Source organism: Ornithodoros turicata, chromosome 2, assembly GCF_037126465.1.
Source record: "Ornithodoros turicata isolate Travis chromosome 2, ASM3712646v1, whole genome shotgun sequence".
NCBI classification, from domain to species: domain Eukaryota; kingdom Metazoa; phylum Arthropoda; class Arachnida; order Ixodida; family Argasidae; genus Ornithodoros; species Ornithodoros turicata.
The window spans coordinates 97,073,519-97,145,607 of NC_088202.1; the positions used below are offsets into that span (position 1 = coordinate 97,073,519).

Below are 72,089 nucleotides of genomic sequence, written 5' to 3' on the forward strand. Positions count from 1 at the left end.
GATGTTGCACACGATATTATACGCACGATACACGATATTATATGCACGCGATTATTATAAATGTGTGCACTCAATATTTGATTCCCCTTTTCTGTTAGGCCGCCTAAATTTTTGTCTCCCGCGTTCTACTCTGCGGAACCCCCCAACGTTCTATGTCAACCACTGCTGTCCTAACGACCCCCTTACACGATGCCAAATCTTGTTTAACTCGCTCCCTTCATCTCTTGATATTTTTTCAGCATCATGTACATCATTTAGGTGTCACGTCTGTTCTCATTTTTCAGAGATTTCTTTTCCTTGACTTTTTCAGATAATTTTCCTTTTGTTGCAGTGCGATTGCATGTGTTACACATGCAATGCAACTCACATTACAATGTGCGTGTGCTCTTTTCTCGTTTTTAATTCAAGTCATGTATTTTTTTTTCTTCATGTACAGTCTCTTTTGTTTTTGTTTTTGTTTGTGTGACCACGTAGATCGTGTCTTGTTGTTAGTGCATATTGTATTACTCTATTCGTTTGTATATTGTGTCTATTGGTAGTGCATTGTATTGTATTTGTGTGCGCCAACATTAGGGTCGTCACGACCGTTCTTGGGCACCAATAAAACATTATTATTATTATTATTATTATTATTCCCGTGGAAAAGGTCAAATATATTTTTTTCTCTTTGTTTCTATCGTGCGATATGTGATGAGTCGTTTACAACTATGGTTAAAAAGGGTACTGCTATGAGGGTATAAAATAAACATGATTATTAATGGAGGTATGCGTGAGATAAATACCACATCAAACAGGCCTTACTCTACATGCGAACGCCACATTAGAACGTAAAATAAAATACAGTGCGAACAAATTGGGTGCGCAAAATGTTGTCCGAAGACGCGGAGACTTATCCATTCGTGATGAAGTTGACAATATGTTGAAGGTACAGTGTAGAATCAACGCAAATATTTGTAGTTACAGTTTACAATATATTTACAGTTGAGTAGCTCATGCTTTGCGTTCACAATCCACTATTGACCGGGTACAGTTGAAACAGCGTTGATTCAGCGCTATAATTCTACAGTGTTCAACGTTAGCCAACATTAGACAACGTAGATTCTATGTTACACCTGCTGTCTGTGTCGACTGGGTTACTACCTAACCATCCTTTCAATGCAACATAATATTGTTGGAACGTGTCTCGCTCGTCATAGCTCGCATTGGGGAAGGGGAGCACGTATATGTTTATTCGAAGGGGGAAAAAAAAAACAGGAGATGAAAGGCCGGTCAGCTGCAAGGTCACATGGATTTTTTGGTGAAGCGGAAAAAACAAATGCTTCGCTTAATGTTTTCCTCATAATCTAGTTGGGGATAGATGAGAGACGTATGCTCCAATGTGGGTACATCAAGCGCCCATCCTTGCCAGACTCGGCAGGGAAGAGCCTGAAACTCCAAGCTCGATGTCAAGAGAAGTCGTACTTTCGCAATTCAAGAAAGAATCCCAAGAAGGCCGCGCACCGCATTTCCCCATCGCAGATAAAATGTAGGGAAGTGACGTCGGACGTTACACCTCATTCTGCGAGCTAAAGCAGTGGAAACTCGCAGACGCTGGGTGCCGCGATTTGTTACGGGCAAACGCGGGCGTCGGGGAGCGAGCCTTGCGCAACACGGCACAAATATTTGCAACCGTAATGTTATGCGGGTGAGGGTTCCTAAGAGGAGATTGCTTGCCCGTAACAAATGGCGACGAGAGAATTTCCGACTTCTCCCAGCATTACGTCACTCGGCCTCCTTCCTCTATGTACTCTTGCGTGGCAGAAAAAGAAAAACTCATGGTCTAGTACAGTGCCGGACAAAAGTTTACGGAACACGCACCGGCGTATTCCTTCATCAGAGTGACACGCTATGAGCGAATGGGAGCATACGGACTTACAGACATGTGCCTAGGGAACCCAGTCACCTGTTGTCCCCAGTCGCCGGCTCTAGGGGTGACGCAGGCTGTCAACAACCTGAAACAATCGAGCACACCATTCTGCGCCCGAAGCCCATGTCCATCACTCCAGCTCTGGCACGCTAGCGGACATCCTCTACCCCGGTGGTTCTTATGCCGAACGTTCCGCTAAAGCAAGAAACCTTGCGCTCTTTCTACAGGGGCGGGTCTTGCTCAACGCCTCCTCTAACACTTTGCTGTCCACAACGAACTCACGCACCCTCTACGCATCTCCACCCATCATCCTCCATCCGTCTTTTTTGTTTTCTTTTTTCCTTTGGCTATAGCCGTGACGACACCCACTTCTATGTAGCCAACAACGGCGTGCTGATCCTGCCATTCCCCCTCCACCCGAATGCGCCGGAGCGTATTCCGTAAAATTTTGTCCAGCACTGTACCATGGAGTTCACATTGTTATAAATTTTACCCACAATTGGGGACAAAGTAGGATCAAATACAGTATACAGGGTGTCTTTTTTTAGGCGATACAGATTTTTCATAAAAAAACTATGAGGGCTATAGACATGCTGGTTTCACTGCTATCATCTCTGGGCCGGCGGACGTTCTCGGCCATATGTTGCTCGACCGTCAGATTACTAATTACCTAAAAATCGTTAATTAACTTTTTAATTATAAAAGCTACGAAGTTGTCCCAATGAGAACATCTGTTCCTTTCGGTGACCTGATATCGTAGCCGTGTTCAGAACAAAAATCCGTTCGGTAGATCGTCCGCAAAAAAATTCGTGAAGGAACACCATTTTTTTTCTTTATTTTGTTCATTTTGCATCTTCGGACACCTGTCTTTCCTTCACCCCCAATGTGAGAGAGGGAAAGAGCACACTGGGCGCCTCTTGCGTCCTGGAAAAAGATTAAGAGAGAAGGCAACCTAAGATAAGGGCCGTTCCGATAGCGTCGCCCGATACATGTGTTTTTGTTTTGTTTCCGCAAGTTAAAGCTCATCTTCGACGCATGAGGCGGCACTGTGGCGGCATCTTCGACGCATGAAGCTCCTTCACCATCTCACATTGGGGGTGAAGGAAAGACGCGTCTCCGAAGATGCGCAATGAAGAAAATAACGAAAAAAAAATGGTGTTCCTTCACGAATTTTTTGCGGACGAGCTACCGAACGGATTTTTGTTCTGAAAACGGCTACGATATCAGGTCACCGAAACGAACAGATGTTCTCATTGGGACAACTTCGTAGCTTTTATAATTAAAAGATTAATTAACGATTTTTAGGTAATTAGTGATTTGACGGTTGAGCAACATATGACCAAGAACGTCCGCCGGCCCAGAGATGATAACAATGAAAACAGCATGTTTATACCCCTTGTAGTTTTTGATGAAAAACCTGTACCGCCTAAAAACAGACACCCTGTATAAAGTACAGGGATAGATGTAGGCATAATGCTATGCCGTGTATGTCCGCTGCAATGCCCTACAGAAGTTAGCAAGGCTTCCTGCATCGCTTATTGTTCACCCACTCAATACCATGTACAAATCAGTGCCTCAAATGAAACTCACCTATCACGACACGCGGTACAGTGAGGTGCTTGATGTTCACTGCCTCAAACAATAAGAACTGGATACCTTACAGGTCTCTGGTTGTGCAAAATGCTACTACATACGTATACGGCTTGTGATGCAATAGGCCACGCTTGCCAATCCCTCTTACATTTGTGCCTTAAATTCGTGAGGTCACAGTGTGTCAAAAACGACAAATAGCTTTTAACGAAACTGAAAGGACACGAAGCGGGCTAGAATTTTCATGGTATTGATTTTGTGAAGATTTACTCTGTCGCCGACCGCCTGTGCCACAGCGCAATTGAAGGTTTTTCCGCAACTAAGAATATGGGAAATAACGAATAAAAATGAACGCCTCTTCTCATTGTTTTCGGAGTAAAAGTGTTTACTGAACGAGGGTACTTACCTCTAGGATACTTGAGCGGCTAGAAGCAATCAGCCGTACTTTCACTTTCCGCGAAATATTTTGTCAGCATGCATCCGCTACTTCTGTTTGATATCTGTTAATCATTTCTTACGCACAGTGAGATACTTCACTCAATTGCTGAGCTCGACCTCCAATGAGTAGGTTTTGGGTCACCAAAATCGGTCATGAACTGACGCACAAGGTCTGCCCACACATTTCAAAATGCACTTGCGGTGATTGATTCGCTGACGTGACCGAGGATGCACATCAGCAGGTCCCGAAACGAATGAAAGCATCAGTATTTTAGCGTCAGAACTGTACCACGATTCAACAATTCGAAGCTCCGTTCTCATCATCGCCGAAAACTGCCGCTATACATTTACCATTTTGACATAAACGTGTGAAAATCCGCAATCATGCATTGCGGTTTTAAGTGTTACGGGTTAACAAATCATTGGCCATGCGATGTAAGCTTTCTCGCCAGTCCTACTATTACTCATTTTTCTCGTGGCAGGGCACAAAAGTAAAACTATTTTCCTTCGCACTTCGTATTCATGTTGCACATACTACCACGACACAAAATGTTTGTGTCGCGGCTTGCAGGAGATGGCTATGCACTAACAGCTCCCAGTTTGTGTGGTAGAAACGGCGTTGCAGCCCCGCCATATGCAAAAGTTCCCAAATCATTTATCGCACAGACTACTAGGCAAAGCAAATGAGTAAAGCGTGTACCTGTGCATCAACAAACCAGCCATGAATGCGGCCCAATCGTGCCACCGCCACGTTGGTTTCCGGTTGCTCGCGGAGCTTTGTTGACACTCGGGAACCCGTGAACTTTCCTAACGGCTTTGACGTGGGGTAAATCGTTCGCTACTACGCTTACACGACATGTGCACCTGCGTTGCCGCTAACTTTTGTTGGATAAACCTCGGCCATTAATGAGCTCTACAGCATCTGCGGTATCTACATTTTACGTGCATGCGAGAGGTGAGGGGAATGCGCGGGAAACTATTAACAATGGTGATGCTCACAACGACAGCTCAAGGATATTAATAGATTACGAGAATGTTACTATGGGAGATATACACTCTAAAAAATAAAACTCCTTTTTAGGTGTAATTGGGGTGTATTTGGGGTGTAGCAATTGCTTTACTCCCTTATTACACCCTAAAGAAAAAGAATACACCCTGCTTTTGGTCTGAAATGGGTGTAATATGTGTATGTTCCGCTCTGCAGGGTGTAATTTCGAGAATTGGTGTGAAAAAGGTGTAGTGGCCATCAAATTTCTAATGCTTCGCTACGACAGGTCTGGCAACAGTGTGCTGTTTACTCTGTGTTCTCCAGCTATGGCGGTTGGAGTTAGTTGTGGTAGTTTTCGTGTTCTTTGTGGAGGTCGTGTGGTGAACTACAGGTCATTTGACCATTTGAGTTTAGGAATCACTGCAAGGTTTATGGTTCCGGGTGTCGAACGGATGCAAGCAACCGATGCGCCGTGCCCATCGGATCGAGTAGCTTATCCGAGCCTCTCGCTGCAGCGTGCTGTTTGGTAAGTGTTGTCGGTGTATTTTGTCTTGTCTGCTTGTCTGGTTGATTGAGGTGCCTTTGAAGCGGGTATTTTGAGATTATGTTTGAACCTTAAGTGGAATGCACGGATTAGATCAGAGAACAGTGCGCGTCGCGTTGTAACGGTCACATGTGACCGTTAGGCAAAGTCAAGGGGTATACGCAACAAACGAAGTTGGTGGAATTTGTAGTAGCAAGTAAAGCAGCTGGTAAGAGTCAACAAGAGGCAAGAGGTAGCGAGCAATGAAACCACTAGGCCACAACCCTCTGATTTCCGGTCAGATGTGCCGAGTCGATGGCTGTGCGCGTCTTCTGAACAATGCGCTGGCAAGTTTGTGTGTTGGCGATGTCAGAATGGTGTACCTAATTGGTAATATACACTTGACCAGAAATCAGAGAGGTATGGGTTCGGGTCTCGCTACCGGCACTTCGCTGACCCTTTACCGATTGTAGCTTTGTAGGGACATTGGTCTTTTAACTACACTATGATTGTGTGCTTCTTAATTTCTACGTTATTATCAATACTTCTTCAGACGAACCCCTTCAAATCAGTTGGTATAGTCAACAATCTATCTGACATAGAGGTTGCAGATGAGTTCCTCGCCGAAATGACAGCCAAATAAAAAAAAAATCTACTAGTATACTTCATCAACACTATGAGAGGATGGTCCTGATACAACTACGTATCGAAGCAGGACAACCAAATCAAGGCTTAGATTGTCCCATTACACTCCAAGAACTTCAATAGGCACTAGACTGAAAAGTACTGAAATAGGCACTGAAAAAGAAAACATCCCCCGGACCAGGCACCAGACCAGACTTACCTATACCAGTGCATAGCCCTAAGGCAACAGGCGCAAGTCCTTTTACAAATATTTAACACCAGCTATCAGACTATCATTATTCCAGACTATCCTTATTCCACCAGACTGGAATGAGGCAACAGTCATCCCCATCCTCAACACTGAAGCAGCAAGGTCTCACAGAACCATATCGCTCCATGAGCCTCAACAGCTGTTTACTAAAGCCTATGGAACTCAACCGACTTAAATGGTACCTGGAAGAAAGCAAAAACTTGCCAGAACAACTAGCTCGGTTTCGTCTAGCGCGATGCACAATGGATTGCGTGATCGATTTAGTCGCATACGTTCAGTAAGCAAACCCCAATAAGCTTATTGTAAGAGCAGTTTTCCTAGATATTCGGAGGGCCTTGGATAAAGCCAGACACGCGCACATACAGGCAGCCCTACTGGAGCTAGGAGTCGATGGCAAAACCACCCGATGGATCGAACACTACCTCACGAGAGAGATCTTCATGAAAACCAATAACAGAGATTCTCACCGCCACCCGACATCTCCTCAAGACGGGCGGGGTCATCAGCCCCACTCTCTTTAGCGTCGTAATGGCTCAGATTGTCAAGGTACTCCCGTCTACAGTACAGTGCACGGTATATGCGGATGATATTTGCTTCTGGGCAAGTGGTACACCGGCACTTGAAAAGGAAACTCGAATACGCTCTGACATCGATTGAGCTGTTCCTCGAACAGAGAGCAATGGATGTATCTCTGGAGAAAACAGTGTACCTACCATTCACTGCTACATGACTGTCAAAGTTCAAGTTAACACTTCAAGGGAAACCAGTGAAGCGCGTAACTAAACACACATTCCTTGGAATACAGCTTAATAGAAGTCTAACCTTGACAGACGATATTGAGCGCATAAATATATTTGGACGAAACCATATCCTAATATCATACGAGCACTGGGAGGATACCGATCAGGAAACATCACAGCTCTTCGCATCCTTCACCGTACCCTAATCAGACAAACTCTGTCATACAGCCTCCGTTTCGTACATGGTCTCTAGCCCTTTCAAAAGAAGAAGCTTCAGCCTATCATCGCTCGAAGTCAGCGCACCATCCTTGGGGTACCAAGACTGACGCTAACAAATTTGGTCCTCGCAGAAGCTAGGGAACCTTCAGTAAAAGTTCACCGCGACCTGGAGTCTCAGAGACACATCATTCGACTGATCGCCAGACACAGTTCCCATCCTCTAGTATCCAAGCTTCAACAGCGAAACCGTTCGACAGTACACACCAGCTTTCACGACCTGGCTCAGAATCTTCCCAGGCATCGAAGGAAGGACTTCCACCGATCCTTTCCTCCTTGGACACCTCATCTTGTCCAAACAGCACAAGACATTCCCATTATCAAAAAGAAAATGGACACAACGGCCGTTGCTCTGAAGATGTCAATGATCGCCTACCTTCACGACTTTTACTCAGAGGCTGAGAAAATGTTTACGGACGGTCGTGCACCGACACAGGATCCTCTAGTGCGATACACTGTGTGTCATTCACTGAAGGCTACAACCTCTCGCACAGGACTTCCTCAACGAACGCAGAGCTCCACGGTACCTATACAAGGCATTCAAGTATATTAGCACAACAGACAAGCCAAACTTGGATAACCACAGACCCGAAACCGGCCATCCGATCCCTACAATTTCCGGAAATGAACAACACTCTACACTACAAAATATACGTTGCCCGTCAAAAAAGAGTCCATAGTGGAAAAACGGTTATGCTCCAGTGGGTTCCCTCCCATTGTGGCATACCAGGGAATGACACAGCGGACGCCACAGCAAGAATGGTTCACAGCGAAGCAACAGAGTCGTCCATATCGTTCACCCCCCCCCCCCCCCCCCAGGATGCGAAATGTCTCCTCACTTAAACTGCTAAGGAAAACTCCGTGAAACTGTGGAAATCCTATCTTCGTCCAACAGACTACTTAACCTTCATAGGCCCAGACTTAGCTTTCACACCCCCATGGAGCATACCACGAAGCTTACAGACAGCCCTGCAGCTGCTGCTGTGGCTGCTAACCAATAGTGTTGCGAAATGCTACAGACCATCGGCCTCCACAGACTGTCCCACGTGTGGCGCCACCGAAGGTACACTACACAACATCATACAGTGCCCAAAGTACTCCACAGAACGATCAAGGCTTGAGAGCATCCTCGCTAAACTGAACGATCGACCGCTCCCTTTCGTGAAGATCATGGGATCCTGGCAAAATGAAACACATCAGACGACCGCAGTAACAGCATTGTGCAACTATTTATAAGACTCCCGTATCGTCACCGTATGTACTACGTTACTAACACGTATGTAAATTAAATCACATCAGCACCGGGATGTACCTCATATCCTAAGTCATATGTATTTCTTTGTGTGTGTGTGTATGGTCGCATGTGTCTTCTGTTCTGTATGTCTATTAATTTATTCATACGTAATTGAAACCCTTTCCCTTGAAATGGAGCATCAGACCCCTGGTGGGTGTCACCCAGTTCCAATGTTTGTAAATAAACAGATACATCCCCCCTTCTCAACCCGTCAGGCTCGTTACAGGTGTTCTTCTGTCCTAAATGCTAAATGCGGCGTTTTTGACGCAGTTGCTTGATTGCAGCTTGTCATTGGTTCTTATTCGATGCGTGTACATGGATCTTTTCCGTACCGGTATTGGGTTGGATGGATCGTGAAAAAAAAGAAAAAAGAAAGGGAGGAGAGATTACCCACATGTTGCGGAAAACACAGCCTAACGTGTGTAACGAAAACCTAACGTCCTTACATATTTTTTTTCCCCTTTTTGCCTTTTTTTAACTTCCTTTACAGTTTTTAAAAGCTATGACAGCAGCGAAGTTGTTTGCATAGATGTCGTTTCGGAGTTCAGTTATACGGCCAGGTGGACATCCTCTCGAAGAAAGCATGTAATTACAAGAGGACTAAGTACCTAAAATTAATTAATTTGTTGTTTAATTACAGGATTTCGGGCGAAAGCAAGAAAGAAGAATTGGAGACAATCCTCGTTGAAAGGGAGTGACGCTCATATAAACCGGTTAAAAACAAAACGTTGAAAAAAAATCTCTTAAAAATCCAACTTCTAAAATAAACTTTAAAAAAAATCATGTACATATCCACGGTGTCAAAATAAACTCGACAAAATTCACTTTGCAAAATGAACCCTTTGAAATAAACCTTTAGAAATCGTGCTACGTTGGCGTCGGTAAATAGCGCGCTCTTCGATATTGGTACAGAGTATTCATCTGGGAACGATTATTAATGTACCGAAAGTGGGTTGTCTGCAAGTCCTCCATGGGGTGTATCCCGTTTGAAACCCTTAAAAATAAACTTTCAAAAATAAACACGTATATAGCCACTGTTAAAAATTAATCTCCCAGGATATACGCTCAAAAATCAACGCACAAAAAATAATCGCTGTAATATCCCCGCCTAAATAAAAACACTAAGGAATCCACCGTTAAGAATATATGAAAAATAAAGCGTTTCAGAATCCACCCAAATCCACCGTACAGTCATGTTGGTTGATACAGTCACGTGGTATGGGCACGAGTGAAATGGACAATCCGCTTTGAGAAATAGACCGCGAAAAAGTCGGCGAATTTGATTAGGGTCCTATGAACACGAGTGTTGAAGTATGACGTATAGTGACGAAGTAGTGACGTTGAAGTAGTGACGTAGGCGTATCGCGCCACGAAATAAGTTCGCTCGCTGAATGATGAAATTAGTGTTTACAGAGTCCGCTAACTGTTTCCTCTCGAGAATGACACGTATATGTTTTGTATCACAGTTACGTTTCTCTCTTACTGATGCGTATGCAAGCCTGCAAGTCATGCATATTTTTGTATCCGTTCTGTGTCACTCATCGTGCGGGACTGTCGGTCATCTTTATTTGTCGTCCCGTTGTTCGTGATTGAACTAGGATAATGCCACCGTGGTTACCGTGCCGATATTATCGTGCTACACGTGAACGTCAGTGTGAACTCAGGACACGTGCACGAACGAACGAGCGCAACACTATCACACTTCCTACCGAAGTTTTGTCAAGCGAAATAAAGCGAGACATGTATAATGCATAACTTAACATGAGAAAAGAAAACGTTGGCAAGAACACACACACACACAAACACAACAACAAAAAAAGAAAACATGGCAGTCATGACAGTCCACTAGGAAGGGGGTGAGTGCTAACAAGGGCGGACCCAGCAATGTAGGCTACATCGTACCGATATTCTCTGCGTAATATGTATATGTATTACTCCGCTGCCGTGTTGGGCTACAGAATACATATACAGTGAACCCTCGTTAATATATGACCCCCGATAATCTGGCATACGTGCTTTACGACCGTACTCCTGGGCAACAATGCAGTGAAACCTCTGCAAATCCCCCCGTTAATATGACAATTCCTCATTATATGTATTGGCATCATCGTGGAAGACCAGCCATATTGGCTGGCTCCCTTTAACGCAACAAACGCACTAGTCTACAACCATCGCAATGCCAACACCCAAAGACGAGCTCACGGCAGGTCTGGGATTGATGTACGTGCTAGATGCCACCTCGCAACAAACCAAAACTCACGGAGAGCTGCTCGTGGGACAGCAGCACGAAGGATATTAGAAGCGGATGACATACCTACCATGGTTTTCTTCGAAGAGGGTCGCTGATGTTTGCCACCGCCTACCAAACTGCACGGCCCCAAGAACTGCTCTCTCCCTATATAACACTCTACGGATGCCCGCTCTGACCCTGTTCAGTACCTCAACGGCGGTGCGAGCACGGCCACCGTGCACAGCTATGCAGCGTGCTATCCAGACCTGGTAGTTTATTTCTACCGCCAGGAGTACAAACTGGCGTCTATCGCAGACCGGAACTGGGAGCGAGCTCAGTAACTGGACCGTGCTCCACCGACTGAACGGAATGCCGTAAAGCATCTCAGCCTTGTGCCACAAAAAATCGGGGAGGCACAGCCGAGCTCGCCGTCGGAAGGAGCTCCAGAAGAGCGGCATAAAACTGCTTGACGGACCAGACAAAGAGATCCTCCGACGGGAATGATGCGCGTAGGCGACGGACGTTCAAAACGTACTCTCTCAAGTGCGAGGCCACAAACTCAGAGCGCGGTCTATTCTGCACAGGCGGGCGAAACAGACGTACGTCTGGACCTAAGCAGTATTGCAGGAGATCGTGGGCGGGGTGGCCAGGGTCACTAAGGCCGTCGAAAATTGCCTTTATCCCGAGCGCAAGACACTTGATTTTTACGTGCGGAACCCGCAAACCGCCAACCTCTCTCGGCTGGTACATACGTGCACGGGATACCCACTCAGCTCCGTTGCCCCAGATGAACCGAAATGCCGTACGAGTTGCTGCAAGGAAAACCTGACGAGGAGGAAGGCAAACTGTCCCGTGATACCAGTATTTGCTCAGGAACCACGACGCAGCCAGGCGAGCTCTACAGGTGATAGGGAGCACTAGGCCCCTTAAATCCGTGAGAACCGAGACGCTGCGCTCGTGAACACGCAACCAAGAAAGAGAAGAGACCCCAGTCCTGTTATAGTGAATACCGAGAATCCGCACCTCATTCCTAACAGGGATCCCGAATGGAGACGGACAGGAGGGAGTGACATTAATGAACAGCGCAGCGCTTTTTTCTCTGTTGATTCGCGCGTTCGATACTCGACCGTATCTCTCCAAAATAACGAGAACACGACCTATCGAGTCCTCGTTACTGAGGATTAAGGAGAGGTCGTCCGCATACGCGAAAAGAGGGAGGTTCCACGAGCCTGGCAACGGAAACATAACAGGTCGAAGGCAGGTTGCTAAGGTTTCTAGGAGAGGACTAAACACCATGGCATACAACGCCGGGGACAAAGAACAGCCTTGCCGCACACCGGTCATGATGGGGAACCTACCGGGGACGCCCCCGTTCACGCCGACCACGGCAGAGGAATCTCTGTATAGGGCCTTAATCCAGCCCACCACTACGGGAGGAAAGCCAGCCACCTCCAGCACACGGAACATATACCCATGATGCACCCTGTCAAACGCCTTATTCTGGTCAAAAGACACCAGTACAGCGGGTTGCTGACGGCTGTGCGCCCAGTAGATGGCGTCACGCAGGGCCTGTGTGTGCAAGTTGATTGACCGTCCAGGAACAGCACAGACCTGACAGGGGGGAACTACAAGACCCGGGACTAAGGAAATTCTACGCAGAATTGCGGTCGAAACTATCTTGTAGTCCGTATTAAGTAGGGAAACAGGCCGATACGCATTCGGGTCCCGCTTCCTAGACGGGTCTTTGCATAGTAATGTTACCACACTCTCTCGCATGGAAGGGCAGAGGAGGCCGTCCGCCAAACAGCCATTCAATAACGCTGTCAGCGGGCCAGAGAGCGTACGCCAGAAGCACTTATAGAATTCGGCAGGGAGACCATCGGAGCCGGGAGACCTTCCAGTTCGCAGGGCCTTAACGGCGGCCGTATACTCGTCCAGAGTAAACGGATCTGCGCTAAGGACGAAGTGCTTGTGAGTCGGCAGAAAGCTTTGCGTTTCGTCATCAGCAGGCACGACTGCGCCGTACAAGGCGGCGAAGTGGTCACGAAAAATTGCCCGAACGGCTTCAGGACTAGCCTGAACAGACCCGCCAGAGGTCGCCAGCTCCGCAACAGCATTTGGAGGGCGACGAAAAAAGCGGCCAAGAAGAAGGCGCGAGCAGCAGGACTCCTGTGACCAGCGCTCAGCTGCATGCAACGCCACAAAGTGTTCCCAGGCACGCATCTTTAGAGAGGCAAGACGTCTCAGAACGTCCTGGATAGCATCGTCGTTGCCAGGGCCCCTCGACCCCGGATGACGCAAAATTGACAGCACTTGCCGAAGGTTTTGCATTTCCTCTCGGCTCTCCCGCGCCCGCCGAGCCCGCCACTGACGAAAAAGCCTCGCGGCCCCAATTTTCGTCTCTTCCCACCACTCTTGCGAGAAGGAAGCCATAGCACACCGAGCCTCCAGCCAACTACTTACACTGCCACGAATTTCAGCGTCACTCAACAGAGAGACGTCCAGCCTCCAACAACCCGAACCACCACGGAGGTGCCGAAACCCACCAAGGAGAAGGAGGACTCCGTCATGGTCCGACAAGTCCCCGGACGGACAAACAAAACACTCCCTCATATGCGACATCAGCCCGGGAGAAACATAGAAGCGGTCTATGCGGCTGTGTGCACCACGAGTATTGCACCATGTGTGCTGGTATTGCCCATTATTCAGATGGCTGAACGTGTCGACCAGACCGAGATCATCAACTAGCCGGGCTAACTCAAGGTTTACTGGCCGACGTCTACTGCCGGAACCGTCAATACAACAGTTAAAGTCACCCGCAAGCACAATATTGCGGTTACCTAGGAAAAAGCAGTCGAGGCTGCGAAAAAATTGCGCACGCTCTCCGCGCCGTGCGGGGGCGTACAAATTAATAAGCCGCACCAAACACCCCGTCATGTCCGCCTCCACCATGACCACCCGGCCGTCACTGTCACGGTCGTACCACCGGACGTTACCAACGAAAGAGGGGAACAATATAATTGCTACTCCTGCCTGATGCGGTGACCCGTGACTAAAGAAAAAACCCTGACCGTATGATCCGCCTCTAACAGCCTGACTGCGCGAGCTGACAACAGGCGGGTCTCCTGCAGAAGAAGAACGTCAGCGCGAAAACTTTTTGCCCATTGCAACACCGAAAACTGCTTGGGTTACCGCTAAACCCCCTACAATTGAACGTCACTATTCTCAGCGACATCAGGAAGAGAAGGAAGAACAGCCCCATTAGTCTACCAAGAGAGGGGACACGGAACGCACAGACCGGGCTTCGGACAACAGGGGATCCGATGCTTGTCGTTTCACACCCAGACGGCATGGCGTGTACGTTTCTGTGGTGTCGCTGCTCATACTCTCCAACGAGGAGCTACTAGGGAACCAAGGAACCTCACCACAGTCAGGGACGACTGGCGCACCGTCAGCCGTGTCCTGGACCGCAACGGGCGCTGAGGAACCCTCCGCGAGATCAGCCAGTGGCGCGACGTCGGGAGAACGCTGGAGCGGCACTGTAGTCTCGCCAACAGGGCACGAAGGAACATCAACCTGTGGCTCAGCGGCATCGACAGCAACTTCAGCTTCAGCTTCGGTTGCCGCAGCCGGAACCACGTCCGACTGTTGGGGGGAACCAAGTGGATGGTCAGACGCGCGAACATCGGTCTCAGAGTCGTTAGAAACGGCCGCCACACGACTCGCCCACGTCTTCACCATACACGATTTAACAGAGTGGTCTCCACCACATCTACGACAGGGCCGGGCACAAGTGCTATGGCCCACCACACCACATCGCTCACACGCCGGTGCCGTACACGCCTTTTTGAAGTGTCCAGACTGGCCGCACCTGAAGCACACTCGACGCATGCCAGGGTAGCGAATTATAATTCGCTTTCCCCTTATACGCAGGAAATTAGGCACCGGTGACCTCATCTCCATTATCACACGGCGATTGCCGGTCTCAATGAAGCTGAGCTCTGGGTGCTCGTACGTCTCCCGCGTTATCTCCTTGACAGTGCCATACTGGCCCAAGGCAGAAAGGATATGCGAATCGTCCATCGCAACAGGAGCTTTCGAGATTGTTACAACGGTGAGGTTTGTCTCCAGAGAAACTAAGGGGACCGTCTCACCGAGAACCTCGACACGGGCTAAGCCCTTCAGGGCGGAGGCCCCCACCAGAGACATTGCCCTAAGCTCAAAGCAGGACTCATCCTAGTGCTGAAATGAGCGGATGACACCCTTAGGAGCTTTCTTAACGAGGGCCAGGAGGAATTCCACACGCGAAACTGCCTGAGGCAGCGTCACGCGGAAGTCGAGCGGCCTACTGGCCATCGCAAATACAGTGACCAACACGGACTACCCCATGTAAAGTCCAAAGTGAAGCAACCCTTGAAAACCCTTGAAAATAAGCAAAGGAAAGCAGGAGCAGATAAGAGAACAGGAGCTTACCACGTCGTCGTCGTCGTCGTCGTACTCATTATGACCAAAATTTTCGGGAACGACCATGGTCATAATAACGAGGGTTCACTGTATTGGGAAGCAGTTTATTTTTAACCATATATTTTTCATGGTGTATACTTGAGCGATTGTTCTTTGGGTGGGGTTTTTCGCGCGGTTCATTCCTTATCGGAGAATTTTACGGGGTTTATTGTAAAACAACGTATTTTGAAAGTGTTTTTATTAACCGATTTATTCTTAAAGGTTTATTAGCGTAACTCACCCCTCCATGTCTGTGCTACGTACATTTCTTTTTATTTATCTTTTTCATATTTTTTTTGCACAAAATATTCATCATGCTTATAACGCTTGTTCAGTACTGGTTATCAACGCTGTGCCTCGGTAAAGTTCACAGCGTAGCGTCTTCCTTCATGATGTGGTGTGTATGCGTGTGTTCCGCTGACATGAACGGTTTATACGCTGCGCTGTGTCTGTGCGTATCTCTTGACCGCGAACGATTTGGGTTTCTTTTGCACAAAATGGTTGCTACTCGCTACGATCTCAAGGAAAAGCCTCGTTCACATCTCAACGCAAGAACATGTGCGTTACTCATACGCGTCGTCCTCAGCACTTTCAAACTCCACACCTCGATTTCCTCAGCTATCATTGGAAGAAACATGCTTAATTACGCTACAGATATGAATAAAAAACGTTAATATAGCGAGTTTCGTTGAACAGAAGATAGTTTCTCCCATGAACTAGTGTACGGCAGAGAATCACCCTGAGCTATGATTTATTTTGACAGTGTCGTTTTCCAAAGCCTGATTCTTAACTGATTCATTTCAGCGGATGGATTTTCACGCGTAGAATTTTAAGCGTTTATTTCAGCATACACCCCTTGAGAGGCATTCCATTTTTAAACAATCCTGAAACGCGCACGTGCGTTGAAATAGCCATCGCCCAACTTAGCTATGCAAATCAGCCGTGCAGCGTCAAATGAGGAAAGTGCAATCTTATCCGTTGATTGGGTGCGGTAGATATACGGTGCTTCGGAAGCCGCCTGATCAGCGGTCTAATTACACTGTCTGTGATTTGTTGTTGAGCCAGGTGGCAGCGTATGATACTTTGTTTGTGTGTGTTAATGTGTGTGTTTTGTGTGTTAATCCGCGTGATTGTCTGGTGGCCACGATTGGCAGTCACTCCGTTTGCGCTGTTTCATCTACTGTCCACGATGGCAGGTACTGCCGAGACGTAGTGGTTGTCGAGGTTAGGAGGTGAGATGGAGTTTCGCTGTAGAGTGAACCGGTAGTGGACGACGTGAGTCTGTAAATAACCGAGTTGGTGACAGGCAGCGGAACTGGAACACTGACGAATGGGGCGCCACTAACTCTTACAAAAATCTTGTCTTGCATTTGATGAGTTAAGCCAGTGCGAGCTTGAATATGATGAGCAGTATAAGAGCTGAGCTTTGCGTCAATTTTGCTTTCAGTTCACTTTAATTCCGTGTAGAGGTTAGCACGGACGTCAAGGCGGTGTACCACCAAGACACGCACCCATGTACACTGAAGCTATGCCCCGATCAGACGGGAACTCACGCCTTACTGTTGTGTCCCTTTACTCCACGCAGTCCCGTGCATTGTGCTTAGGCTAGGTGCGTGTTTTGCAGTCTGCAAACGACCGGTTGCAAACTCGGTTGTTCGGCAATATTTCCAGTAAATATTTAGTACATCGTTCGTTTATCGGCACGGCGTGCCTCAGCCTCCAGACGCAAGTATATAGTAATAAACAATACGAAAAGCACGGTCGGTCTTCGTGGAAACGACTTTCTGCGGATCGCGCGTTGTCCCTGACAGGACTTGGTACGAAAAACTTCCTGTCTTAAATATAAGTTATGCCCCTTGCACTATTCCACTTGCACTATTCCGTTGGTGTCGCCTTGATGACATTGTCACCTATTCAGCTGTGGGCTAAAGTTACGCGTAGCTGATTGAGTGGACTCCAATGGGCTGGCGCTATCACCCGAGAAATATAACCGCCACATTGTAGTTTTCGGTGCGTTCGGTTTTCAGGCTTCAGACACCCTAGGGGGTTGCTTTGTAATTGACTTGGTTGCCCTCTGGCGAACGTTTCAGTGAATTCCTGTTGTAGAAAATGAGAATTGGGTAAAATCGGTCCCCAGTCGTCGATTCAACAGGAGATCGAAAAGCTCCGCTGAGAGATTAACCGCTGCACGCGTGTCGTATTCAATTAAGCGCGTTACTGCAGGGCATTTGTGTCTGTTGGCTTTACTCTGTTTTGCAAAACGAATGTGCTTATCTCATGCACTATGCGAATTGCGAAAACATTGGGTTCGTCGTCCTGTCTATGGCACCACAATTTTCAAAGAGTCTCAACTCTCAAACGTTCGGCATTCGGTGCCCAAAGCCATCATCGCATCGCATCGGATGGCGTTCCCATTTAGAAGTCGTGGGAGCAATAAAGAGTTTCAGAACTGGCCTCAGTTGTTGATTTTGGTGTACAGGCAATCGGTCATTGAATGGTATAACGTAAAGGGAGATGAGCTCACCTGTCGAAGGCTCGTGCAATATATCATCAATACAAAATATTGAATGGTGGGCTAACACAGTTATTTGTTTATTAGTTATTTATCTCGCCAAACCAAACCAACAGCCACTGAACATCACTGCACTTAACACATCTCTCGACAAAGTGCCAAACTCCTAAGGAAAACATTTTGCCGCTCTCCAAGAAATCATGCACAACAGCTAATTTCAACTTAAAATTATAGCGAAATCGGTGTCTTATTAGGCGCTTCTTTAAATGACGGAGCAGGGAAAGGGTACAGGGAACAAGAAAAGGCACTGTGAGTGAGGGTTGAAGCGTTGTTATCTTGTCATCAAGAAGCATATAGTTTTTCAGCAGAGTTTACCCCGACGCTTTCCTTTAAGGTATGGTACAATCGAACGCAATATGCTCTCGTTACTGAAGTTTTAGGTTGAAGGTAATCAGTGAACAGTACACCATTGTCGTCCCCCTCTCCCTCAAAACAAAACTGTTGCCATGAAACACAACAATGTGACAACAGAAAGGCTGTCCCACACTCTAAAAATTAAAACTTCTTGTTAGGTGTAATTGGGGTATATTTGGGGTGTATCAGTTGCTTTACTCCCCTGTTACACCCCCAAGGAAAAGGATACACCGTGTTTTGGGTGTGAAATTGGTGTAATATGTATATGTCCCGTTCTGCGGAGTGTAATTTCGAAATTTGGTGTGAAAAAGGTGTAGTGGCCATCAAGGTTCTTGGTTCGCTACGACAGGCCTGGCAACAGTGTGCTGTTTGCTCTGCAGCTAGTGCTGTGGGAGTTAGTTGTGGTAGCTTTCGTATTCTTTGGAACAGGTCGTTGAACTACAGGTCATTTCACCCTATATGAGTTTAGTATGACACTGCAAAGATTACAGTTCCGGGTAGGCAAGCAACAGCTGCGCCGTGCCCATCGGATCGAGTAACTTGTCCGAGCGGCTCGCTGCATCGTGCTGTTTGGTAAGTCTTGTCGGTGTATTTTATCTTGTATTGTTGACTGAGGTGCCTTTGAAGGGGGTATTTTCAGAGTATGTTCGAACTTTATGTGGAATGTACGGATTAGATCAGAGAACAGTTTGGCGTCGCGTTGTAACGGCCAGATGTGGCCGTTAAGCAAAGTCAAGAGGTACGTAACAAACGAAGTTTGTGCAATTTGTGGTAGAAACTAAAGCGGTTGGCAAGAGTCAGCAAAGTGTCGGTAGCGGGACTCGAACCCACACCTCTCTGATTTCCAGTCAGATGTGCTCGGTGAACAGCTGTACGTGTTTTCTGAACAAGGCCCTGGCAAGTTAGGGGCGCGATGTCGGCATGGCCTAATTGGTAGTACACCTGACCGGAAATCAGAGAGGTATGGGTTCGAGTCCCGTTACTTGCACTTCGCTGACTGTTTGCCAATTGTCTTACTTTCTATCTTAACCTGCTTGCGTGTTGACGAAGCCTCTGTTTGTGCAGTCTTAATTCTTCTACACCCTGATCCATCTGCGTTACTATCGTGTAATTTATGGTTCGCGCTTATTTTGATGAAAATATTTCGCAGTTCAGACTATTTTCCTTCATTACACAGGCATGACTTCTCCTGGCCTCATTGGAATACCTTCATCATCGTCACTCTGTTGGTGGACACTTTTATCTCCTTTTGTATTGTGCGGTGACTATGCAATTCTGCAGTGCATGCAGTCTATCATAGGTAATTCAAATAAATGATGGACTTTGCCTGTTGTGTTGCTGTTTAGCTCGGCATAACACCCTTACCTTTTCTTTTCCTTTCTTTTCGTTTATTATTTTCTTTCCCTTTCCCCCGTCTTTCTTTTTTCGTTCCTTCCTTTGTTTCGATTCCCCGTTTCTCTTATTCTTTTTCCTTCCTTTTCTTTTTTGAATCCCCTTTTTGTTTTTTTCTCTCTCCTTCTTTTTCTTTTTCGTTTTCCCCTTCCCCCTTTTTCCTTTTTTTCGGAATAGCAAGCCGGCTCTTTGCCTGGCTAACCTTTCCTTTCTTTTTTTCTTAATAAACATATCCCCCCGCCCTGCTACCTAGGAGTTTCAGTATATGAGCTCAGAAAATTGCTGAAGACTCCAACGCACACTTCGGTTCCGTGGCTATAGCAAGGCAAATCTTTCTGGTGACTCTGGTGACGTTGTCTAATAGTCATGGGGCTTGTATGAATGACTGTATCTATGCTTTTACTTCATTTCCATTGGAAACGAGGATCAGGTACAAAAGGGAGAAACCCATGGCTTCGGCTTTCCTTTCTAGTATCAGATATGCACTTTTATTCCTGAGACATCTCCTCTGGCATTTCTGATATCTATTTCACTGTTGCAACAACAAATCTCCGGACACTGATGGCAGAGGCGGAGAGTTTTCATTTTCCCAGGGGGGGCAAGGGCGCACCGCGAAGTAAATACTCTGGCGGGGGGGGGGGGATATGTTTATTAAGAAAAAAAAAGAAAGGAAAGGTAAGCCAGATGGATGTCGGCTTGTTATTCCAAAAAAAAAGTAAAAGGGAAAGACAAAAAAGGCAAAGAAAAAAAAAAGAAAAGAGGGAAGGGAAAGAAATGTGAAGAACACAAAACTAAAGCTGAACAATCACACACTCAGGCGGGGTCCTATGATGTATGCAGAACTGGTATAGAAACAAGAGGAAGGAAGAACAGAAAAAAAAGAAAGAACAGAGAGAACGTAAACAGTGAACATGTGCACAACTGAAGGCATTACGCCTTTGAAAACTGAGTGCAAAAGGAACAAAATGCATTGAATCCTCGGTGTTTGACCCGAAATGCGCGCAATATAATGAATATGGTCAATGTAGCAGCGGGAGTTGAACCCGCTCCCAACGGATATGCGTTCCGAAGAGCCTACTGGCAGCTGCTGATACCTTTTCAACTGCTTCGTTTCATTGATCTGATTGCTTTGGGCGAAATTCAGGCTATGTGTTGTGTCATCCTCTGTGTTTCTTCGCCTCACCTTCTACTGTGATAATGAGTATGGTGGGCAGATACATATTTTACAAATTGCAAGATGCATTTCTGGAGTTGGTGCCTCTTCGCTCTTGTGACCCGGGCGCGCAGAGCCCGAAAGTTTGGTGTCAGTCTCTTTGCGGGACTTCCCGGGGGAGGCGGCGCCCCCCCTAGTTCATGTTCCGGGGGGGCAAGGGCCCCCGTGCCCCCCCCCCCCCCGCAGTCGGCGCCTATGACCGATAGAGTCAGAAACTTAAAATATAATTTATTTAGTAATTTAGTTTTAATGGATTAAAAGGCTTATTGCTGTCTGTAATCAATGCTACTTTTTTGACAGTGACATCATTTATTCGGCCTTAAGCAGGTAATTGCATGTTCACCTTATTGAAGTAGTAGGCGTGATTCCTTGGAAAACTACCGTCCCCACATCTATTTTGCCGATTCTATGGCTCTCGTAATGGAAAAGCACGGAGTAAGAATAGCCTTGACCTTTTCAGGAATATTCAATCTTCTATCAAAACCCAATACGGATTTGTTAAAAACAAGACCACTATTACGTTGCTTGAAGATCTTTCTGAATGCATCCATGATGCCCTTGACAACAACCTTGGAGTGACAGCGTTATCCCTAGATTAGTCGGAGGCATTTGATAGTTGATACTATAAATCGTGTCCGCCAAGGAAACTTCATTTATTGGGCGTCAGGCTATGAAACTCCCCATTCATCATCTCACAATAGAGTTGTTGTTGCTGTGCGTCAGGAGTACTTTTATTGGTCAGGAGGTCAATTGGTTTCAATGTTATTCGGATAAGAGCTCCGAAAGTGTGGATATTATGGTAAAATCAGCATCTCTGTTCTCCTTTTGCACGGGATTTTACACAGGTTCTTGTTTGGCACCTCTTTTATTCAACGTGTTTTGCAAACAACTGGAATTTGTTTATTAAAAAGGAAAAGAGCTTAGGAGTAAAGAGTATCTCAATGTACCACAATGCGGACAGTACTCTCTCGCTCTCGATTCGTGTTTGTCTTAACGAAGCGGCTAGGATACTGCAAGACGCCGGTCTGGTTATGAGGAGGTTTCACAAGAAGTCCATTACTGTTTGTCCTTCGAAATCGACACTTATTTGCCTTCGTTATCCTGTAAAACATATTACCTCTGATATATCAGTTTTCTGTCACGAGCCCCAGTGTCGTAATTGTTGATGTGTGCGTTTGTAATATGTGCCTTCTGTGAAATAACATTGGCGTTTATCTTCACACTAATATGAAATGGCACACTCACTTGCCATTCACTCAAAATAAGCTGTGATGAACCACTTGTCTATTGTTACTGTCTATTATTGCTCCGTATTCAGTGCAAAGTTTACTCTTACAGGCCTTGCGATATTTCCTTGTGCAATATGTGCTTACTATATTTTTCAGCTGTTCCTGAGGTTGGAAGTACACGATTAACCGCATTCTCAATTCAGCACGGAAAAGTGTGTCTTATGGTCGACCGTCATTGAAGAACTGTTTAACTTAAATAACCCATATTCTACAATCTCGTTGTTCAGGTAGCATTTCTGTAACATTATTGGACAGATCACTATAAAGTCGTGGCCTTCCTGTGCTGTGCATTCGCGGGGCCCTCTAACGTACTGTATGTCCAGAATATGGGAAAGCCCATCGCAATTATTACGCCCCACTGTTTGTTTGTTTGTAAGAATACAAAAAACAAAAAAACACGGAGAAATTGAACTCGTCTCCCGACTTGTTCTGCTACTCCTAACAAAAATTCTCACCCCACCCCACCCCCCACCCCCAAAAACTACTTCTCAGGTGCCCCACTGAGTTTAATTACTTACAAGAAGATTCTACACTCTTAAAAAAATGTGTACGTTAACTCCTTTTTTTGCCACATATATAACACCCTTTTGAAGAGTACAATTACTCTCAAAAGGGGTGTCTCCTCACTCCCTCAAGGGAGTAGCGTAGCACCTTTCTCCCTGCCGGAGAGCAATATTACTCTCCAGCAGGGAGAAAGGTGTTATGCTACTCCCTTGAGGGAGTGAGACTCCCTTTTTGGGAGTAATTGCACTCTCCAAAAGCGTGTTATTTATGTGGCAAAAAAAGGAGTTAAAGTACACCCTTTTTTTAAGAGTCTATGGCCATATTACTCCCATTGCTTCTCTGAAGTGTACATTTGACATTCTCGGGTAAACATAAACAAGCCCCCGCCACAACTTCCGGTGTCACGAAGACTTCCGGCCCTTCCGCGATTAAGGACGCTCGGAACCAGCCGCCATGCAGAATTATATCTTTCCTGATTTCTTGAAAATGGAAGTCGTACGCCTCTTCGTAGCAATTTGTATTGTCATAAAAAGGCGTATACGACCCTCTTTCTCCTCAAATCAGAAACGATAACTATATCAATCGGCACAGTGGTTGGCGCAGAGCGTGTTTGGTGTGAAACCGGGTGTCGTTTTGGCAACAAACCGGAAGCGGTGCAAAAAGGCATGTATACTTAGTTTGGTTTGGTTTGGTTGAATTTTGCATTATTCTCAGATGCATTTTTGCATTATTCATTTTATCCATTATTATTGGCTAGTTCCATCTCAAATCGAACAATCCGGTACACTTGATGTCTCGAATGAACGGGAAAAAAAATATATGTTGAAGCCATCAGTGAGTTAGGAGAAATAAACGCTTTCCGAATTCTCTGCGCTGCGCGGTTCGGGAAATAGGAGAGGAGGAAAAAACTGTCTCTCCTAAGGCAACGTCGTCGCGAGCGGGTTTGAGCGTTCGCTACAAGGCCATTTCTTCTCGCATTATAGTAATTTCTTGATCTGACTTTAGACCACTTAGGGCACAATAGGATCCTTCGTTGGCAGTGCCGTACCGGTTTTTGTTTGTCTGCAAAAAAATATCAAAGTTGACTCAAAGTGCCGAAAAACACTATATTCGCTGCAGCTTTGCGGACGATGTACAAAACGGATAAGACTGAGCTTTATGCCGTTTAATTTGTCATTCATAGGGCTATCGAATGATGTATAATTTGTTGCTCTGCTCTGTAAGAAACGTAAGCGATACCTCTTTTAGTAGCACCATACCACCGAAAAATGACGAATTTCGGAAGCCTTTATCTAAAAAACCCCACCAGAAACTTACCTCGAAAATTTTATATGTTGTAGGTAGTTCCTTAGACTATGCACAGAAGCAAAATCAAAATTCGGACTTGATCGGTAGGCGCACTGTGAATTTTTTGCCAGCCCTATACGCGGAGCGCATTCAAGCGGAGGCACCGTGCCTCGCGTGTTGCAAAATCAAATTTTCCAAAGGGACTTTCAACTTTTGTCTTCATATAAAAAGTAATTGCTGTCATTTGGAACCATTCTGAGGTTTCATGGTTTCCTTTTCAAGGTTATGAGCGTTTGCGTTCATAACAATGGTGTAATCGCTGAATCTAGATTGCGGAGCAACCAGATGTGCTCGCATTTTTTGCGGGATGTCACACATGCATTGCAAGTGCTGGGAGCCCGGGAAGAACAGAATGATTTTACATCTTCGTAAGAGGCATATCTGTTCAGGGTTATTCTAAACAAGCATATTTACTGTACGCATTATGGCAGGAGGGACGTATTGACTTCCAGTATTATTTGAAACATTTCCTTTCCTACGGCCCCACGACCTCGGACGGGGGAAACTGCACTGAGGAAAATGTTGTAGTGTCATACGCACATACTCAAGGCTAATTCATGGTGCCTTTTGTGAACCTTGCCGAAACAGCACGACCGGCGCCGCTGTCCAATATATTATTCGGTTCGACATGCTGCGACCATGGGAAGGTCCTGATCGCATTTACTCCCTGAAGACACCTTGCGCAAAGTTTCGCCTACACACAGAAGACGCTTCACTCACTTCTCGACTACAGAAGTGCATGGAGTGCCCTTATACAGAGTGTGCGACGACATCTGCATTAGTGTAGTGTGTCGTCCTGGTATCACACCTACCTCAATGGCCTCTTTGTTGTACAGTGCTGATCGTGTGGATTTCGCTGACTAGATATATATACCGCCTCATACACAAGAAAAAAGTGCTATAGACAAAGGATTTTCGCTTTGCTTCGGAGATCTGCGTAGCTGCCCTAAAGACTGTGGTTCCAGCAGATCAAGCCGAAGGCGTAACAGAAATGGGCCAGCTATGCAGAAGCTGCTTCACAACACGCTGAATCACAACACGCAGCAATGTTGCCCACATTTGCAAGAAAATCTGACAAGAACCTGCCATCAAAAGTAACATTAAGGAAAGTGGCTTACACAACGGCCTAAAGCAGTTCATGACACGAGCACACTCATCCACCCGGAATGCTCTGCATAACTTTCGTTACCTTCTTACCTTCGTCACCTTGTCTTCTTCGCTGTCAAGTTCTTGTTATTCTGTGTACTGTAAATATGCTTCGATATGATCACCGTGGACAAATATAGCTCTTATAAAGACGCAAAAGTATTCTAAAGCACTCTGTTCTTCACGGGCTCCCAGCACTTGCAACGCATGTGTGTCATCCCGCAAAAAATGTGAGCGCATATGGTTGCTCCACAATCTACATTCAGCGATTACAACACTATTATGAACGCAAGCGCTTAGAACGGTTTCAAATGATAGCAATTACTTTTTATGTGAAGACAGAAGTGAAAGTCCCTTTGGAAAATTCGATTTTGCAACACGCGGGACACGGTGCCACGGCTTGAATGCGCTCCGCGTATAGGGCTGGCAAAAAATTCACAGTGCGCCTACCGATAAAGTCCGACTTTTGATTTTTCTTCTATGCATAGTCTAAGGAACTACCTACAACATATAAAATTTTCGAGTCAAGTTTTTGGTGGGGTTTTTTAGATAAAGGCTACCGAAATTCGTCATTTTTCGGTGGTATGGTGTCACTTAAAGAGGTATCGCTTACGTTCCTGACAGAGTAGAACAACAAATTATACATCATTCGATAGCCACATGAATGACAAATTAAACGGCATAAAGCTCAATCTTATCCGTTTTGTACATCGTCCGCAAAGCTGCAGAGAATATGGTGTTTTTCGGCACTTTGAGTCAACTTTGATATTTTTTTGCAGACAAACAAAAACCGGTACAGCACTGCCACCGCAGGATCCTATTGTGCCCTAAGTGGTCTAAAACGAGATCAAGAAATTTCTATAATGCGACAAGAAATAGCCTTGTAGCGAACGGTCAAACCCGCGCGCGACGACGTCGCCTTATGAGAGGCAGCTTTTTCCTCCTCTCCTACTTCCCGAACCGCGCAGCGCAGAGAATTCGGAAAGCGTTTATTTCTCCTAACTCACCGATGACTTCAACATATATTTTGTTCCCGTTCATTCGAGACATCAAGTGTACCGGATTGTTCGATTTGATATGGAACTAGCCTATTATATCATATATTATTATTATTATTATTATTATACAGGGTGTCCACGCTAAGTGTGAACAGAACACTTTTTCCAAGATGAAATCAATTGCAATATAGCATATGCTGAAAGGCACTCCCTAGCAGGGCATTAGCAAAGTCCAAAGGCAATGTCTTAATTAACTTTCATTAATTAACTTTTTAATTATAAAAGCTACAAAGTTGTCCCAATGAGAACATCTGTTCCTTTCGGTCACCTGATGTCGTAGCCGTTTTCAGAACAAAAATTCGTTCGATAGATCGCCCGCAAAAAATTCGTGAAGGAACGCCATTTTTTTTCTTTATTTTGTTCATTGCGCTTCTTAGAAGACGCGTATTTCCTTCATCCCCAACGGGAGAGGGGGAAGGAGCACAGTGTCGCCTCATGCGTCGAAGATGAGCTTTAACTTGCGGAAACAAAACAAAAACAAATGTTTTGGGTGACTCTATCGGAACTGGCCTTATCTTGGGTTGCATTTTCTGTTTCCTTTTAATCTTTTTCCAGGACGCGAGAGGCGATAGTGTGCTCTTTCTCCCTCTCACATTGGGGGTGAAAGAAAGACGCGTCTTCTAAGAAGCGCAATGAACAAAATAAAGAAAAAAATGGCGTTCCTTCACGAATTTTTTGGCGGGCGATCTATCGAACGGATTTTTGTTCTGAAAACGGCTACGATATCAGGTGACCGAAAGGAACAGATGTTCTCCTTGGGACAACTTTGTAGCTTTTATAATTAAAAAGTTAATTAATTAAAGTTAATTAAGACATTGCCTTTGGACTTTGCTAATGCCCTGCTAGGGAGTGCCCTTTAGCATATGCTATATTGCAATTGATTTCATCTTGGAAAAAGTGTTATATATATTTTTTAAAAATCTGTTCACACTTAGCGTGGACACCCTGTATATATTATATCCACTATCCATTTTTGCATTATCGGATCATACGTTTCAGTTCTGTTTGCTGTGTTTCGCTGACTGCCGGGCCGAGCCTACAAGCCTTTTAGGCTTGTAAATAAAATTATTATTGTTATTAATACCCCAACAGGATCCTACGAAAATTGATGACAGAAGATATTAGCTGATAAGTTGATAAGTAAATATAAAAAAAATATGGAGAAATAGCATTCGGCACCCTACCAGTCCTGCAATTCAAGAAAGGAAAAAAAATACAAATAAAATATAAGATGACACAACATTTTTCCATCGCTTTATTGACTGCAGCCTAATTGATGTTCATTATTCAAAATCTACATATCGAAACCAGATTTCGCAGGGGACGCCATAACTATAAGAGACTTCACGAAGGGGTTACATGAACACATCAACTTCGTTCCTCAGAGTACATTTCATTACCATTCCCCATCACATTACGTGAGGTACCTGAGGGAAGCCGTCCTTTCAGGCCAAAATAGATAGATCCTCCCCTGTTTATGCGTTCTTTTTCTGTTTAGTTTTCCGCTTCGAGTTTCTTAGCTGTTGCGGTGTATAGGGGAGCCGGAGTAGCCACTTTGTTGTGACTGACGCTCCCATTTTTCTTGTCCACACCATCAGCATACGAAACTTGCAGTACGCTTGCAGTCTTTCATTAGTTGCACAGTTGCACAAGACGAGCACATGCGAACAAGTGCAAGTTGAGGAGAGATATGCAGTTTAATTTTATAGAATTAGGATTAGATTTACACGTAAGGTAAATCTGCCTATATTTGTGTAGCAACATGCTCCACGTCCCACAGGGTAGGACCGCGGATAATCTCGACCGCGTAGGGTTCTCCGACACACGGTGCTGGAACCAAGGCTTGCCTCCCCCACATTGCTACCTTCTTCGGCCGGAATATATTTAATGAAGTTAAAAGTGTTGCGAGACACAAATGCATGAATAGCTTTCACTCGTTGTCTTTATCAGCGTATGTCTTGTTACCTGCACCTTAGTTCTACTTGATAAAAACGTCCATCGGCCGGGATCGAACACTTGTGTATGCATTTTTGGACTGGTGATTCTGTCTAGCTGGTGCTGGGAAAACTTCGGCACGGCCTTTAGTATATTGCAATATGGAACATCATTTCTCCCCTGGCTAGTTCCATCTCAAATCGAACAATCCGGTGCACTTGATGTCTCGAATGAACGGGAAAAAATACATGTTGAAGCCATCGGTGAGTTAGGAGAAATAAACGCTCTCCGAATTCTCTGCGCTGCGCGGTTCGGGAAATAGGAGAGGAGGAAAAAACTGCCTCTCATAAGACGACGTCGTCGCGAGCGGATTTGAGCGTTCGCTACAAGGCCATTTCTTCTCGTATTAGAATAATTTCTGCATCTGGCTTTAGACCACTTAGGGCACAATAGGATCCTTCGTTGGCAGTGCTGTACCGGTTTTTGTTTATCTGCAAAAAAATATCAAAGTTGACTCAAAGTGCCGAAAAACACCATATTCACTGCAGCTTTGCCGACGATGTACAAAACGGATAAGACTGAGCTTTATGCCGTTTAATTTGTCATTCATAGGGCTATCGAATGATGTATAATTTGTTGCTCTACTCTGTAAGGAACGTAAGTGATACCTCTTTTAGTAGCACCATACCATCAAAAAATGACGAATTTCGGAAGCCTTTATCTAAAAACCCTCGAAAATTTGGACTTGATCGGTAGCGCAGTGTGAATTTTTTGCAGGCCCTATACGGCGGAGCGCATTCAAGCGGAGGCACAGTGTCCCGCGTGTTGCAAAATCGAATTTTCCAAAGGGACTTTCAACTTCTGTCTTCATATAAAAAGTAATTGCTGTCATTTGAAAACATTCTGAGGTGTCAAGGTTTCCTCTTCAAGGTTCTGAGCGTTTGCGTTCATAACAATGGTGTAATCGCTGAATCTAGATTGCGGAGCAACCAGATGTGCTCGCATTTTTTGCGGGATGTCACACATGCATTGCAAGTGCTGGGAGCCCGTGAAGAACAGAATGATTTTACATCTTTGTAAGAGGTATATCTGTTCAGGGTTATTCTAAACAAGCATATTTACTGTACGCATTATGGCAGGAGGGACGCAGTGACTTCCAGTATTCTTTGAAACATTTCCTTCCCTACGACCCCATGACCTCAGACGGGGGAAATTGCACTGAGGAAAATGTTGTTGTGTAGTGTCATACGCACACACTCACGGCTAATTCATGGTGCCTTTTGTGAACCCTGCCGAAACAGCCCGACTGGCGCCGCTGTCCAATATGTTATTCGGTTCGACATGCGACCATGGGAAGGTCGTGATCGCATTTACTCCCTGAAGACACCCTGCACAAAGTTTCGCCTACACACAGAAGACGCTTCACTCACTTCACGACTACAGAAGTGCACGGAGTACCCTTATACAGAGTGTGCGACGACATCTGCATTACTGTAGTGTGTCATCCTGGTATCACACCTACCTCAATGGCCTCTTCGTTGTACAGCGCTGATCGTGTGGATTTCGCTGACTACCGCCTCATACACAAGAAAAAGTGCTATAGACGAAAGATTTTCGCTTTGCTTCGGAGATCGGCGTAGTTGTCATATAGACTGTGGTTCCAGCAGATCAAGCCGAAGGCGTAAGAGAAATGGGCCAGCTATGCAGAAGCTGCTTCAAGTACTTCACAGCAAAGGTGGCTGAATCACAACACGCAGCAATGTTGCCCACATTTGAAAGAAAATCTGACTTGAACCTGCCATCAAAAGTAACATTAAGGAAAGTGGCTTCGACAACAGCAGTTAAAGCAGTTCATGACACGAGCACTCTCATCCACCTGGAATGCTCTGCATAACTTACGTTACCTTCTTACCTTCGTCACCTTGTCTTCTTCGCTGTCAAGTTGTTGTTATTCTGTGTACTGTAAATATGCTTAGATATGATAACCGTGGACAAGTATACTTATAAAGACGCAAAAGTATTCTAAAGCATTCTGTTCTTCACGGGCTCCCAGCACTTGCAATGCATGTATGTCATCCCACAAAAAATGTGAGCACATATGGTTGCTCCACAATCTACATTCAGCGATTACAGCACTATCATGAACGCAAGCGCTCAGAACGGCTTCAAATGATAGCAATTACTTTTTATGTGAAGACAGAAGTTGAAAGTCCCTTTGGGAAATTCGATTTTGCAACACGCGGGACACGATGCCACGGCTTGAATGCACTCCGCGTATAGGGCTGGCAAAAAATTCACAGTGCGCCTACCGAAAAAGTCCGACTTTTAATTTTTGCTTCTGTGCATAGTCTAAGGAACTACCTACAACATATAAAATTTTCGAGGCAAGTTCTAGTGGGTTTTTTTAGATAAGGGCTTCCGAAATTCGTCATTTTTCGGTGGTATGGTGTTACTGAAAGAGGTATCGCTTACGTTCTTGACAGAGTAGAGCAACAAATTGTACATCATTCGATAGCTACATGAATGATAAATTAAACGGCACAAAGCTCAATCTTATCCGTTTTGTACATCGTCCGCTAGGTTGCAGTGAATATGGTGCTGTTCGGCACTTTGAGTCAAATTTGATATATTTTTGTAGACAAACAAAGACATACAAACAATAAAGACATAGACACAGCACAGCCAACGCAGGATCCTATTGTGTCCTAAGTGGTCTAAAGCCAGATCAAGAAATTTCTATAATGCGACAAGAAATAGCCTTGTAGCGAACGCTCAAACCCGCGCGCGACGACATCGTCTAATGAGAGGCAGTTTGTTCCTCCTCTCCTACTTCCCGAACCGCGCAGCGCAGAGAATTAGGAAAGCGTTTATTTCTCCGAACTCACCGATGGCTTCAACATATATTTTTTTCCTGCTCATTCGAGACATCAAGTGTACCGGATTGTTCGATTTGAGATGGAACTATAGCCCCCTGTCCCTGAAAAAAAGCGTTACTCAATAGGCACATGAGTCACAAAAAATTGTGTTTGTCTTCCATGAACACTTCTTGCTTCAATGCATAGACAGCGTATAGTGCATTTTGTTTCGCGTGTAATGGGGTAGTGTACTGCTCTCCAGTGGTGAATCAGTCACGATTTATTTGTTGTTGTTGTCATAGTAGATCCCTTGGTAGCGCGGCATCGGCCGTGCCCTGAGAGCAGTGTGTTCCCGCCTAAGTGAAACTGAAATACTGCTAGGGTTCCTTAAATATGATGTGATGCAAACAAGATATGCTAAGAATATGCTAGATGGCTCAAAACTCTCTCTGATCGTGGACAGGAACGTTTAGAAACCGCTCTGGAAGCCTTAACGGGAGAATACATCGTACGAAAACGAAAAAAAAAAAAAAGTCGATATTTTGTCTTTTTATTTTTTTGCATGCTTACTCATGAGTAATCACTAATTGGGTAATTGGAATTGGTCCAATTTGATGGTGTTGCACCATGTTGGGTGGGAGCTTACCCGCGGGATCAGGGTTACGCCCCATTTCGTCCAAACGTTTATTTCGTCCAAGTACTCACAACGTCCAAATATTTAATTCGTCCGAAAAAAATCGGACGTACTGGACACTTGGACGAAATGAACAGGCGAGGAGAAACTTGCCCAGCGCGTCCAATACCCGTACCGTCCAATAGCTCATTTCGTCCAAATGGGGGAATTCGCAAAGGCTCTGCTCCTTTCGGCAGGCGACTGCCTGGCTGCATTCATGTAAGCACAGGCCATTTTGATACTGGGTGAATGGCAGGTGACTGTATTCATGAAACCAAGTGGATTATCGATCAAACGGGGAATCACAGAAAACACAAACCCGTTCACAGGACCGCTGACCTACAGTGACCGTCCAGTTAACGATGTGTTGTTTTCTATAACTCTCTATAACTTTTCTATAACTCTTTAATATGTGTTCTCGCTAAGTACCGCATTTCCCAATGTGAGTGATCTTTCGTGGAAACATCGAGGGATCTGAAAGGAAACTTGCGGCCCTTTGCCTTTACGTAGACTACTTCGTGCGGCAGCGGCTTACCAACGTTCATCTCTGGAATTATTTTGCGGATGAGGACGATCTCCGCACAAACAATCACGCCGAAGGGTGGCATAATTCGCTGCGCATGAAATTCAAGAGCCAACCCCACATGACGTTTTCGAAGTTCCTCGTCGAATTTGAGTCAACCGTACACAATGTAAGCACAACCAGGTAAGCAACAAATTCGCATAATCAGGGAACACCATCATGATAATTAATAGAATATAGCATATATACTTTCTCGCTTGCTCTCTTTGTATTCATGCTTCTTACCGCCATTTGCAGGTACGCATTCGGCTGCTGTTGAACGTCGCCAAGCGGGAGACGACGCAATTTCGTGGTGAACAACGCGACGATACAAGAGGCTCGCTCTTCCTTCTCATGGGCGTACGGAAAATACAGCTCAGGGGAAATGATGCTGGGAGACGAAGCACCCTTCACAGACGTAACAGAGCAGTTTGCTCATGTCATCAAGTCATACCTGCAGCGCATGTCCCACTTGCTGGGCCAGGCTAATTAATACGTTAGATGATCAAATGAAAAATTAAAAAATATAAGAAAAATAAATAAACAGAGCAGGCTGAGCATTTGTTTTTCGTTTTACTTGGTGTATGGCATGGCATCTTTCGGTGTGAATGTTTAAATCCTACCTTCAATCGTAAACGAAGCAACTGTTCACTCGCATTCGGAGATCCCCCTCCCTTTTCGGACGAAACAAGCGTTTGGACGGTACGGTTATTTGAACGGGTTGGTCAAGTTTTGCCCCCTTTGGTTCAGTTCGTCCAATGCCCACTATGTCCAATTTTTTTCGGACGGGCTGAGTACTTGGACGTTGTGAATACTTGGACGAAATAAACATTTGGACGAATCGGGGTGCTACCCGGGATCAGACCGCCTGTCCATCCTAAGCCTGCTAAATAAAGCCTGACTAAAGGAAGCCTGCTCGATACCAGTCCATCATTCGCAAAGTGGACGCATTTCATCCGATCGCAGCAGGCGATTTCAAGTACAGCAAACTTCTGGCTACCTTTGCACTCTTAGAAATGAACTTCACCGCATAGCAAGCTCCTAGCCAACCATCATCTCGAATGATAACGTTATCTGCCCTGATTTGTTGAAAACGGGAGGCGTGCGCCGTTCTTGTGACAATTATGAACACCATAAATGCCACAAAAAAGGCGTACACCTCCCGTTCTCTACAAATCAGGGCAGATAACGATATCATTCGAGATTATAGTTGATTAGGAGCGTGCTATGTGGTGAAGTTCATTTTTAAGAGTGTGGATGCGGCTGATCACGGCTTACTCGCATGACTTCAAACGCGAAAGGAAAAGCTGCCAATTGTGATTGGCGGACTACTAAGTGACTACGTCGTCGTCACGTCGATTAGACTGCGCGTGCCTTGACAGTTGTGAGGCGGTAAATGACGCGCGTTTAGATCAGGGCCGCCCGGAACAACACGGCATTCTTATCCGTTTTATTTTCCCTCCTCATCCACTATTGTGAGAGTCGCATAACTTATCATAGCTGTACAATTAGTGAGGCATACACGCACACAAATGCACACATTGGCATGCAACAAGCATACAAATGCAGAGTTCGGAACCTCTATGTAGGGAACAACCCTGGAAATTATCATATGATAAACGTGTGTGCTTTGGTGTGGAACATTATTCAAAGGCTACTGATAAGACTGTGTAGGCTCAGGCAACCTGGTTAGTGAGCTCAGTGATGAAAAATACTGAGTGTGTGCTACGAAAAGAGGGACGGCACAGAAACAGCTCACCTACCTTACCTCACTTTATCTGACTTTGGGAATTAGCACGTTGTACATGTGCATAATTACGCAGTATGCACCCTTCGCGCACGATATACACACTGTGCAATATGCATATAGCACAGCGCGTCTTAAGTTATTTACAGCCCACGAGAAATCGTTTCTATAGCCGTCGCAATTATTCATCGAACGTTACCGGCTTACCACGCTGGACAAAAGCAACAGCAGACATATGATTACAGTATTCATGCGATCAATGACAGCGAAGACGTTCAAAGCCGCAAATGTACTTGGGGAAAGAAGTAACGGAGAAAAGAAGCAAAATATAATGTGCTTATTTTCATACTGATAGGCATAGAATTGAGTTTTACATCAGTTGTTTCAAACGCATTACAGAAACAAAACAATTAGTTGGAAAAGCTACCCGAAATTTGCTACAGGCTGTTATGACAGACACATTCACCGTAGGTTAGATTATTCATATTCTAGAACACTTGAGCACCTTGGTATTCCGACATTGCAACCTACAAAAATGGTCTGTGAACTTCTGTTGTTACACATAAACTGTTAAATGGTGTCATCAGTTGTTCTGATCTCTTAGTCAGAGCTACTGATCGTTCTCCCAATTATTGTAATCGTCAGTTGTCCCTAATTTGTCATTGTACTAAGTTTGTTGTCCTCCAGTATGCGGATTCTGTACAATTCTGTGCTTGCTCGTAACGCTTGTGTGATTCGCCGTCAACGAACCCCACGGGAGTGCCCAGTCCTACCTGAACCAGGCCCGAACCGCTGCCCAAGAAACACCGCAACAGAAGCCTACACAAAGCAACATTTATGACACACTCACTTCAGGAAAGCTCTTCGACCCTTCAGATGCTAGCTAGAAAGTTCCGCCTCCGACAGTACACTCTCACAAAGAAACCGGATAGTAAGGGTCAAAAATCGTCAAATTTTTGACCCATATTCTGCAGGTCAACACCTTACGCATAAAAGTATGACGGATAGTAAGCGTAAAAAAATCGTCAAATTTTTGACCCCTATTTTAAGCGGTGTTCGATGTCGGTTATTCTATGGGCTGTTTGGTTACCCTTGTGATACCGCTTACTGCACCTAAAAATACCACGTAGTATGCGTCAAACCTGAGCACCGTAGACGTCACGTGACCTCGCGGTCCTTGTACAGGCAACGGCTGCAATTCTGAAATGACCCGCAATGCGGTTTTCCGGCGGCTGTTATGAAAAAGGGCATGTGGTTCCCGATTGCCAAAAGCATCAGAAATAAGTTTCCAGAGCAGTAGACGGAAAATCGGATTGCCTGTCAATTTTCCATTGCAGCTATTGCCTGCCCAAGGGACGCTGACATCACGCGGCGCCTAAGATTCCCAGATATGATGCGTACTGCGCGGCATTCTTGCGGTGCAATTCTATGTGCAAAGACGGCATACCATGCGAAATTGTTTCATAGGAAAAAAAGAGCAGCTGCTACAACAGGATCTCGATGATACGAATCTCACAGGGCATGAAAAAAAAAAAACAGTTCGTATCATCCGAGACTCGTCAGCAGTACCACATAGGTGCACGAAGCATGTATACGGACGCAAGCCCGTTCACTTTTATACGCTATCGCTTAAAAGATATCCATGGTATAGGCATAGCTTGTTGCTCATCCAAAAGACTTGGCAATTGACAGTACACCACAATAGCTAGGCCCACTGCACTGCAAAATCGTAAGACACAGACAAACGCATCCATCACGTGAATAACAGATATAAAAGGCACGTTCTTGCGCAAGGCAATCAATATACAAGAGTTCTCGCGACAGTCAAAAGAAAAATAAGAAGCACGAGTGCATCACTTGAACCGGGTTCATCGTCTCACTATAGCCCGCGTACGCCGCTATCTCATTTAAATCAGAACATCTGAATACATGGAAGTATTTCCCACAGCGTTAGTAGCGCGCATCTAAACCGTAATGCAACTACCAAACAATTCCACTTTATTGCAGGAAAGAGCCCAGAATAATAGATACATGCATGTGTTTATAAAATATTGCACCTATGGCCTGAAAGTGATGTGACATAAGGCGCACGTGACCAGACATTAAAAAAATGGGAACAGCATAATAAACCAACAGATTACAACACCTGCAATATTTTAGAGAATTATGAAATGACATTTGTGCATCTTCACAACACTTCAACACAACAAAATATAAATAAATTGTAGACTAGCTATATCAGCTAGTAATTGGATTAAATTACGTTTATAATAGAAAAACATTTAATGAGCGTTATATCACAGGATGAGGCATCGAGGTACACAGAATATCAGATATACAAAAAGAAATCCATAGCAGACAGGTCATAAAGTAATTATATATAGGGCGATTCCACGCCGGATCAGGCAAGGTGGTCCGGTCGACCTCCTCAATTTTTTTTTCTTTCAAACATATGTTAAAGCCTTGTCCCTAGCAGGCATATGGCGCTGAAAGTAGTTGAAAATAATTGGTGGTTATTTTTTAATGAATTATCATTCAGATGTGAGCTTCCTACGCAGCTTGACACCACGCATCTTCATAACCATTTGATATATTCAGCTTACTACTTTTTCTTTTTTTCTTTATTTCTTTTTTTTTTTCACGTATTGTCTGGGGTGGGTAGCATTGCATCCTAATTTGTGGAGATCCTAAAATTTGCCTTCCAGGAGACGAAAAATCGCAAATTTGCCTCATTTGTAAAATATTGTACGTTTTGGGAACCTCATAACTCCTCCCCCAGTTGTGATACCCGAAAGTAAGTGTTCGCCTTTCTTCGCATAGCGAGTACTACATCGTATTGTGAATTGGAGCAACGCCCCCAATAGGCTTTTTGTGAGGGATATCTACGGAAAATGCGTAAATTCGACACCGCGCATCCCGTATAGTCCTACTCGTAACATCGTTCATTTTGCTCGCAAGCGTTCATCATGACTATTCTTAGTTGTCGTACCCCAGACTAAATGGCAATAGTTTAAGTGAGATATGAACAGTGAATGGTATAGTAGTAGCTTAATTCGAAAAGGAAACATGTGTCTATGCCTAGCGGTCATGCCTAATATTTTACGCAGTTTATTCTGAACCTATTCAATGTGAACGTAGCGTGTCTCTCGTGTTTGTCCTCGTTTCTGTTTCGATGCATCGAAGGATTATGTATCAACCTGCCCATCTAGTAAGGAACGTATTCAATGTGTTCATTTTGATGCATTTTACAATATCAACAGGACTATTAAGATATGCTATCTCTTTATTTAGACTAACACACCTGTTTTTGGTCGAAATATGATTGCTTCAGTTTTACTACTATTAATGCGTGAAGAGTTTAAATTAACCCATTTTCCAAGTTGCAAAGCATCTCGTTAGCAGTAGTAGTGGCTATTACATCAATATCAGAGTCACTGGAAAACACGCTTGCATCGTCCGCATACGAAATAAATTCACAATTGACATCAATGTTAATTATGCCATTTAGATATCGGGTATCACATTCGGGTATTTCAACTGGGAGCCGAGTTGTGAGGTTCCCGAAACGTACCATATTTTACAAATGAGGCAAATTTGCGATTTTTTATCTCCTCAAAGGCAAACCTTAGGATTTTCACAACTTACGATGCAATGCTACCCACCCCAGACAATATGTAAAAAAAAAATGTGTTAAATAGTTATGAAGATACGTGGCGTCAAGCTGCGTAGGAAACGCAATGGTCGAAATGTCCACATCAGAATGATAATTCATTAAAATAGAACCATCGATTATTTTCTGCCACTTTCAGCGCCAATATGCCTCCTAAGGACGAGGTTTTTATATACGTTTGAAAGAAAAAAATTCACCACCGTGCATGATCCGGCGTGAAATCACCGTATAATAACTGAAGTATATAGTTCAGTGTATTGCAGACGTTGCATTTATCGAGCAACGCATCAGTACTCATGAAGCAGTCCCAACTTACAAGTCATCTTTACAGGTGAGTTGTACTGGTAGTACATGCGTGAGGGAGTAGAGTCTTGTGCACTTCTTTCCAGAATGTGTCGCACAGTAGAAATTTTAGGAGCACCACCTAATGCAGCTGAGGCTGCATGCGTGGTATTATGCAGTCCAGCATGGCTACGAAGAACGTGTCGTGTCCTGTTCCTTGGGATGCTGGACATGGAAGTTTATTGTCATGAGCGCAAAATAATGTGCTTGCAGATATTGTCAAATGGCTACGCATGTCCGTTCAACAGTAGATTACATAGATATGGTATTGCATTTCAATGAGAAAGCTAATCTCGAAAATGTGCTAGCGCCATAATACAGTTAAAGCTCAGCTACGCCGATTTTCGAGTGTTACAGAATGGAATGGTACTCACACGATGTGTTCATAAGGGAACACTGATTATGTATGCAAAATAGTTATCCCAAACTCCTCGCGGTTTTCCGAAAAAGTGAATTTTTAGTTTCACTGACATCCCGTCTTGTGGCCCGCAAACCCTGTGTCGACGACACATTCGTGGTCTGCCCGCGCTCCGGCTTGGCATGACTTTTGGCTTGGTTTCTTCCGCCAAGCCGGCCAGTTTCTTCTGCCGAGCCGTCTGCTGCGCAGATTCACATTGGGGAAGTGATAAACAGTTCGCTATTAGGGAGCCAGTATATTTCTGGACTTCACTAAACCCACGAGGAACGTGAGTTTTACTTCCTTCGACTGCAAAGCATTTTCTAGGCCAGTACAGTCTTCCTGGTGTGATTCGTGTTCTGTGCTGCGTGTCGAGAATGCGTGAGCGTTTTGCTCCCGTCTGCAAGAACACTTCAGCATGCAGTTCCAATGTTTCAAACCACAATTTTCCGAAAGGCGAAGGAGAAATCTATTGACTGCAACAATCGGTTACAACTCCGACTGGGAGCCACCTTCAAAAGCAGCGATTTGATCTGTTCATCTGGCTCATACGAATGTTACGGAAGCAATGCGCAACTTGTTTCACAAGAAGCCGAAGATGTCTCGTCCGGGATGCTGGGCCAACCTTATCTGCAGCAGGAGATTGCAGGGGCAGGACTAGGCAGCAGATAAAGGTAAGACGCGTAATGTTAGACAAGTCAGTCATGCGGTGCAAATTGCATCACGTAGAAGAGAAAAATAGGCTATCTGTCAGTTATTGCTTCATCCTTTCGAGATTACGCCCCAGCGGGTGTATTCTCAGTACAGATTTGGAATTGCCTTATTTGTTAAATGATTTCGCAGGCATTCTGGCACCACCGAAAAGCTTGCACTCCACGTCTCAACTATCACCGTCTGGGTTTCAAGCTGAAGGCTGTCACCAGTGCCAACCAGACGCCCCTTCAAAGTTCATCTGTTTTTGTTGACGGAACAGTGACACCTGGTACTGAGACATTTCATTTTCGGATTAATCAAGTGCATTCCATCACTTGTGCTCGACTTCTTGTGTTCGTATACCATTGCTGTTGCTCGCTAGCTTAGAGCAACCATGCCTGAGGTGCCAGCGCTTTCAGAGTACATTTAAGCAGTATCATCGTATCATATGCACGGCAGCACATCTTGTGTATTTTGAGTAAGGTATGAATACAATGTTGGCTCAGCTGTTGTATTTTGGTCACAAATAAGGTGTTCTTCCAGAGCGCTCAAGGGCAGTTCAAGCAGTTTCATATGTGCAACAGCACATACTTTTTCTCAGTTTTGAGTAAGGTAAATCGAAATCTCCCAGTTGATGTCTTTCGGTCATAAATTATGTTTTTCAAGACATTCAAACAGCATCATGTGTGCAACAGTACATACTTTTTCTCAAGTGAAGTAAGGTAAATCTGTACGCCGTGGTGTTCTGGCAGTGCAGCAGAAGCTTTTGTTGCATTCAAGTGGTCTCATGTATACAAAAACCTGTTTTATGCCTTTCTGTAGCTGCTGTACTAATATTGTGAGTACAGAGACATTCCTGCAGAACATATCGGAGCATCTTGTGTGCTATTGTTTGTATCATCTGCAGCAGTATATTGATAATGTTAATTATTCAGTGACTTCAGCTAACATTTACATTCTTACTTCCAGGTAAACCTGTCACGCAGATGCCCTACCCCTTGGTATGCATAGTTCAAGATTGTACTGAAACAATCCACCTGGAGCATTATTCTTCAATTGGCAGTGGCATTACTATCACAACACACCACCTACTGCATGTCTATGGTGCGTGTACAATGCATCAAACCTATTCTCAGGTACAGGCCAGGTGGTACGCAATTACAACATGAAACAATTGACACAGAGACCGTAAAGTCATGCCTTTTCCTCCGCGCCTCGGGTTTCATGTTATTATCCTCACATGCAGCTCAATTCGCCTGTGCTGCGCAGCATGAGCAAAAGCATATATTGTTTGTGGTCACATGACACGGAACATAAATACAGTGAAACCTTCCTATGTTGGACACCCGCGGTGCAGCCGAAGCGTCTCCTACTTATAGAGGTGTCCGAGTTACAGACTATGATGGCAACAAAAAATGGAAGAGATCACAGCTGTGAGAAATGCCTCCCTTCTTCAATTTAAGGTCCTTAGTGGCACCTGGTGGTGGTGCCTGGTGCACGCCTGGTAGTGGTACCCCTACCCACTCTTCACTGATAATTATTACTGATTTTAGTATATTCAATTCTGTTCAGATTCTACTCAATGGCATTACCTCTGGAGCTTTTCGAGCAGCAAGGACTTATCTCTGAAGCGTCAGCCCACTTCTCATAGCTTTGGTGCAGTGCTCGTTCAAAGGCTCTAGACAAACTGAAGACAAGTGCTCACATAAAGAATTACAATGTAGACTGACAGCACTTGTTTTTGGGCTCTAAAAACTAAAGCAACAAAATGCTGAGACCAGTATAGGGGAAAAATGGGGCAAAAGTCAAGGCCACTGGCTCATTTTGGGTCTTTTTGGTGCAAAGATGGGCCGATATTGAGGTAATTTGGCCAGGGTTTTGTCCGACTTTGCCGGGAAAACCCTATCTTACTTCCAAGATAGGGAGGTGTCCGACAGAGAATTTCGTCCCCATGTAGTTTCAATGGGAGCCTGCCCGTGCAATGAAATCATGGGGAGTTGTCCGAGGTAGGGAGGTGTCCGACTTTGGAGGTTTTACTGTACTATACAGCATTCTACATCATGTAATCTAACAGTTGTTCATGTTTGGATATTTTAACCATGGAATTTACCTTGCATGCACCATACCATGTCCAAACACGAACAACTGCTAGAGAGCAGCATGTACTGTTTCCGTATAGCACTTATGGCTCGCGTCCTGTGATCGGAAACAGTGGTGTCTTTTTTCTGCTACAACCAGTAAACTACAGTAAAGATTTAGAAATGCCGTGTCATACCATAAAGCACTATGGGAAATGGCAGTTTGAAAAAATGGAGAAGACTGTCATTAGAATGGGGGATATGTTCTACGGTGAAATTTTTTACAGTGTGTGCTGTACCACGTAATGCACTGCAGGCCTACCACAGTATGGTAACGCTCTGAATACTGATTTGCTCAAAAAAGGAATGTGTGTGTTTCTTGTACTAACTTCCCCTTATGCAAGGTTTTAGAAAAATGTTTTCAGCTAATGGGGAGGGAGAGGACATCATTCTGGAGTCTCGTTGACCTACAATGTGTCGTGTGTGAAGGTCATTTTGAAGAGTGTAGGTGGTACAAGACTGTGTTCCCACATTCTTGGCAGTGTTGACTAATAACCATAATAAAGTAGAGGGTACATTTGTTGCTTCATATATTTGTGTCACGGCAAAGTATGTAGAGATACATCTGTCTCAACATGCAGGTGACAAAAATGCTTTTATGCCTAAAGTATGACAAATAGTTGTCTGTTCAGTACCACTAATCATGTGCCAGCCTCCATGACATGTCTGTGACATTCCAAAGTGATTAACATGTCCCATAGATGTGTGCAATGCTGAAGATGACTGTGTACCTTCTATGGATTCTTGACTCAAGAAAAGTACTGTGTGATTTGCTAACAGCGCCTGGCTGTACCTTCACAATTTTACATAAAAATATGTAAAGTTTGACGAAGGAAACATCATGAAGGTCCATGGTGAAAAACCCTGAGACGAGGGATAGGAAGGGACATACACAATGTCTCAACATAGCATGTTTATGTCCCTTCGTGTATCTCCTCTTCAGGTCTCGCCATCATGGACGCTATCACCAGCTCGCTTGCTGTTGAACCGTTCTTTCAACGATAAGGGTCACTTTCATGGACTGGATGGCAGCCAACATGCTGTCAATAAAAAGAATAATGGAAGGAGCTCAATATGATCCTTAGGCTGTGCGTGGTCATTGCTTTCTGGCAAATGGTGACTTAGAATTTCAGGACAATGCCTGCAGTGGTAGTATTCTTGTGTTCTCACCCTTGACGACCATTGTGTGTCATCAGTCACCTGTGATCTGCTAATATGCACATAGCTAAAACAAAGTATATTTGTATTTCTTTGAATACAGTTGGTACAGCACATTGTGTTTTACATGTTCTTTGGAAAATATAAATAAAAAATTATCTACTCTGCAAGTCTCCTGTCAGTTCTACAGAGCAGCTTCGAATTTCACTAGAAGCCACGTGTGAACCCTTGACCAAACTAGTGTTGAAGGTCCGTATAGGTCATAGATAGATACTATTATTATTATTAGATCATAGGTCAGGCTTAGGTCCTGGTTGGTAGCAACGCATCTGAATCTTATTAAAAATTGGTGCAGGAGGTGACCAACATAACTAAATACACCAACTGACTCTCACAAATTTTGTGGTGTTATACTTTTGAAACAACATTAATACGCTGCGGTGGTCTTTTCTCCTTTGTTCCTTTTAACCTAGAAATATTAGGTCTTCGGCATCACCAGCCTTAGTTGCTGAGCATGCAGTTATTTACGTTGAGCACTGCAGTTTCATATTTGTTTATCTGGACAAGCAAGCCTGCTTCCCCATTTTGATAAGAGTCTTTCAGCTTTGACAGGGCATTTGTGGACAAGGAAAACATTTGGACTATTGTGTATTTTGCTATGAAGTGCACCGTACAAGGCAGAGGACACCATCAACCATTTCCACCAAGGTTATTACATTTGTGATAAAGTACACATACCTTTTGTCACTGACTAATTTGGTGGCAAAGTTACTTGAGTGGCAGTTGTGCAATTTTAAGCACATGTTTAAAAAAATAGGAAATGGGAAGTGCTGACTGGTCGAACATGTGGAGTACCCAATATAATAATTGGGGGTTTACGTCGCGAGACAACTGAGTGTGGAATACACAGCACAGTGTAATGTTCCTTATGCTGGCAATGTTAGCATGGTTCAAGAAGTGGGAAATGTTGCACTACCCTTAATAACATCTGTTGGGCCCAGCAAACACGATACACATACCCTGATCTGAAGACACTATGCCTAACTCAAAAGCAATATGAGATCGACCCGTACGTGTTTATTTGCGAAACTATTATGAATGAAATATGGCCTGTGTGGTATAGAACAATGCGCACACTCAAGTAAACATGCAAAAAATACGTATAAGGGCTCTCGATCTACATGCCGCGATGCGCTCTACGAGATAAACAACACACTACAAAACTACATCCAACACTTTTTGTGCGGGGCAACTCTAATGAGCACTTTCATATAACCGAGGAATGGTTCAACGAATGCAGTTCGAGTGGTCACGATACATTCCTACGTCGTTCATTGCAGTCGCGCTATGATGCTGCACAGTATATGTATCCCGTGTAACAAGCCTGGCAATCGCACGATGTGCATGGGCAGAAATACGGCCTTCTTTCTTTGAAGACCAGTCCCCTGCAGGTATATGCTCAAACGATCACCAATTCTCACGTTGTTGCTCAATCGCTCCCATTCCTGCACTTGTAGTAAAAGCAGCAAACGGGTTGACGTGAATGGCAGCTGAACGGTTGAACTGCGAAGTTCTCGAGCACATAATCACAATTTCACGCCGAAAACGATGTTGAGGTGAGTTCGCGGTTGTTGTTTCCATCGTTCAATAGTTCTCGGGATTACCTCGGACGAAACGATCATCGTAGCCGGCGGCCATAACTGGATTTCCTCGCAAACGGGAGAAGACGCCAGGGAAGTCAGAGAAAGCCTCAGCTTTCATCCAATCAGACGCACGATTCTCTATCTACGTAGATGGAGCAGGTTTATCCCATCTACGTCACAAAAATGGCTGCGCCCATGGCTTGTTTTGGTTTCTTTGATGAATTAATTTTCGTAATAGGAAGACAAAATTGAGAAACGAAGGTGCGTTTCAGGGGCAGTTGGATGTGCTCGTTCTGAATATCACAACCGTTTCAACACATCCGGAAATCGGCGTAGCTGACCTTTAAAGGAGAAAAGAAAAGTTACAGAAAATGCAGTTAAAGGGATAGTCGCATCCGGAAGCGTGTTCCGGAACTATTATGGTCATGTTCCCTGTCGTTCATAATGTACGCCGGCAAATTTTCTCCGCACAAATCCACTTGGTTGACTCAGAAACGATTTTTAAATGTTCGCGCTTCTGGCGCGCACGGCAATCCCCGCAAGGCGCCGACACTGGATGACGTCACCCGGATAAACCAACCATCAGGAGGCGCTCCTTCCCGACGCAGATTCTGTGTGTCTGAGCGTGCGGCTGCCCCTTTTTCTTGTTGTCTTGTCGCGTTTGCTTTGAAGTACTTTGAACCACAGCGTGTGGCCTAGGATTTCACGCCGTTGACGTGCGATGTCACAGCCAGGAAACCGGTGCTACGTGCTCGAGTGCAGAAAGACTTATAACGCGAATCCCGAGCTTACGTTTCACCGACCTCGCAATGGCGAAACGAAACGAAAGTGGGAGGCAGCGATCGCCAGCCACTACTGTGGTGTGGCCCAAGGATTGAATGTTTCACGCGTCTGTTCCTGTCATTTCGCCGACGACGCCTATTTTGATGAAGATGTATTGCAAGTTCCGCTTGGGCTACTGCAGAAACAGAAGCGGCTGAAGATTGACGCCGTGCCTACCACCCCTACCACATTCGATCAGGAACAAGGGCAGGAACCAGTAACGGAGGTAAGTGACAATTTTGCGTGGTCACAGCTATACGCTGCGATGAAAAGTATCAGTTGTCACAATAAACATCATCGCGAACACCTGGCCTCGCCGCCGATTGTAACGTCACAGTCACACCGGCTACTAATGTACACAAATTATTACAATGATTGCAGCATCCTGACGCAATAGTACGCGTACTCTAGAGAAAAAAGATTGGTGTGTTGTTGCGGTGCTAATTGTCGCCAGTATTATGCAGGAGTAACGTAACACTCCCACATGACAGCATTATTTTAATCATATTGCAGCTAGTGGATGTTTCTACAGTTCATAGTGTAAGCCTGATGGCAGCATTCAGGGATGTGAAAGCATCGCAATCTGTGTTTGGCTACGTCCGAGACTGCATCAGTATTCTACTGCAGCCTTGTTGCTAATTTCTGGCTCTATTTCAGGCGGCAGCAAGCACGTCAACGGAATCAACTGGATTTGGTATGTTTTGTCAAGCCACGAAAATATTGCAATTCTTTTTGCACGTCCCACAAAATAATGGATATGTACGAGTCCTGAAAATTGTAGAGTTCTGTGAAAGGAATCTTGTGTGATGCGGCTGCCAGCGTTTATAACGTAATGTCGACAGGAAAGTAACTGTGCCAGTGAAATAGGGACCGCAAAGCGGAAGATTTATTTGCATAGTCATTTTTATATTTGTTATTGTACCTGCTAGGCCCTCAACATATTCTTTTGAGTGTTAACACTCAAGGCCATATTTCAGATGTGGAGGTCATGGCTGAAGCAAGTGCTGGGGACCCACTTCACGGCGCATCTCACAAGGGGGTTGTCATCCCCTGATTCCAGGAAGAGGAAAACAATGGACACCGACTTGCATAGCGTACTAGTACACAAGATATGGATCTGCCAACATGAACCCTCCTAACATCCCTGTGGCAGCGTAACCGCCCAGACTTCACACCACATTAATGTAGAACCACAGCACAACATAATAAAATAGCTTAGGTTTATTTGCCTCCCATACATAATGGGAGGCAAATAAACCTAAGCTATTTCGTTATTCCCACTCCGTCATACTCCACTGTAGAATAAATCAATACAATTATAGGGTCATTCTTTATTCCCGTCACTACACCGCATTGAAAATCTGCACAGAATTCAAAATATTCCCACCTCGGCACTAACTTAGTGCAGTACAGTCTGGATTTGATGCCAGAGCTAATACTGCCACGTGTAGTAGTTTTTGCTGTACAGATGGGTAGACAGTCTGTTGACTGCAACTGGAGTTACAGAGTGACAAGACAAAACATCCCCCACACTGCAATGACGAAAAGACGAAAATTGCAGCAAGACGAAAATTTTGCTGACATAGGCACACTTTGTGTAAATGAGCCCTTGGCCATCCCCCTTGCCTCCCATCAGAGGTTTTGGAGGATACTATAGGTGTGTGGTGTACGGATAGGTTTATCCGTACACCAGACCCCAATAGTATCCTCCTGCGTGTTCCACATTCAAAATGCGGGAGACCCCGGAACTAAGAAAGGAATGCACAGGCTTTGAACTCCAAGGTTGGGATAGTGTCTGTTCTTCTGTTCTGGCCATTGTCTTCCCAACACTGTGGGAGATTTGGCAGGTATGCAAATGCCCACAAGATATAATGCTAAACAAAAAGAAATGCCATGTGGATTTGTCTTTTCCAGCTGCCTGAGGTTCACGGCATACTCGTCATTCACGAGATGGGTCTGGGGATACCTTGGTCCAAGGAACAGACGACAGGTTCCTGGATGCGTTGTCCGAGCCATCAGGAGGGAGTTCCCATCTACGTCCTATCAAGGCTATCAGCGTTAGGACCATCGAAGCAAGGGTGTCTTGACAAGAGAGACAAGCTGGTGCATACTGATGGCTGGAACTGGAGACATGTAGTGGCAAGACAAAAATTTTGCTGACATAGGCACACTTTGTGTAAATGAGCCCTTGGTCATCCCCCTTGCCTCCCATCAGAGGTTTTGGAGGATACTATAGGTGTGTGGTGTACGGATAGGTTTATCCGTACACCAGACCCCAATAGTATCCTCCTAAACCTCTGATGGGAGGCAAGGGGGATGACCAAGGGCTCATTTACACAAAGTGTGCCTATGTCAGCAAAATTTTTGTCTTGCCACTACATGTCTCCAGTTCCAGCCATCAGTATGCACCAGCTTGTCTCTCTTGTCAAGACACCCTTGCTTCGATGGTCCTAACGCTGATAGCCTTGATAGGACGTAGATGGGAACTCCCTCCTGATGGCTCGGACAACGCATCCAGGAACCTGTCGTCTGTTCCTTGGACCAAGGTATCCCCAGACCCATCTCGTGAATGACGAGTATGCCGTGAACCTCAGGCAGCTGGAAAAGACAAATCCACATGACATTTCTTTTTGTTTAGCATTATATCTTGTGGGCATTTGCATACCTGCCAAATCTCCCACAGTGTTGGGAAGACAATGGCCAGAACAGAAGAACAGACACTATCCCAACCTTGGAGTTCAAAGCCTGTGCATTCCTTTCTTAGTTCCGGGGTCTCCCGCATTTTGAATGTGGAAGGTTGGCAGTTGTGCAACATAGTACAACAGAAAAATGGTCCGCCTATTTCAGGATGAACCCGATTCCAACAGCTAACTCCCTCCCGAACCAGCTTCCCTCCAATTCCGGCAAAATCCAATTTCTCCCAAAATATATTACTCTTACATTCTTCAGTAACATGCTCCCCCCCCCTTTTATTGGCACCTCAAATGCTTCTGTTTTCAGACTTGTAAGACTATCCTTCAGAATTCCCACTGGATATCTGTCAATCAGGGTTTTGTGTTGCCAATCAGGCCATGGCTAACTGGCATTTTGAGAGCATGTCGAGACTAGCTGAGGCGACTGTGTTGCTTCACCTTTCCTAATGGAATTGTTGGACCAGGATTCTGGGTTGTTCCACGGCTGTCGGCCACGCGTATGATTTATGGGGGACAAACTTGTGTAGGCCAAAAAGCTGCTGAGAATAGCCGCCCTTTTGTATACAACCCCTGTCCAATTTAGGTTCGACAATTTGCGTAACCAACAACACCCGACCAGCACCCGAGTTTACCCTTCCGAATCTTGATGGGAGGTCATTTAAACAAAAAAAATCATTACGGTCGTAATAATAGCAAACGGAAGAGCACTGCAGCAGGCTTACCTGTGGTCCTGGGGATTGAGTCGCCTAAAATGTTGATCATAGCGGCAGAATTGAGGCGCGTACACCACTAGAAGCTCCCTACGGAGGCAGATGTCCCTGAGTAATGGGTGTTGTGTTATGCACTGCACGGCGGCAGTTGCACATTTCTACCACCCTGGCAACAGAATGGCAACACAGGCGCTCGTCGGGCTCCTGTGGGTCGCAGACTCCACACAGACACCTGCCGACAACAATTTCAACATTCTAAACTGTTTCGCACATCCGACGGCAACCATGCAAAGAGATACGTCACCTGAAAATGTCATCCCGCGGGTTAGCGGCAGCCACATCTCGTGCATGGTCGGCGGGTTCCAGAGGCATTGGGTCCGTAGAGTATGGGTCATCATCCAGCATTAACTCGTCGCCGCTACCGCTTACATGTTCGTCAGAATCTCCCCCAGACAGAGAAACATCACTCTCGTTTTCAGACTCCATGTTGGCTACCTTCGCCTTCGCTTCGCGATCGCCAAACAGGCGCGCGGCTCGCATTTACCCAGGGCGCGCGCTGATTGGCCTTATCCGGGTGACGTTTGCTCCCACTTTTAGAGAGCGAGGGCCCAAGGATTCCGGTTTCCTTTTCATCGGATTGCGCGGAAAGTACGCCGCGGATCGAAATGGTATTTTCGGGCCCATTTCAGTGGTCGGCAAGGAATTAGAATTCGCATTAGTTTCGAAATTGACCTCGCAGAATGCGACTGTCCCTTTAAGGTCTTCTTCGCCAGACCTGGGTCATCCCCAGAGACCTCCCACATGAAATGGGCACAGGCTGCCAAACATAGCATTCTGAAATCTTACTCGTCCTTTAAGTAGCATTCAAGTGAATTTTGTTAGACCCGTAAATCATTTTATCATGTCATTGATGTGATCTGTGGTACTGTCAAATGGGTGCACGTGTCTGTGCAGGAGCAATATATCGCGGAACTGATACTGTATCTAGCGTTTAAATGGGAAAGCTAACGTTGTAAATATGGTAACGCCGAAATAAATCATGCCGATAAGGTGCTCTTTGCCAGATCTGAGCCCATCCCCGCAAAGGCCGCTTACATGAAATAGTCACAAACGTAACATGGACTTCAAAAACCACTTACTATAACTGGAAACACTCTAGTCCTTTAAGATAACTGTAACTGAATGATGTTAGACGCGTAACTCATTTCAGCTGTCTAAGAAGTGGCGTTCCACACGTGTTTTGCAGCACCACCACAACCACCATCTGCACCACGTTATCGAAAATCGTGACTGTCAGAAAATCGATTTGCTTCATGTCAACACATCATGCTGCGGTATAATCAGCAATAATCATCCGAACTCCTATTACAACAACGGATTGAGGAATCATTAACACAGATGCTTCGACGGGGAGAAACGCACCGAAACGCTTCCGAGAAAAACGAAAACAAAAAGAGTCTCACCTGGTGGAGAATGGGAGTACGCATACGAATTTGTAGCGCGGACAGCGCTTGCTGTTGAAGCAGCGTCGTCCGCGTGCCTTGCCCACATATCGTGCGACGTTGTCTCGTTCGATGCCATCTCTTGCTGTGATAAGTTTGACACAAATGAAATATGAAACTGAAAAAAACTACAGACACCCAGCGCAAACTGTGACAACTTACATTTCCTAGACCGTGTATGATGTGAGACCGTGAGACGCCAGAAGCCAGAGTGACCGTTAACGAATCGAAAGAAAAGACGCTTTGCACACGGAACCATGTACGTGTTCTCAGAAGGCGGGGGCCGTATAACAATTGAAAAACAATAAGCGTCAATATAGGCGTAAAGAGCTAATACTCCGACGCAGATCCTCAGTTTATCCGTCAAGACGAAATCGTATGCGTCAGGATATACGAGTAAATCATGTCCTCCGTCCCATTTACGCATAGAACTCCGCCCTTTACGCTTACAGCGAGCGCGTTTACGGGTAAAACAGAGCTTGACGGGTACGGCGTCTGCGATTTTGTCGAACTTTACGCTTAGTAAGGGTAAGATTGGACGTAGGCGTAAATTTATCCGTTTCGTTTCTGAGAGTGTACGTGTCGTTTTTGTTCAAAGTCCAGCTCGAGCCTCCCGGCTAGTGCCTGCATGCAAACTCCAAAAAAATGGAGCAACTTGCTCCCGGCTAGTGCCGAAGCCCTGTATAAAAAAGGAGTCTGGCCATGAATACCTGAAGTTCCACCCAGTCTTTGAGCTATCTGGCTATGAGGCTATCCAAAGCTATATTTCACCCGTATTTATTGGTGCTACCATTTTCTGAAGCCTGGAGTCGATAGGATTGGAACGGATGTCCTCTAGCCACCTACCAACGATTTTGCGGCCACTTTTATCCATGCCATTTGGATGGAGAAGGGCATGTCGGGAAGACTCAGAACGGCAGAACCGCGTGCTAGCAAAACCTATTGGCCGGCGGAACCCCTTGTTGGAACAGACTGCCGGTATTTTCTTTAATTATGAAACACAAGAACATGGTGTCAAGAACGGGAAAAGGTGCGTATATGAATAAAAGTATATCATGCAATACAAATATGTTTAGGCGTCCGTAGCGTTTTTCGTGCTACTTTCTTGCGATCCCTGTCTTTACTAGGCCTAACAAGGACGACGAAACATATCCTTTTCGCGTACACATCGACACTGGAGCGTAATTTAAACGCTATTTCCAAGATAATTAAAAGAAGGTGGTTACGCAACAAAATTAAAGTAATTATGAAAGTTTCTTGTAATGAAATTTTCGCTTCGCTGTTCTAAGCTACGCCGCATTTTCGAAAAAAAAATAGGGGTCATGGCAGTCCCCATAGAAAGAGTCCCTTTCAAATACGCGATAGAGCACGCGTCGCGTCGATGTCGCTACAAATGGAAGTTTCTAAAAGCTTTAAAGCTTCTCTACGGTTTTAGAGATAAAAAAGCTCGACAGTTCTACAGGCTCGCTTGTGGCATTTCTGTTAATATTTTACAGAACAAAATCTATTAACTGCGATTGCATCTCTTTAAAGGGACTAATGCATCGGGAACGTATGTTTGAGACCGATACGCTAATGTTCGTCACCGGTTCACAGTCGACTTGACCGAGTTTCTCCTTCGAAAACAACTTACATATTAAATAAACGAGTTTTAAAGATTCGCACTCCCACTATATTTGCGAAAGAAAAGTGCGTACTTTTTAAATGATTATTCGGCGAACCAGACCCACATACCGTACAATTTTTTCGTGGACCGCCGCAGGGAAATAAACACCGAGAGAAATTTACACTACTGTAATTTTATTATGACAGCGTGTGTCTGTTGTGGTGCTGTACTTCTATCCGTTACCACACAACGTGTAAGAGAACTTGATCACATGGGTCAACAATAGATTCAAGTGGCTGCCTCCCACTTGCAAGGTCGACATTTGTACGCACACAGATCATGTACGGTCACACAGCGCAGGCACCGTCTCAATGCTGTTGCATTTTGTACGCGTTTGACAAGCGCCAAAGAGAACAGTAAATTCTTTATTTAGTGTTTGCAGACGACAATTCTGCAATTTGCTTCATGAGCGGAGTGTCATGCGATGATGTTTCGCTTAACAAGCTTAACAAAACACAATTAAAAATATACGTGTCTGAAGAGTTTGGGGTTCAAGGGTATTTATCTTCGGCGACCTTCTGCCGCGTAGCCTACAACGGGTGATTCTATTTGACTTTAATTGAAAGAAATTGAACTTGAATTTTCTTGAATTTCTTCAATTGAACTTTCAAGTGTTCCGACCTAAGTTGACGTTTTATTAGCAGAATCAGGAAGTACATTGTGGATCTTCCGAAATCCACCACGACATACGCTACCCATATCAGCTGGAAAACATGTCCGGAGACGGATGCTTCGAGAAGCGCAATTGCTTTGCCTCGTTCAGTGCTCCGTCAAGAAGGAATGCGAGAAGGACATGGACATGCCCCTTCCAGTTTGTCGTTCGGTGCTTCTGCTGATAGCGTCAGCAGGGTTACAACGCCACAGTGAGAAGGAAGCAGGAAGACGACACGAACGGTCCGTCTTCTTCTGTTTCGCGCTCCTTCGACATGTTCCATATCAACCAACACGCTTTACGTCTTGTTGCAGGATCACAAAAAACCGATGAGCTTTAAGAAGAAAAGAAAAACATGAACTGCAGTTCATGTTTTTTTTTTTCTTCTTTTCTGGTGTGTACTTGATGTTCTCACTCTCGCTCTCTCGCTTTTTCTTCTTTGCACAAGATAAAGTTCGGTGTTTGTGCACACGATAAAACAGAGAATACGACCTTAAGGGCCTCGCACTGCTTGTTCTTTTATTATATTTTTTTGTAAATTCGATTGCATAGCTATGGTGCATCGCAGAGCGAAAATATCTTGCATGCTGACTCCTGGTGGACAGCTTGACAGATAAGGCAGGACTTCGAGTGACGTTAAATGTCACCTCATTGCTCCTTTAAATTAACGATGCATCGGACGTTATATCCTGCACTAAAATTTATGTCAGTACACTCACTCCGTTGATCTTATTGCGAACTTAATGGGAGTTTCATCGCTTCTGCCGATGAAACTCCTCATTCATCTTAAAATATAGTTGTTCCGTTGCTTCGGCTTTATGGCGCCAGAGCTAGAAACGGCGTTGCGGACAGCATTAAACAACAACAACAACAATGAATGAAGGTGAAGTGATGTTAACATTCTATGTTTCCCTGTGGTAGCCACAGGACCCTACCCCACTTCACAGAGGTTAATATGAGAGGATGAATTATGGTGAACGCGAAGGCGACGACAGGTCGGATTTATGTTTAGAGCTCTTCGAGGAGTCCAGGACAGCATTCAAACTGCGTAGAACACAAAGAAAAAACGTGATGTCGTGTTTTTTTTACGCACGCTTTGTCTCCGTGCATCAAATGATTGGCCCTGAAAAGGGACTTTTGCAATGGAAACCATTCCAGTTGTCCTGGAAGGTCGGTATGCCTCAACATGCGCGCCGCGAACACCGATGCAACGACAGAGTCTTCTTTCAACATGCGCTCAGCTTTATGCTATTCTTTTCGCCCAGCGGAAAATTACTGACAGCCCCGTTCGCTCCTGGGTCGTTCTTATGGATTCCAGATCTGCGCTGCAGTTTGTGGCAACTATGGGACTTCGCGGCTTCCTCAGTCCTGTGGTAATAGAAATTCTGCAAGTATGTAAGAAAGCAAGCGCACCCACTCTATCGTCTTCCAGTGGATCTCGGGTCATGTGGGCATCAGCGGAAACGAGGACGCAGATTAAACAGCCGCAGGTGCCCATCAGTACACCCGGCGTGTCCCCGTCATTTTGTCTCGGGGGGATCGCCGTTACCTTGTCTCAAGCCTCACTGGTCCTAAGATGCACTCTCAATGGCAACGTGACATCACCACCCACTCTCTGCTTTACTCCGTTGACCCCAGATTGTCCCTTACTCTCCCCCGCCGAATGCCTCGTTCTTTACCAGTCTTCCACCTCATGAGACTTAATGTGGCTTTTACACCGTCTTTGAAACACCTCCTTGGTGTCGGCGCGTCCAGCCTCCGTTCCACGTGTGGTGTGCGCGGTGACCTCCATCACGTCCTCCTGGTCTGCGGACAGTACGATCGCGAGCGCGCCCTCATGGAAAGTGCTCAACGACAGTTCGACTTAGCCAAAATTCTCGGGCCATGGCCGGACCCCTCACATCTGCTGCAAGGCCTACGAGTTGTTGCTCAGTTCCTCTCCAGCACTGGACTAATGAACGAACTCTAATAGGACACCTTTCTATCGTCATCACTTTCTCATCCCTTCCACAAGCGCAATGGGGCAGTGTACCGCCATAACGGCGGGGAATGACCCACCACATCATCATCCCATTTATGTGTGTGTGTGTGTGTGTGTGTGTGTGTGTGTGTGTGTGTGTGTGTGTGTGATCTTTCGTACTCCTTCAGCACGCGCTCTCGCATGACATCATCAATGGAGCGAAACGCTTGCTTAATCCTTCGTTTCTGATCTCCTACGTTGATGGTGCCGCGGTACACCTGATCTGTGACGTAACCCCAACGGAGAAGTCACACGGGGTAAGGTCTGGGGATCGGCCACTCCATGTTAGGAGATCCCCTGCTCCTCCACCGCCGAGGGAATGTTCTGTTCAGCCACTGGCGAAGGCGCCGATTCGGGCGGGGCGCTCCAGTGAGGAGGTGCCCTGTCCTGTCCTGCGTGAATATACAGACTTCTTTCTGCATGTGCAGTGGCTTCGAACACTGCGAGAACTCATGCTGGAGCAGGGCAAGGTAGCTCTCGCCGGTCACGGTGCCGCTGAAAAAGAAGGGACAAACAACCCCTTGCCTCCACAACCCGCCCCACAAGAAGGCCTTTGAGGGACTGCAGAGGGCATTGCAACACCCAACCTGGGTTGTTTGCGGAGTAGTAAAGGTAGTTATGGCGATTTACGTGGCCATTGAGATGAAAGTTCGCCTCGTCGCAAAACGAAATGAACTACAATTGAGCTGGGCTGTGAGCAATGCGCCGCAGCTCGCTACTGCAGAACTGCACATGGCGATCGCAATCTCCTGTCCACAGTTCGTGAAGCATTTGAAGTTTATATGAAAAGAAAGAGTTGGCTTTGAGAATCATTTCCACAGTACTTTTCCTACGCCGAACAGCCGCGCGGTCCTGGTTGTGGACATGCCACGATGGCCTTCGAACGTGCCCAATACGGCGTTGGCGAGCTCGTCTGTCCGTTTTGTGTTTGTGTAATCGTGCACTCATAAAAATGAACTTCACCGCATAGCACGCTCCTGGCCAACCATCATCTCGAATGATATCGTTATCCCGTTGAATTATGAACAGCAGAAGTGTCACAAAAAAGGCGTTCACCTCCCGTTTTCAACAAGTCAGGGAAGATAACGATATCATTCGAGATGATGGTTGGCTTGGAGTGTGCTAAGAGTGTGCTTCTTGTTCTTGACAGGCCTTCCTCAGGGATTCGCTTTGTCCATTGTTATGGCGTGTTCTGACGGTTCAGGGCGGTTGTAAATCACTCTGAACTTTGTATGCACGAGTGCAACGCTTCTTAGCTCAGTATACCAAAGCACTACGCTTGTGCGTTTAGTTAGTTGGCGCATTGTACGTAATGTGAATTAAGTGAAACGCGATATACCCGGTGTTTCACGTAGTTCCCCCGGCTGAATAATTCGTAAACAGGTGGCTCCATCGATTGACTTTTTTTTCGGTAAATATCCTTGGAACAACGGTCATGAACTGAGTAGTGAGCGGCTCATTTGCATACGTTCGCTAATTAAATAAACATCCTGAGTTTTAAATTTTACTTCGCACGCTTTCCGAATCACTGTTTCACGTATCAGGACCTTCAGCGAAAAATAGTCCAAGGGAAAAAAAACGCGTTATTTTAGTTACCTAGACACTTAGTTATTTTTTCGACTAATTATTCGCTTTCGGTTTACCTATTTCTTGGGCAGAGCAGTGCACCAATGTGCTCTTTGGATCAGCTATCCTGCTGTCAATTTCGTATTCATCCGCCTAATTCCCGCACGGGGCCGACTCAGATTGGGAATAGCCGCAAGAGACGCTTTGGTATTCCTTTTCAACGCGACTGGTAAGCAGCACTGGCGGTTCTGCCGTTCCGTAGGTGAGAGAGTATGCTCTTATCATGGATGATGGCGAATGTGCGGCGAGCGCTGTGTACTAGTCGGGTAGAAAAGGAGAAGGAACACCAAAGAGGCTCTTGCGGTCTTGCGGCTTTTCTCCGGGCAGCACAGCAGGGCGGGCGAACATCGGGGACCCCTTGGGGCCACTGCAGGCAGCTGTTGATTTCTAGTGGTTACCGGTTACCGATGCGATCCCGCGCAGCGCCCGACAAATATAGCGAGAGCGTAGTACCCGCCGCCGATGTATTAGCGGTGCTTGGCCCATCGTGGCGTAATCAACATCAGATCCCAACTCTTTCCCGTTGCTCCCAGCGTGTGCCTCTTCTTGCCACTTGGCCATTTTGAGTGCCGTTTTGGAAGCGATTTTGTCAAACGCGACCTCTCAGGGTGCAACATGGGAACAAGGTACGGGGTTGAAACCCCGTGATCTTACTTTCACATATACGTGCTACAAAATCAGTTTACGACATCTCTAATATTATTTTTATGTCAAATGATACTAAGCCCCGAAGTTGACGAAATTGGCCACTTGGCCATTTCGAGTGCCGTTTTGGAAGCGATTTTGTCAAACGCGACCTCTCAGGGTGCAACCGGGGAACAAGGTACGGGATTCAAACCCCGTGGTCTTACTTTCACGTATGCAAACTACAAAATCAGCCTAGGACATCTTTAATAATACTTTTATATCAAATGATATTAAGCCCCGAAGTTGACGAAACCGGCCATTTTGCCATTTCGAGTGCCGTTTTGGAGGCGATTTTGTCAAACGCGACCTCTCAGGGTGCAGGGTGGTGCACGATTAAAGGGGTTTCGAACGTTTTAAAGGCTGCCGAACGTTGCGGTATCCTCTGTTACAATCCCAGTACAAGCCGTTCATAGTATCTTTTTGGCACCATGATACAAGTCATTTGAGTCATTGTAAACGCGGCCCTACTGCCACCTTTTCCAAATTTTGCGGTGGTTTCCGATGCAATCACAGGAGAGGGGCATAACATAAGCCGTTGCGTCTTTATATGTGTGTAAAATGTCAGGCACCATGATTAAAGGGGCTTTTGTCCGTTTTAAAGGGCTCTGCTGGAACCATTTATGGAGTTTGCGGTCACGTCTTATTCTTTATCTTACGCGAAAGCTCCCGGGCGTGTATCGGTGTTGTTATCAGGACAGGGCGCGAAAAGGGAATTCTTCGGGCACAGATACCTATCCCCAATACTGGACTACTTTCATAACGATGTTGTAAGGCCGGCCGCGCGCCGGTACGCAGCATGCCAGCAAAGCCGCAGTGAAAGAAGACTGCTCCGCGTTTCTGCGCCGACGCTGGTCCCGTCGGCTGTGCTTCCCCACCCCCGTGTGTCAACCAGGCGGATGAACGTGAAATTGACAGCCGGACAGCTGATCAAAAAAAAGCGAATTGGTGCACTGCCGATTGGCACAAATTGGCGCGATTGGTGCAAACCGAGGCCCAGTGATTACTCGAAATGACTACTAGGTTGTTCCTGGGTTTTCCTCAGACGCTTTCAGACATATGTCGGCCCAGTTCCTTTAGAGGTCCTTCCAGGGCGCACATTCCCCCAGGGCGTCAGTCGTGATGTTGCCCACCTGTGTAAAGCCGACAGCGGCGAGCCTTTTCACCACCACCACCACCACCACCTAAGTGTCAACGCGTTTTTTCCTTGGGATGGTTTTCGCTGAAGGTCCCTAAACGTATAACAGTGGTGCCCAAAGCGTGCGAAGTGAAATTTAAAAGTGAGGATGTTTATTTAATCAGTGAGCCTATGCAAATGAGCTACTCACTACTCAGTTCATGGCCGTTATCCCAAGGATCTTTACGAAAAAGAACGTTATTCGATGACGCCGCCTGTTTACGAAATTATTCAGCACATTCGTGAAACTCCCGGTAGGCAGGTTGAGACAACAGTTGTATACACAGTAAACAATGAGAAAACGGGAAACGATAGGATGAAAACAAGTGCGCGACGAATAACTCGATTTGCGATGATTGCTATGAAGGCTGAATCGTCTACTTGAGTGCTTGCTGATTGATTTCATTCTCATATTTAACCTTCGTGGTTTTACGCTACGTATTGCAATCATACTTTTTTTTTCTACGCATAAAATCGCTTGATGCAGCTTTGTCATCAAGTTCGACACACTCCGTTGTGTTCAATGTTTCAATGCCTTCCGCAACGCCGCTTCCGAGCGGAATGAACGGTAACTTTTTTTTTTTTTTTTTTCACGAGTTACTCGCAGTAATTTGAAAGGAGTGACTGTACTTGTATAAAATGTTAGTGCGAGATACGTCGTCCGGTGCATAGTTAAGCTCCCGAAAGGTCGTTTCTTTTGTCTCACCGTCATTACAAACCCCGAGCTTTATCGTGGGTAACCCTGTACATTGAGAATAAGTGTACTCTATACCTTTTTCAACATCCAAGTACTTTGCTGGTACTATCGGCACCTGTTGGGATGGTCCAGCTAGTTTTTTTTTTATTGGATGTAAGCGACCGCTTATATCCATTTAGACCCTAACATTTGGATAAACAATAAATAATAATCAGCGAATGATACTTCTTTCCCTCTGCACTCTCAGAAAAAAGGGAGCATGGTAAACGCCCTTGGGGGTGTTCACGCTCGTCACACATATGACTCCGTTTGAGGTGTTTAGGCTACTCCCCTTGTAAGGGTGTCCCCTCGATTCCCCTCCCTGAGGGTGCTCCCCTGACACCCTTCCCGCAGGTGTTCCCTTGACTGCCCTACCAAGCGCATTGCAGAGAACACTAAGCACTCTGTCTTCCACCCTGTCATTAAGTGATGTTACTTCATTGTGCTTCTGTCTGTCTGTCTGTCTGTCTGTCTGTCTGTGTGTGTGTGTGTGTGTGTGTGTGTGTGTGTGTGTGTGTGTGTGTGTGTGTGTGTGTGTGTGTGTGTGTGTGTGTGTGTGTGTGTGTGTGTGTGTGTGTGTGTGTGTGTGTGTGTGTGTGTGTGTGTGTGTGTGTGTGTGTGTGTGTGTGTGTGTGTGTGTGTGTGTGTGTGTGTGTGTGTGTGTGTGTGTGTGTGTGTGTGTGTGTGTGTGTGTGTGTGTGTGTGTGTGTGTGTGTGTGTGTGTGTGTGTGTGTGTGTGTGTGTGTGTGTGTGTGTGTGTGTGTGTGTGTGTGTGTGTGTGTGTGTGTGTGTGTGTGTGTGTGTGTGTGTGTGTGTGTGTGTGTGTGTGTGTGTGTGTGTGTGTGTGTGTGTGTGTGTGTGTGTGTGTGTGTGTGTGTGTGTGTGTGTGTGTGTGTGTGTGTGTGTGTGTGTGTGTGTGTGTGTGTGTGTGTGTGTGTGTGTGTGTGTGTGTGTGTGTGTGCGCGCGCGCGTGCGTGCGTGCGCCGATGCTGATCTGCGTTGAATCGTGTTGTTAAAACAACACTGCCCTCGGCCGAAAACACGACCAACAGGTTCAGTGCCTTTACGTCTTGGTCAAGAATCCAGGTAGTCCTATAGAACTACCCAAGCGGAATATCCTTCCGAAGCCGTCATTGGGGTTGCAGTTCTATACGACCTGAAATTGTACAACCCGCTCCTAGAGTACAAAGTAGCGGAACACTTTCGAAACGGTGACGAACATACGCCTCATCAACTCGCACTGCATCTACAGTAACTTCAAGGCACTTGATGTTACAGAACAGATATCCCTTTCTATCGGACATTGCGTTTCTTACTTGACCTGCCGCTTCCCTTGTCATTAGAGAGTATTGCCACGGACACTTTCCCTCGAATGAAACGACCGATCCGAGTGTCAATAACAAAAAAGACTGCATTGTAGAAGCAGGCATCTTGATGAGCACAAGAAAACAAGGTGTAGGCACCAGCTTGCTTCTAAAGTTGCAGTACCTGTTCCTCGGTATGTAATGTTGGGTACTTTCCAAGGATATCTGCCGTCAACGGCTTTTCTTGGTACAGCCAGGACCTGCGCAAAGTCAATGTCCTTTGCAGGCATACAACTATTTTAGCCGTGTCAGAGAGACGCTTGTTTATCACTTTTACAGCGTCAGCTGCATAGTGGAGACTTTCCCGCGATCGCGTCGGCGTCGTCAACATTCGCATGTCCGCACAAAAACGACGGCAAGGGGAAGGTACTATCACAGTAGCGGCTGTGAACGAAAACGATGAAGACAGCGGGGGCGGAGGGAATGTGTTTAATGCAAAGAAAAAAGAGAGAAGACAGCGGGAAAAGACACGCGAGTTATGTTATCTGAACAATTTTACAGCGTGTACAATTTTAGTGGAGACTTTCCCGAGATCGCGTCGGCGTCGTTGGCATTCGCATGTCCGCACAAAACTCTTATTGCATGTGCGCTCAGCGCTGGGAATAAGGAGGAGAATCCCGGTAGTTTACAACCGCTATCGATGGAAAGTGAGATAGCTGTGTGAGCTGGCCATGACTTCAACTTCTATCACGGAAAGGCGAATATCGACAGAACTTTGACGGACGCATTTAATCGACTGCAAAAGCACAGCCTACGCACCATCCTACGCAGGAATAACGCACTAACAACACTGGAAAGAGATTCTGTCTCATTTCCGAGCGTGATAACAGCCGTGTACCCTAGGGGCACTGGGGGAATGTTAAGTGAACAAAATCCTTGCGTTAAACTAACACAATAATTTTGTTCAACTAAGATTTCTTCATGGCCCCAAGGGTTGCTGTAATAGCGCTTGGGAACGAGACCACATTTTCTCCAGTGTTATTATGAGCTTTGACGTGAGCTGTACGCTCCATACAGCTCCACGCGGAAGGCGTTGCACACGGCTACGTCCTCCGTAAGACATCACTTCTGTGTCTTTCCGAGACGTGGATGGAGACGGAGACAAGTCGACGGCTTCAAGTGCAGCCGCGGGGCGCGTCGCAGTGGCAAGGGCAACCGTGCAGGCGGAGTTGCCATTTACCTGCGTGCCGGAGTACTGGCTATACCAGTTGAAGTCACCCTTCCTGGAGACGACGTCGGAGAAATTTGTGCCGTGCAAGCTTCCCACAGAGCTCGTGGTGGCAGTGTGCTACTTCTCGCCTCGCGCCGCGCCGGAACGCATCCGCGACTTTATCGTGTATGTACTCGCGCCTTACCGCACGCATAAGCTTCTCGTCGTCGGAGACTTCAACGTGGACGTTTCACTGGCAAAGAACACCACTTTCCTATATGTCCGAACAACTGGACCTTCCGCTATGCACCGACATCCGCCAACCCACAACTAGGCATGACCCATGCATAGACTTGATGTTCCAGAACAGCTCCCTCGTTCAGGACACTACTCAACTCGCCAACCATTTCAGCGACCACAAATCAATACTCATCACGCTGAAATAAATTTGTCTACACACTTTCATCTGGCCTTATTTCACCGCACGCACAGCTGACGCTGAATTTCGCGTTACACGAGCCGTAACCGTCCTCTTATTTTTTTTTCATTATTTGCAGATGTGTCTCGGTAAACTTAACAAAACATTGGGGAGCATAAGGCTAACACCCCTCCATGCAGGAAGTGCACGCAACACCCCGCAGTAAATACGGCCGAGGAAGGTGTCACTGCAACACCCTCTCTGTTCGGGAGGGTGTCCGAGCAACATTTGACTCCCTTTTGACTCCTTTTTTTCTTTATTTGAGAGTGTGCAGTGCAGTATAGCATTAAGACGCTCGTGCTACAGTCTGTAACGCGCAACCACTATGGACCACCATGGGGTGGCTTCAAGGGGAGCACCCTAAAAGTAATTACGTACCCGTGGAGACGCGAACAATTCCGCTTGGCAGTCAGAATACGACCGAATGCGGGCTATAAAGCCTGTGCACGTCCTCATCGTGATGCAGCGCATTGAGGCTGTCTACCGAATCACGTCTCTCCTTCTCATCCAATAAATGGACACCTACTGAGTTCTGCAACAGAAAGAAGCTCTGAGACACCCATATACGACGCCACTCGTGCACATAAAAACACGGAGGACTATGTTCAGGTTCTGCGACGTGTAGCTAGAGCAATGGTTTTCGATCTTCTATCAACAGAAGGTGCGCTACAGGTATCCACCGCCTTCCTTGAGGTCGTTTTGTGGGTGTTGGTGAGACCTATATATGTTGTGTTTGTCTACAGGTAGTGGGCTCTACGGTACGCATTGTTATTTGCTTTTTGAGACGAAGTAGTGACTGATAAGTATTACGCTGGTGGCGAAGAAATCCTGTAAAAATAGGTGCAGGACACCCACCATCATAAACATATCCAGAGACACAGGTCTACATTTTTTAATACTTGTGCGGCTCACAAATGAACTGCGCTATTTCTTGAAGGTTATGATGTGCTGAATTCAAATATGACATTAAAACCGGTCAGTTTGTCGGTTTCTATGGTACCGGAGAATTTTCGTACTGCTGCTGCGTAGATCGTGCAGTTACTACTCCGTGCATTGTGTAGGTAACCTACAGGAGTTTAATCATCATTTTTAAACAACGTCATATTACTATATTATATATTATTATTAAACGTCATATTATAATGCCCGCCTCATAAATGTCATAGTATTATATATAATCTATAAATCCATAAATCATTTTTATTGGCAAGTTCTGAGAGTGTTCACACATAATTTCTTATGATGGTCAGTATTCTATCAAATGTGTATTTATAAGAAACAAATTTCCGGAGAATAGCACCGCAAAGGGTACTGCCCCGACGACCGTTTTATAGGCCGCGCATGCAACGACACGGCCCACCTGGGGGTGGACCACGCTATCCGATTGGTGCCCTAATTGGGTCCCTGTCCTCTTGACACCATCGAGTGACATCAACGTTTGTGGGCTCCCGACAGAGTTGAGGTGTTTCTAACGCACATGCGTATCAAATTAATCGAGTACCTCTTACGCGTGCGACACAGCTGAACTACAATTATTGTTTTCGTGGAAGAACACTTGTTCCTCACGCCACCTGCTGCAGCCGAAAAGAACAATAATTGGAGGGTACATGGGTAGAAATCCAGCGAACCGGTAAGGAAGTATGAAGGGAATTGCCTCGGGACGAGACCCGCGGATATTTCGAACAGAGACTGTTCTTCTTCTGGGCACCGTCCTCATCGTTTGGATGGCATTTAAATGGTTAGGTATGGCGTGTTAAAGGTTCATGCGGATTGTGGGTCAACAGCCCGGGGGGAAGAAAGGGTCCGTTCAGGCTTTTACGGCCGAAGTGAATGGCCGCTTTGTTAGAGTGTGTAGGGGATTATGTAAATGAAGTCATCTTTGCTCCAGACCGGTAACAGAAATGCGAAGTTCACGAACATTCCGAAAGATAAGGAGGTTAGTGGTTATGGGGCTTTTAGTTGCTCGCGTGGAACCCTATGTCAAAGAAATGAAGCAGGTGGGATTTCAGTTTACTGTTCGCCAAGATACTCAAGGATTAGGTCTGAGCATAACGGAGAGATTAGTTGAGAAGATGTGTTTCGAGTCCCGCGGGGAACTTCGTTCGACAACGATACAAAGGGAAACGTTTCATTTTGCCAAACGTTTCGTTGCGCTCAAAGGAAAGAAACACTAGCCAGTTGCTTAAAGTTATTTTCTATTGCCTAGCTTCCATCTGAAAGGGACCTCTGGAAATCAAGGCTTCGAGAGCAGTACGCCTAAGCCCCAAAGTGCAAAGTTAGGGTAGTTGGTGTAACATTACTGGTTTGTAACAAACGGTTTCGGTGTAACAAACTAGTAATGTTACACCAACTACCCTTTGGTACGCCTAAGCACGCCGAGGGGACTGATAAAATGTCCCAAAAGCGCGCAGTGAACAGACACTCTGTAAGGTGTGTGACGCCGGCAGGGAAAGGTAATAGGACGACGATAAAACCTGAGACAAGGAATAGAAAATAACAACACAACACGTTCTCAGTGTACGGTAAATATTTTCTGTTCCTTGTCTCAGGTTTTATCGTCGTTTTACAATGTACCAGCTCGCCTGCACCCTTGCACTTCTACCAAAGGTAACAGGAGAGGCTACAGAAACCTAAACGGTATTCCTCCGGAAATATAGCAGGTAACGTTATCACAAACAGAAACGGATATCGCACACTCAGAATACCTGAAAGAGAAACGGAAACGAAAATAATTTACGGTAATAATTCGGGTACTGCCTGACCCAATTTTTTTCAATCCTTCGCCGTATCATGTAGATATATTTATGAAATAAAGTTGAATGAAGCGAAGTGAAATTAACTGAGGAACTAAAACTAAGATGAACAATGAAACTGTAACATATGTGTAAATAGTATATAATAAATGGAAGAAGCATAGCTCTTGTGCGCTTATGATGGCTTGCAAGTTGCAGGCGTGAGTACCATTCATGAAAACCATGTTCGTATATTAGCTATTCAAAGAAACCATTAGAACAAATAGTGAACAACGAACTGTTTGAATCCAAATAAACCACTAGACCAATTTTCTCTTTTTTCTGGATCTATTGTGCCATCCACAAACGCGTTTTGCTGTAGCCAGTCCTGACTGGGTCGAGACTAACATCTCCATATTTTTCTTTCATATACAATCCAATCCAATCCAATCCACAGGAATCTGGCTTGAATAAATGTTGTGCCCTCTGTCCACGTATCCCTAAAGTCCCAAGATAGATTTCAGAATATATTATACGTAGAGGTATTAAGTTTTGTCACGGCCTCATATTAAGCTTACCAAAAAAAAGGGGAACAACATGGGGGCGGTACCGAAAACCGAAACGGAAACGAAAACAACTAACAGAAACTGAAACTGAAACAAATATGGACCAGTAACGGACGCGGTAACGGAAACGAAAAATATTCCGTTACCTTTCCCTGGATGCTGGCTTACAAGGTAATACCTACTTAACTCCAGATGTGCCTACAATATGAGAAAAGCCTAAGCTTGGGCGTCAGTAAAAAGCGAAAGTGAAAGACAAAGGCGGACGGCATAAAGGGGCACTTATTATTATGTTGTTCCTGTCTTTACGCGAGCTCAGGCTGTTCTCATCTGAGAGCTTACCCCACCAGCTTGCCAGCGTTTCTGCCCCCCCCCCCCCATTTCATCTCTAAATGTACCTGACCTCGTGGAGTCTCTCTCTTGGATTTTTTTTTTTCATTTTCTCCCTTTCTTTGTTCTTGAAGACTGAATGCGCGCTTTCGTTTATTTTGCAGCTGTCACAGAATGCAGAATGCGAGATGCCTAGCGCATGCAGCTTTCAAGCAGTACGAAGAGCGTCATGTCGTTGCAAGGAGGAGGTAAGTTCTTTTGGGGGAACGTCAGGTTCCATAGGAATATATTGTTTCAGCGCCACGGCCCATTTATGCAAGCGAAGCTGAAGCTGCTTCGGCTCGCCTGTCTGTGTATGTTGAACATGGTTTGACTTTCAAACGTTTAAACTTGGTGAGGGCATCCTCGGCTTGCTGGCTACTTTGCTGCTTCCGGGCATCGAAGGTTCACTTATAGCGGATGGATTTTATAAGCATTTCTAAACTGTTGGAGGGATGAATATAGATGGGAAGCTGGCAACGGCGGCCCTGCATAGGTGGCACACAGTAAACTAGACGAACAGCGGCTTGGCTCGCCAGTAATGCCCGTCTTCTTCTTTTCTTTTGCTTTTCTTAGGGATTGTGGTCTACTAGTTGCCAGAGGCACGGGAGCAACCAGCAATCGTTATGACAAAGAAAAGTACGTTTTCACATCTTTTCACTGAACTGACACTGCTCTAAAATTAAAACCAGTGCTTTTGCACGACAATTCAAAATGGGCTCCGGCTAACGTTATGCTAGCACAAAATGCTAGCAGCACCTTCATCCAACACCATAAAACCCCATTCGAAGAAGAAATAATTCCGGCGCCCGTTCACCATGGGATAGAATTTGATGGTGAGATTCTTCCTTTTGTGCTCCACTGGTTGCATTGTGCTCGGGATACATATAACATTCGCAAAGACAACATTTACTGCCACTATGCTTCTTCAAAAGGATGAATAGAGTTCCACATAGAACGAGAAATCTTGCAACATACCAGATTTCCTCTCTTTTCGGCGTCTTCAGCGATACTCAAAGGCATCACAAAGCACTCCATTCTAAAGACTGAATCTCCTTGTGTGTCATTTCTCAAGCGTGGATTCCCAACAAGGGCCGTCATGCAAAGCCGTTTTTGTGGATGTCTGTCTTGCTTTATCCAGGACATAGCGAGCGCATCTGAGCCGGAAAATGATAGACACGCACACGAATGCTTGGACCGGATTGACGTACTCGCTGCACATAGATGATGGCGACCTTGAAATTTTCATGAAAGAGAAACCCAATGTATACATACCAAATACAGTTGTCCGTTACCAATGAATATGAGATACGAGCTGCGCGATCGGCAGGAAGACGGTATAGTACGCTGCCCAGTAGGAGGTTGGATGGCTAAGAAGCTCAGGAATATGCGATACAGTGGCATAGATAGATAGCACTAAATAGTAAAAAAAAAAAAATGCCCAGTTAAGGTCACTTTTTTTTTTTGTCACCATAACAATTGTTTGTAACGGAACGGGAGTTACAGGTGGTTGGAAACACAGCCGGGTGTCCAATGTCTCCCCACGTCTTCCAAAACGATTCCAGACTCAAACACTTCCAACGCTGGCAGGTTGCACGGTTGCATTTGCACGGTGAAGAACGTGACTCTGCGACCATATGGGGCACACACCGGATAGAGACGGAAGTGTTTGCGTTAACTCGCAATGTGCTGCTCACAAGGCATACAAAGCGGTTGTCTGTCTGTGTAGCGTCCTGTCTTCTTTCCGCATCACGTCTACGTATGATCCAAACCAACTCGCTCGAATCAGTGCTCTTGTAGCTTTCGTTTTCTTTCCGTCGCAGAAATGTTAGTGCACACGTTCGTACATGCATTCGTTATATATTTGTTTATTTTAAAGATAACACAAACTACTTGGGGATACAACAAACAACAGCCTGTCTACAGGTAACGTGTTGCGTGTAGCAGAATTAGTGTGACTTTCTTTTCTAGTCGGCCCATGACGCATACTAACCCCCCTCTCCCCAACTCCTTCCTGCTGTCCTCTCTCCATCTGTCCATATTTGTACGCCGCTCCTAGCCACAGCTGCTTCGCGGTGCTAACGTCCCCGGCTACGAGACGTTCGACTACTGTAGCCTCTTAAAACGCCTTAAACTCCTCCCCCTGACATCGCGGTGTCAAGTTGCTGATGCCACATTCCTCTACAAATGTGTACATTCCACTGTCGATTCCCCACTCTTGCCAAGCTGCATAAATTTTCCACATTATTGTGGTACCCTTCGCAATCCACCGTCCTTCTATGTACGTAAAACCTGCCCTTATGACCCACTCGCACGTTGTCAAATTTTGGTGAGCTCTTTTTCGTTCTCATGTGATATTTTTTTCTCATCTACTGCCTTTAAAAGCAGCATTACATATTGCTTGTCTTAAATTGAGTAATCCTCACCCGACTTATTTGTTCCTGCTGTCTTCATTTTTGTTGTCTAGTTACAGAGTTGTGCGTAGCGGCGCTACTGTAATCGCTACTTTTTTCAGTAGCGGAGGTGTAATTCCGCTACATTTGTTATTTGTAGCGAGAAAGTAATTTCCGCTACAATTTTGAGTAGCAGAACCGCCTCCGCTACCGCTACTTTTTAGGGAGAAAATAAAATAAATTAGACGCTATACTCTAGCGTCTAAAGGTGATTTTACTACATCTTCCGTATCGTATTCAACTGCGAAACAGGTAACGATGCATGGTATTAACTTTAGGTTCGACCGATTCAAGTCAGACTAAAGCCTTCAAATCGCTGCTGTCTTAATTCCGAGGTTCAAGCTCTCAAGGCTCACGGATGAAAACCAACGAAAGGAAGTAACCAGTTTGACCGTAAACGAAATGTTAAGGTGTTCGGTCGCCTCAAGTGAGCGCGCCCAGGAATCCACGAGCGAGCTCCATGCAGATGATTTCTTTTCTTTTGGGGAGTCAACTTCTATAGGAGATCCAGCTGATCGTGAGCTTACTCAGTACCTCTTTGTGCTAGATAACTTTAATTAGACATCGCCAAAGCAGGGTTATCCAAGAGTGCACGGGGCCTTCCTAAATACCGCCGTCCCGTCAAGTGTGTCTGCCGAACGACTTTTCAGTGTTTGCGCCGATACGTTCACAAAGAAACGTGTTAGGCTCAGTGACGGGAACTTTGAGCGGAAACCGCTCTTGAGGGTGAATGCCATTGTGTAATGAGTTTTTCAGAAAGTACTGATCGCAAGAAATTAAGTATCAGCAAGAGCACATATCTTTGAATGTATCGAATCGCATATTCATAGGCCTTCGGCGAGAAAGTAGCGGAAGGGTAATTGCGTTACATTTTTTTCGTAGCGGTAGCGGTATCACGCTACATTCGTAAATTTGTAGCGCCGCTAGTATCGCGCTACTTTTAAACAGGGTAGGGGGTAGCGGTATTTCGCTACCTAAATTGAGTAGCGGGCACAACACTGTCTAGTTACCTTGTTTTCTCTTCTTCATTGTACTCTTTCAAATATTGTCTGAAATATTGCGCTTTTGGAGCCTCTTCCCTATCATTTTGTTATTATGTCCCCCATATGTTTTTCATTGGTATGTATATATGTTCTTTTAACCTCCTAGTGCCTTGGATTATTGCCTTCCTGCCATTTCCTTTATATCATTAACGTGTGTTGCTGTATATATGTACAGTACTGTAATTTCATAGTGCGCCAACACTAAGGCTCTTGCCGCCGTTCTTGGGCACAACGAACTCACTCATTCATTCAACACGGAATTAAAAAAATCTATTCCACGCTGTGTGGCGAACGAACCACCCAAATGACAAATGTATTTATCTGCTACTGTTGTGCCTGAGGCTATTCCCTTAACATTCCGTTAACACCGGTTCATTGATTTTCATACGTTCTTCTATGCGTACTTTGCATGATTGTATGTGTCACGGGACTCAGGGATCATGCGTGATATCCCCCAGCTCCGAGATCGATGAAGGTATTCGAACTCAGCGGGTAGGGTGGAGATTGGCCAGTCGATGAACAAGAGGACGAGGACACATTGCTTTCGTAACAAGCAACAACAATTTACTCTTTCGCGAAAGACGTAACATCAATCAAAGTAGCACACAACAGGAAATGCGCAAGTATCGATCAAGATACACAAATGAGACAGCTATCGCACCACACGGATGCTACCGGCTAAACGCGAATTACGCACAAATTGCCCGGCTACTGTATAAAATAGTTCCGCAACGTTCGCACAATGAAAAGAAAAGTTCGAACAGTCAACTTATCTCTGAGGCGGACGATTCTTGGAGGCGGTTGGCTTCGTTGCAGTCGATACTGTCGGGTGGCCCTCTGGGTCACGCAGGATGCTTTCCTTCTTCCTGGTCACGCTCACACACAAAACTAATTCTCACAAAATGTCGCAGCTTCCTGCGATGTCTTCAAAGCTCCTGGTTTCACCACTTACGTCGCAGCTCCCTGCGTTGTCTTCCAAAATCTGTGTTGCACCACTTCTGTCGCAGCTCCCTGCGATGTCTTCAAAATTCTGGGTTGCACCACTTCTGTTGCAGCGCCCTGCGATGTCTTCAAAACTCTGCCGTCACTCAGATCTTCGCCGATCCGCTCCTTCCGCACATCCAATTACCATCGGCGGCAAAACCGCCGCTATGTCGTTACGACTTTCACTATCCGGTGACTATGGGACGACAACCTACTTTCGGCCGGTCGCTCCTTCTTAATCCTTCGGAAGACGGGGCACCCTCAGGCGCTTCCACGAAACGAACCCATTCTTCCCTACGAAAAAGGGTCACCACGAGTGCCACATTCTCGGAATCTATGCCGAAGTCCCTTTTGGTTACGTGAGAACCACGACGTTCTCACGGCTGTACCGCTATTCTGGTCCTCGTGATGGACACGTGCTCTGTTTGTGGCTGACCACGAGTCTTGCATGTGGTGGTAACGGAAAATTACTTCGTCGCATCTGCCTGTGCGTAATGACTGAAAATTTGTCGCCCTGTGACTGTATGTAGTACAATGACTTTGTAGATCTCGGGCCGTGCAGCAGTTTCCGAACTATACAGAAAGACGCATCAAACGGTCGACTTGAAGGACTCATATGCCTTGAGTATGAGGAGCACAGAAAAGACATATACACGGATGAGGAAACACACGAAAGGACAGCTCATCGCACAACGGCACAACAACCACAACAACCGCACAACTCGGCGAGCGACCTGGCTAGTCTATTTTGCTTTCTAGCCAAGGCGAGACAGTAGCTAGAGCGCATGCGCAGAGCGACGGATTATTTCCTCTCCGCCAGGTGGGTTCCACTCCCTTCGAGAAACCGCCAAACGACGGCGCTGCCATCTTGTGGACCGTAGTTGCCAGAGGCGCGAACCGTCACTTTTTTGTTGTTTTCGTTACGGTGAGTTTAGATGTTGAATTCCTTGAAAAATGCCAAAATAAAAGAGCACTGAATAGTTACCGATTGCTTCTTTTTAGTATGAATGTTGTAGCGGTTTATTTGCAAACGCAAGTACACACATACTTGCACAGCACAGTACGGCATGACAGTCTCGGTTTCTGAATTGCCATGGGCGCGGCAATGCGTCCCGATGAGCTGGCACGAATGGCCAGTTAAAAGGAGCAAAAATAGAATTGACTAATCTTTGTTATCTTTGACATCCTTAGCGGCTGTTAGCAGATATTCTTATGCACGCATGGCCGCTTTGTAACGCATGCACAAGCGAGTACGCAGGTTTCGGTTTCCTGATTCCGGATTTTTGGCGCGCTGTATATCTAGCATATACAGTCACAGGCTGAACCAAAATCACGCCTAAATATTTTTAATGCATTCGCCAGGGAGGAGCGGACGAAACGATAACCTCTTCGCACTAAAATAACACCATGTGTAGAGCCCTACTGATAAATGCAGACGTCGAAAGATCCCGAGATGTGCACCACACCTCGATGGCATAATCCTCATGCAAAGCCTCCAAGAATGAGACAGGCAGGCATAGCAAGAAACACCGATCAATGTGTTACCGATCATTGATACTTGATGAAGCTGCGTCTTTCCTGTATCATGATCACTCAAACAACTCATTTGTACAACAGCGATGAAATATCAAAGCACATTGGTGACTAGGCCAGCCCCCCTGGAGCAAAACAAATAGCCCGCCTGGGCGTGTGGATATGACCGTTGACTACAGTGGGAACAGCATATACTTCTTTTTATGAAAGGCAGCTTCAGCATAGCTTATCCCTCTTTATTCGTGAAAACCGCCTCCATTGTGATAACTGTACATCCATGCAGAGAACACGTGTTGCTTTGCAGCCACTGGTCGCCAGTGCATTTCAGATCTTCGCACACAGACAATGCCTTGGAAGCACACAAGAAGGACATTTTACTGAAGACTAGTGCACGTGATTCCAAAGTTCTTCTGAAGGACTACTTGACATTAAGACAGACAACAATCATGGACTGAGTTCAGGGCACCCATGTTCACCACGTCCATATAAACAATTTTTATTTGAAATCAATAAGCAGTTATGTGCAGCAAAGTAATGACTCTATACATGCACATATTTTGTGTATGTAACGACCGTGTTCCACATTTTACATCTATCAAGTATTAAGCTTTTGTCTGGAAAAAGTGACAAGCATATGCTTGAATGTTGCATGAATGTTGCAATCCGTGTTAGTAATTTTTAATACTCATCACTTACTCATCTTCTACTGCTGCACAGATTTCATAAGTCATATCTATGTCTAGACTCATGTGAGAGTAAGCTCAGGGCAACTATGCTCACCATGTCCTAAACGAATCTTGTTCATTAATCAATAGTCAGTGATGTACAGTAAAATAAGACTTCCGCATGTGCATATCTTTTGTGTACGTAAGGACTGTTTCATAACTTATGTCTATTAAGCTTGCATATGTGGAAAACTGAAAAGCATATGCTTCGTGTGAATATCAGTGTTGCAGGTGTTAGTAATGTGTACTACGAAGGATGTATTGAACTTCTGCTCATAGTTCAGTTGTTCCATATCATAGTATTGGCGATGCTTGGCCAATGCTCCATAGTGCAGA

The 72,089-nt window shown here is 45.5% G+C and overlaps 2 long non-coding RNA genes across 2 annotated transcripts; one reads left to right on the forward strand and one right to left on the reverse strand.

The window, feature by feature from the left end:
• Positions 1–37,875: 37,875 nt before the first annotated feature.
• On the reverse strand, positions 37,876–50,009 carry LOC135383866 (uncharacterized). Its single transcript, XR_010420111.1, has 3 exons — positions 49,961–50,009; positions 49,760–49,883; positions 37,876–38,207 (listed from the first exon to the last, which is right to left on the reverse strand). It is a non-coding gene; the product is annotated as an uncharacterized LOC135383866 (long non-coding RNA).
• LOC135383865 (uncharacterized) lies at positions 39,065–40,589 on the forward strand. The gene is made up of 3 exons (XR_010420110.1): positions 39,065–39,113; positions 39,283–39,421; positions 40,102–40,589. It is a non-coding gene; the product is annotated as an uncharacterized LOC135383865 (long non-coding RNA).
• Positions 50,010–72,089: the final 22,080 nt, after the last annotated feature.